Source organism: Ovis aries, chromosome 14, assembly GCF_016772045.2.
Source record: "Ovis aries strain OAR_USU_Benz2616 breed Rambouillet chromosome 14, ARS-UI_Ramb_v3.0, whole genome shotgun sequence".
In the NCBI taxonomy this organism is placed as follows: Eukaryota; Metazoa; Chordata; class Mammalia; order Artiodactyla; family Bovidae; genus Ovis; species Ovis aries.
Window position 1 is genome coordinate 52,066,326 of NC_056067.1, and position 59,748 is coordinate 52,126,073.

At 45.1% G+C, this 59,748-nt stretch overlaps 1 protein-coding gene and 2 pseudogenes across 24 annotated transcripts; all 3 read right to left on the reverse strand.

The window, feature by feature from the left end:
* Positions 1–8,608: 8,608 nt before the first annotated feature.
* On the reverse strand, positions 8,609–10,009 carry LOC114118006 (large ribosomal subunit protein uL30-like; annotated as a pseudogene).
* An 8,802-nt stretch (positions 10,010–18,811) lies between these two features.
* Positions 18,812–56,151, reverse strand: ZNF180 (zinc finger protein 180). 24 transcript variants are annotated; one of them, XM_060398692.1, is made up of 16 exons: positions 55,805–56,151; positions 53,540–53,605; positions 52,677–52,955; positions 51,687–51,980; positions 49,528–49,800; positions 47,640–47,915; positions 46,981–47,004; positions 46,664–46,778; positions 46,378–46,463; positions 45,331–45,392; positions 44,928–44,963; positions 44,057–44,179; positions 35,319–35,408; positions 27,707–27,781; positions 22,489–22,567; positions 18,812–21,151 (listed from the first exon to the last, which is right to left on the reverse strand). In XM_060398692.1, the coding sequence occupies exons 1-16, from the start codon at positions 55,854–55,856 to the stop codon at positions 19,407–19,409; spliced, it is 3,675 nt and encodes a 1,224-aa protein (XP_060254675.1). In that variant the 5' UTR covers positions 55,857–56,151; the 3' UTR covers positions 18,812–19,406. The 24 variants fall into 24 exon arrangements, with proteins under 24 accessions (XP_060254675.1, XP_042088083.1, XP_042088081.1 ...); XM_042232149.2 differs by having other exon boundaries at positions 18,812–21,873; XM_042232147.2 differs by having other exon boundaries at positions 22,489–22,609.
* LOC121816528 (small ribosomal subunit protein eS10-like) lies at positions 38,437–40,143 on the reverse strand (annotated as a pseudogene).
* Positions 56,152–59,748: the final 3,597 nt, after the last annotated feature.

Genomic DNA, 59,748 nt, shown 5'->3' on the forward strand with positions numbered 1-59,748 from the left:
AGAGTAGCTTCTGTTTTCCTCACTGAACCCAGACTGGCTACATTTATAATGTTTCTATCCTCTTGTGCAGTCTTGGCTGAGTAAGAAGGTCCAAGCTATATATTTCCTGAGCCTTGTCGTGCTCATGACGTGCATAGTCCATCTCATCCCTTTGAACTCTCTAATGGGCAAGAAGATATGAGTTACAACTGATGCCCTTCCCGCACTCCTTACACTTATAGGGCCTCTCTCCTGTGTGGACTCAGAGATGAACCTGAAGATCTGAGTTCCAACTGAAGCCCTTCCCACAACTGTCACATTAATATGGCTTCTCTTGGGTGTGATCTCTCTGATGTAAGTGCAAATAGGAGCAGTAGCTGAAGCCCTTATCACACACTTGGCACATGTGAGGCTTTTCCCCTGTGTGAACTCTCTGATGAGTGTGCAGAACTGAGCTGTAGGCGAAAGCCTTCCTGCACACATCACATTTGTAGGCTTTCTCCCCCGTGTGCACCCTCTAGTGAATGTGCAGGTGTGTGCTTTGGCTGAAGCTCTTCCCACCCTCGTCACACCTGTAAGGCTTCTTCCCCATGTGCAGCTTCTGGTGAACTTGGAGAATGGAGCTGGAACTGACGCATTTGCCGCACTCTCCCCTGTGTGGCCCCTCTGATGGACAAGAAGGTTGGAGCTCTGATCGAAGTCCTTCCCACACTTGGTGCACTTACACAGCCTTTTCCCACTGTGGACCCTCTGATGGAAACACAGGAGCAACCCAAATCCGAACCCCTTCCCACACACATCACAGGTGTAGGGCATCTCCCGTGTGTGGACTCGGCGATGGTTATGAAGAGAGGAATCACAACTGAAGCCTTTGCTATATTCCATGCATTTATAGGGCTTGTCTCCTGGAGGGCCATTGGGATTCCTAGGAAGGTTTGAGTTCTGTTTGCAGCCCCGAGCCCACTCTTGACCTTCACAAGTTTCTTCTCCTGAATGGGTTTTATCGTGAACAGTATGTTCTGAGCTCTGGCTAAAGTCCCTTCCATACCAATGGTGTTTATAAGATCTTCCTCCGTGTGAGCACTGTGATGAACATGAGCATCAACTGTGAAGCCCATTCCAGGGTTATTACATCTGAAAGCATGCCACACTGCATGGACCACATGACTGTGTTTGACTGTTGACTTTATAACCAAGTGTTTCCCACAGTTGGTGTATCTACAAAGCTCCTCTCCTTTACATTCTTGGGAATCATCATAATGACGCAAGGTCTGAAAGAAGCTGTCACCACACCAAGCACATCCATCCAATTTCTCTTCTATCTGCTTTCTCTGAGAATTATGTGGCTCAGTCATTAGGTTGGCTTTCTTCCAGGATTCTGGGGTAAAAGGACCTGTGTCAGGCTTTTCCAAGCTGTGATGTCTTGATTTTCTAAATTAATAGCATTTATTACATGGTTTTCATTTTCAGAAATCTGAAGAGACACTCCTGTCCACTCTTCACAGAGGGAAATGTCTCCTAAATACTGGGGACAATCTCCTTGAAGATTCATAACTAACATAATCATGACTCACGGTCAATTCACTGATCCTTTGGTTCCAAATTTGCCAAAAGTAGAGCACTTCTGGTGAGAGGTAACTCAAGCCTTTTTCCTGAAGGTTCATAAGGTTGTTTTTAATCCTGTCTTCTATGAGAAGAAAAAGAATTTGGCTAAGCAAACAAGTAGATCATCTATCCAAAGACTCTGAGGATATGAAGCTGGGTGGGATGAGAAGTTGCCACTGGATCCTAGTTGTGTATGAAACAATTAGAAACCTAATCATTCTAATCTGTGAGCTGCTAATCAAAAACCACTGACTGCAGATGCATCAAAAGAAATACTGGAAACAATTTATAAAGGAAGAAATTCACCTCTCTGCTATTAGAGTAGTCCATAGAAAGACTTTAGTCATTTTGCTAATTTAAGTAATGGATTTGATATCCATGACGTCTAAAGCCTGTAGTCTTTTCAGCAATATTTAAAAATAAATTTATCTAGAATAACTTTGCTTCCAAAATACACAAGCTTTTATAATTTTTAAGCACATATTCCCTGTGCAACAACTTTAAAACTTAATAAATCTCTGTGTAGGTACTTTTGTAAGAATTATGTACATCTGTGAGGCTTTAAAGGGAGATGCACTTTTAAACACTGTACATATTGAACCACACTGAAATGGAATGCACCATACTTAAAATTTGTTGTTCACTGTGAATTCATTTTCAACATGTTCTTGGTTATTGCTGTTTCTGACTGAAGGAGTAAGTATACATCAGAAAGAATCATCATAGTTACTATACCATGTGACTATTTATTTATTACATGATATGAAGTTAGAAGAACAAAAATATGTAAAAAACAAAACAAAACCCCCCAAATATAAGGGGAAGGCTCCCATATGATTTATGTAATATATATAATAATGGAGTTCTGGACATGGTGAGAGACATAAAGGATCACGGAGACCTTCAGGGATCTTGCAGAAGGTTGTAGAAACAAGCAGCAAGTCCTTTCTCCTAACCAAGTCCTTTCCTTTACATCAACTATTAAATGTGATAGAACTATCATGTATATTTGTGTACAACCTGCACAACTGTACACAGCGGGCCTACAGCTGCAGTGGGGATTGAAATGGGGATAATATTGTGAAATATGGGACATTCTTTTTATTTTCCCTGAGGTCCTCTGGCTTTGTGAAGAGACAAAATCCATCAAGACCCTGTAGTCCAATTCCCAGCTTCTCCCCTTCGAGGTTATTGCAGAATCTCTAACAGCCATGGCTAGGAGAATGGGCAGCGTGGAACTGTTCACAGCCTGGCGCCCAGGGAAGCAAGACTGTACGAACGGTTCATAAGAAATAAAGGGTTGAAGATGGTCACAACACCTTGGCACCCCAAAACAGGCTTCACAAAATGTCACAAGTATCATCTGGACACTGCTTCTAGTTCAAGGTAATTTTCTGATTCATTTTATTGAGTGACTTTGGTTCATAAAGTGGTGTCAGAGGAAACAGGAACAGGCTTAAAGCAGTAGTTTTCCAACTGTTTGGACTGTACCCATAGCAAGAAAAGCATTTACACTGTGACCCAGTTCCTGCACAGACACACAGACCAGAAACAAAAATACTGTGATCAGTTGAGGCTTACCTTACCAGGTGCAATGTACTCTGATAAATCCTTTTGTGTTCTAGTCCATGGATTTGTTTTGCTTTTTAGAAACTGCTAGCTATGACATGGTCACTTGATTTCAGGACTCACCAATGGGGTCAGTCCTGCACATTTATGCCAAGGAGCCCTGTTTACAATCTATGGACATGGCAGTACTTCATGCCACCTGGTTATTACAAGCACAGGGCTGAGGGTCAGACTGGGAGGTTCAAATCCTAGTTCCTCTGACAAGCTGGGTGATCCTGGGCAAGTTACTCGTCCACTCTGCACCTCAGTTGTTTGCTCTGTAGAAGGGGGACGATAAGAGCAACTATCTCGTAAACTAAACTGAGGTCACAGATTCCTGTATACCGGGCTCTGAGAAATTGAAGCTAGGACAGATATTGATCAGCAAGAGAGCAAATAAGCGGACACTCACAGTGTACTGACTACCAACCATATCCTAACTTGGTTCCTTTAATACCAGTTTGTCTAAAACATTGTTTAAAAAAAACAAAACTGGAAAAAAAAAAAAAAAACAACCCACATTGGTTTTATTCTAGAGGCAACCAAGGGACCAAGGCCTTGGTAATGTGTGAACTTCCTCAGTCTTGTTCTGGAAAATATGAGGGAATGAGAGCCTAAACACATGATGAGATCAGCATAGGCTTGCCAACTGCATCGGATGCCCACAGGCTGGGGGCACAGGCCTGGGGAGAGCTCCCTCAGCCACCCACAACTCACAAGGGCCACCTGCTCACAGTTATTAAAACTCATTAACTGCAGGTTGTCATCTGCATGTGTATCTCTTAGGAGGTTTCCCTTTGTGCTCCGACTGGAATATTCTATCCAGTTTGAAGCTGATCACTTGAGAAAATGGGACCAGTGGTTTGATGCTTAGTTACAGGGGTTTGTTGTCCTCACCCACGGAGACCACGTTCCTGACGTTCTCCAGCATCACGTCTTGGTACAGGTTTATCTGGGCAGAGTCCAAGAGTGCCAGCTCTTCCTTGGAGAAGACCACAGCCATGTCCTTGAAGGTCAAGGTTTCCTAAAACATCAAGCACATGCCGCGTTCATCATCTGCACCAATGACTCCTGGAAGAAGAGCTACACTGGAAGCTGCTGTATCAGTCATTAAGTTTTTATCTTTTTGCTCCAAATCCTCTTAGTTCCCTGACCAGGAATTGAACCTGGAGCCACGGCTGTGAAAGCATGGAGTTCTAACCCCACCAAGGAATTCTCCAAACCCTTGCTTTTGTTTTCTTTTAAAAAAAATATTTATGTATTTGGCTGCCTTTCAGCATGCTGGTTGTGCCACAGCATGTGGGATCTTAGTTCCCAGAGCAGGGATCGAACCCATGTCCCCTGCATTGCAAGGTGGATTCTTAACCACTGGATCACCAGGGAAGTCCCTTATTTTTGATTTCTGTACTTATCTCTCATGGACCAGGGACAAGCAGCTCACTGATTGGCACTGGTAAGCAGACTGAACTTGGGAGCAGCCCTGAACCAGGCAGTCTGACATTTCTAAGCCTGTTTCTTAATTTCTCCAAAGGGAATAATACCACTACCTCTCCAAGCTGTTATAAATAAAGTAAAGTGCCTACCACACAGAAGTCACTCAAAAATTTCTGACTTACTTTTGGAAAATAGAGATACCCAGCTCCTCAGAATGGACATGGCATTTAAGAGAAAGAAAGGAAACTTCAGCTTACCGGGAGCTTAATCATACTGTCTTCCTCTTAGAGAAAGCAGGAGCCAGAGAAACCAGAACTGCAAAGAAGAAAGAATCCATGGTTTAACAAGTTGTGAATGAATATTGGTTCCTTCTGGACTGGGCAGTTTTCTCATACATTCTTTTTTTTTTCCAAGATGTCTTTTCCTCTCCTCTCATTCTCACCAGATCAAATTCCCATCTCCTCAAGCCCCCTGCCCACCAATCCCATCCCAGACACCTATATAACTCCTATCTCTTTCCTCAAGCTTTTGGGTCAAACTGTCACATTTTCTTTATATATATATATATATATATATTTGGCTGTGCTGGGCCTTAGTTGTGGCACATGGGATCTTCAGTCTTAATTGCAGCACAGTTGTGGCATGTGGGAATCTAGTTTCCTGACAAGGAATCGAACCTGGGCCCCCTGTACTGGGAGCGTGGAGCCTTAGCTACTGGACCAGCAGGGAAATCATGCCATTAGGTTTTCAACATAATGAATTTGAGGAGGACACAAACATTCTGACTACGGCAGGTACCACTTCTCCTATGATAGCATTATACTGCAGTGGCTTAATTGCCTTCTGCCTGTCTCTAAGCTCAGAGAGGACAGGGACTGCATTCCCTCATGTAACACATATTTATTAAGTGCCTACTGGGTACCAGGCAGTGATCTGGACACTGAAGATACCACAGTGATCAATGTTATGGAGCAAAAAATTAAAAAAGCAGGGAAGGGGGACTGGGAGTGAAACAGGGTGGTCAGGAAATGTCTCACTGAGGTGATACTTCATGAAGTAAGGGAGTGGGCAATGCAACTATGTGTACAGAGCATTCTAGACAGAGGAAATAGCAAGTGCAAAGACCTTGAGGTGGCAGCATATACATGGCTCAAGTGGAGTGAGTGTGGGAACGAGCAAGTGGGAATGGAGCAGGTAAAGGGAGCCAGGTGGTAGATGCTATAAGAACACTTGAAGGTTTGGGCTGCTAGTCTCATTAGTTAGAAGTTATGGGAGGATTCTAAACCGAGGAGTGACATGATTTAACTTAGGTATTAGCAGGCTCATGCTAGCTGCTGTGATGAGTGGACTGCCAATTGGGATTGACATATATATATACTACTGATGCTATGTATGAAATGGATAACTAGTGAGAACCTACTGTATAGCACAGGGAATTCTATTCAATGCTCTGTGTTGACCTAAATGGGAAGGAAATCCAAAAAACAGGGGATATATGTATAGCTGATTCAGGGCTTCCTTGCTGGCTCAGGCAATAAAGAATGTGCCTTCTATGCAGGAGACCCAGGTTTGATCCCTCAGTTGGGAAGATCCCCTGGAGGAGGGAATGGCTACCCACTCCAGTACTCTTGCCTGGAGAATTCCATGGACGAAGGAGCCCGGCGGGCTATAGTCCATAGGGTTACAAAGAGCCAGACACGACTGAGCAACACACACACACACACACACACATACACACACACACACACACCTGATTCACTTTGCTGTACAGTAGAAGCTAACACAACATTGTAAAGTATACTCCAGTAAAAATTAAATCCCCACAAAATCAGAATAGACATACACACAAAGAATGGACTACCAATGGTAAGAAGGGAGCAGGAAGACTAGTTAGGTGGTTTTCAGGAAATCCCAGTTAGAAATGACAGTGCCTTGGACCAGAGAAGCATAGGTGGAGGTAGTCAGAAATGGCAGGGATCAGGATTTATATGGATGATCTGGTCAATAGGATCTGTTGATGGTTTGCATGTGGGCAGAGAAAGAAAGACAGGAGAGGAAACTTTGGCCTCAGTTACTGCAAAGACGGAGTTGTCCTTGACAGAGATGGGTAAGTCCATAGGAGGGATAGGTTTTGTAAGGAGGATCAGAAGTTCAGTTTTGGAAATAATAGGTTTGAGATGTTGAAAAACACACTGATATTCACAGAGACAGAATTGAAAAACTGTCCCATTTAAAAGGGACAAAAGACCTAAATGACCTCAGCTTCACTGAGAAAGGAAGTAAACTACAGAATTTTATTGAAAGGCCTGAAACTCTGACTACACCTCGGAGCTCACAGGGACTCCGAGGGCATTGGGGTCTAGTCTGAGGGGGGATTTCCAAGGTCTGGCCCCACATACTATGTGCAACTAAGAGGAAAATCCAACTTCCCTATACTTCAGGCATTTCCTAGCTAGTTACCTGGAAAATTGTTTCCAAAATATTGTATTATGGAAATTTCTAACATATACAGAGGCAGCAGAATAGCACAGTGAACCCCCATCTACCAATCACTTGGTTTAAACAGTTATTAACATGTGGTCACTCTTGTTTCAACTATACCTCTACCCATTCCCCACATACTCACATACTATTTTGAAGCAATTCCCTGACATATTATTTTGTCCATACATATTTCAGTAAGTAGCTCTAATCATCTTTAAAATGTTAATAAGACACCTCAACAATTCTCTAATATTATCAAATGTAGAGTCAGTATTCATATTTATTGACTGCAGTTTAAGAATTTACAATTTGCTATGTGTCTTATAATCCTCAAAGATAGCGCTCTCTGTCTTCATACTGTATTCAGAGACATACTCCCGGCCTGGACACGCAGAGAAGGGATGTACAGTTTGAGTTGCCCCCCTATTTCCAGAGGCCAGAACTTCTGCCCTAAAGTCAAGATTGCCCCGCTGAAGTCAAGAGCTGCCACACCCCAAACGCAGAAGCCTTCAGAAACTAAGACTCCAAGGATGCAGGGTGCTGAGCTGGAATCGCCCCTCCGCCGAAACGAGGAGTGAACAGACCAAGCTGTCCTTCCTATTGGAGATGACAACTCCTTGGGTCAATTCCTCTCCCCATCAGGGAGGGAGGGTGTGTGGGTGTGTGTGTCGCTCAGTTCTGTCCGTGTCGGACTCTTTGCGACCCCATGGACTGTAGCCCGCCAGGCTCCTCTGTCCTCTCCAGGCAAGAATGCTAGAGTGGGTTGCCATTCCCGACTCCAGAGGATCTTCCTGACCCGGGGGTCTCCTGCATTGCGGGCAGATTCTTTGCTGACTCAGCTACCAGGGAAACCCTCCCCATCAGGGGCGCATGGCCCAAATCAGCATCTCCAAAACCTGAGGCCACGCCCCCTGTCCCCCGCCTCGGTTCAGAGATGCACGTGCCAAGACTGAAACCAACTCTGACCCGGGGTTGCACACCCTACAAACCTGCAGGGGCACCACCTCGCAAACCAGCCCAAGCTCCCCACTCCGGATCCCTTCCAGGGAGGTCGGACCGGAGCCCCTCACCACTCCACCTGGCCGAGGAAGTCCTTTTATCGGTCACTAGTCCCCGCTTCCAACGCCTCCCATTACAGTTCACAAGGTCGGGTTACAGTTTCACAACCCCCATCCTCCATACACAGTGACACCTGGGAAGGGGGCGCGGTCCGAGCCACACTCACCTCAGGGCCACGAACAACGTCGCCCACAGCATCCGTCCCGGACCATGGCGCATGCGCGAGGTAGCCTGTGGACTACAATCCCCAGAAGCCCCTGCGCGGCACTAGGGGCCGCGCCAGGTTGCTTGTGGTTTATGGTGCTGCAGGCACCACTTAGACTCTATGTTTATAAAATAATAACAACAACCACAGTAGCGATAAAATAACAGCGAAATGTTAATAATAATTTTTAAAAATCTCTACCCAAGATAAAAAAGAAGAATGAAGAGTCAATGTCTTACCACCTAAAAATGAGCACTTGTTCTATTTTAGTGAAAATCTTTAAAGGTACCTATTCTGTAGATAACATATTGAAAAGCAGAGATATTACTTTGCCAACAAAGGTCCGTCTAGTCAAGGCTATGGTTTTTCCAGTGGACATGTATGGATGTGGGAGTTGGACGGTGAAGAAAGCTGAGCGCAGAAGAATTGATGCTTTTGAGCTGTGGTGTTGGAGAAGACTCTTGAGAGTCCCTTGGACTGCAAGGAGATCCAACCAGTCCATTCGAAAGGAGATCAGCCCTGGGATTTTGGAGGGAATGATGCTGAAGCTGAAACTCCAGTACTTTGGCCACCTCATGCAAAGAGTTGACTCCTTAGAAAAGACTCTGATGCTAGGAGGGATTGGGGGCAGGAGGAGAAGGGGATCACAGGGGATGAGGTGGCTGGATGGCATCACTGACTCGATGGATGCCAGTCTAAGTGAATTCCGGGAGTTGGTGATGGACAGGGAGGCCTGGCGAGCTGAGATTCATGGGGTCGCAAAGAGTCAGACACGACTGAGCAACTGAACTGAACTGAACTGATTCTGTAGACATATCCTTTACTTTTTTTGTTTGTTTTTGTTTCAATTGTTTATTAACTGACCAGATTACAAAAATAATCCTGCTAGAAACCTTAGTTCATCCTTCTATATAAGCCTGTAGATCTGGTCTTCCCTGTTGCCAGCATCTCCACCTTCTACAAAATGGGTGGTCTTTTTCTTTATTCCACCCCATGGAGAAGACAATTTAAAGGGCCAAAGGAAGTTGTTTGCTTCTTTGAAACGTTTTCCAATGGTATAGATCTCATGAATCAGATCCTCCACGCAGATGATGCCATATTTCCTAAAAGATAGAGCAATCAATGCGTTGTCTGTCAGGGCAATTCGCTTCTTACTGATTTTGCCATAACCACGCTTGTAGATTAATTCATTTACGAACTTCAGATTTGGGTATCCCCATGCAATGTGTGGCTCCACACTTCTCAGCATGTTAACTGAAGCCTTGTTGAGCTTCACAAAGGTGCCACTGAAGATCTACTGGAGGCGAAGGAGCTGCAGCACCTTTCGAACCTTCAGGCTCACACCGTTGAGAACGCTGATTCTGATGACAAATGCCAATTTGGGTTCCACGGGTACACAGAAGTTGCTGGCTTTTCGTGCCATCCTAGCCATTCGAATTTCAGTTCTGTATGTCTGCCTGTATTCCTTGTGGTAATGCTTAGCTTTTTCATGGATAAGCTTCCTCCTTGCCTTTCGAAGCATCTTTTAGGCAAACTTTGCGAAATTGTTTCGCTTTTTCTTAAGGGTTTCTGGCACAGCAGAATCCTTCTTTTTCTTCTCTTCTGCTCCCTCCCTGGTTCCAGCCAGGAAAGAGGCTATCCTTTACTTTTATAAACACACAACTTTTCAATTAAAATTTACTTCTCTTTTTTTCAGGGTTTGTTTCCATTTAAGGAGGCTCTGGGAATCTTCCACAGGACATCTGACATAACTCTGTACTTTCCCCTTAGGAGAAGCAGAAAGACATATGAACTAGTCAGTAGGTGCTGTCTTTTATCAGGGAATTGTAGGAGTTTGGAGTTCTCTTTAAAGAGACACATTTCAACAAATTATGAAAACATGGAAAGCTTTCACATTCTCTTTGAAATCTCCCTTGTTGGGACTTAATGCTTTTTCTCATTTTAAGATTTCTATTAAACATCTTCATTTTTCAATGCCTTAAATTTGAATTGGGGTTGAATTTGGCCTTAAAATTAAATAAGGAGTATATTAGAGCCTATAATTCTGACCTATAGAGAAAGAGTCAAGAACAAACAAAACACCTCAAAAATGGATGAGAACTATCTCTGTCAGCTCTAATTCTAGATTAGACAGTTGGTGATTGGCAGGAGCTGAAAGGATAACATTCAACGATAGCTTCACACCGAAACTTGGGGCACACAAAGAGAACGGTGAAATAAATGCTTTGGACCTGTCTCTTGTCATTTGATGTCTTGACATTTCAGTTTCACGGTGACTTTTTTAAAAATCTAGTAAAATCTGCCACAGAGATGAGAGTCACCCTTAATTATGGCAGAGCCTAACAGTCTTTGTTTATCAGATGGAGAGGAGGATGGTTCCTATAATACATCTCAGTAATATATTTGTGATAAACAGGTAGATCCTCCATTTCTAAATTAATTTATCCTCTTTAGCCCCTCTTACCTCACCCTCTCTTACCTCGTCTTCCATTACTTCCTCACGTGCCCATTCTGGTCCAGCCATGTTGGGCTTTGTGCTCTCCATCAGACCTGATCACTGCTCCTCTGCTGGAATGTTCTTTACCTCAGTGGCCACAAAGTTTGCTCCACCTTCTTTATTCTTTGCTCAACTGTTGCTCTCAGTGAGGCCTACTATTTAAAAGTGCAACAGCCCTGGGCACTTCATCACCTGCCTCACCCCACTTTCCCTTTCCTTTCTTGGTACTTACCACCTTCTAAAATGCAGGCAAGCATACCTTGTTTTATTGAACTCCACAGATACTGCGCTTTTACAAAGTGAAAGTTTGTGCAAGCATGTGGCGAGCAAGTGTATCAGCACCATTTTTTCAACCGCATTTGCTCACTTTGTGTTTCTGGGTCACACTTTGGCAATTCTTGCAATATTTCAAACGTTTTCATCATTGCTGTATTTGTTAGGGTGATCTATGATTTAAAGATCTATGATCTGTAAAAATTTTTGTTTGTTTGTTAAAAACCTTTTATTGTGATCAGTGATTTCTGATGTTAACTGTTGCAGAAAGATTACAACTCACTGAAGACTCAGATGAGGGTTAGCATTTTTTAGCAAGAGTATTTTATTTATTATTTTGGCTGCGCTGTGTGGCTTGCAGGATCTTAGTTCCCCAATCAGAGGTTGGGTCCACAGCAGTGAAAGCACCCAATTCTAACCACTGGACCCCCAGGGAATTCCCCAGGGAAAAAGTATTTTTAAATTAACGTGCATACTTACTTTTTAGATATAATGCTACTGAATACTTAATAGACTACAATATATAGTACTACAGACATAGTTTTATGTACACTGGGAAACCAAAGAATTCATGTGACCTGCTTTACTGCAGTATTTGCTTATAGCAGTGGTTTGGAATCAAACCTGCAAATCTGTGAGATATGTGTGTCACTTAGATTCCTTTCCTTGCAGCCACAGGTAGCAGAAAGGGACTCAGCCCAGGTCATGCCTCAGGCCTCCTGAGTTATCCAGGTGGAGACATCAGACTGGAGTTATGGTGCACTATCCTCTATCGAAGCCAGGCTTGTGGACTTCTGGATCCCAGAGGGCCAAAATGTAGGACAGAAGTACTAACCAGGTCCTCCCAGTGATCCAGGACACTTCATCTTCTACCCGCCAGCAAAAATGATGCAGCCTCTGAAAGTATCTAAATCACAAATTTCACAGTTCACTTGTATACCTTATATTTGGTACTAGGTGCTAAGTGAACAGTAGAAAAAGAAAAAAAATTACAGGGTTTATAACATGGATCCTTGACCATACAGGATTATTCCAGCAGACTAATCTTTTTTAAACAATAGCTTTACTGTTGTTATAAAATTAATGTATACTTTTTGTAATAAATATGTAGAAGTCCATGAAAGAATTACAGACCCCGTATTCCATCTGCTAGAAATAAGCACTTATGATACTGACCTTTTACATATATTTTTCCTTCTCTCTTTATAAACACACATACACACACAATATTAACAAAATGGGGTCATAGTAGAATTGTCATTCCACAAGTTTTCCTGTTCTCTAAATAGTTTGTAGGCAACTTTCGATGTCATTACAGGTGTGCCTGAATGTTTTTAGTGGTTTGTCCTCATATACATATGCCTTAACTTACTACAACTGGAGAATTAATATTTGTGGGGTTTTCCTATGGTTAAAAAATAAATACTGAGCTTGGCCATATACACACATCTTTTCCCACATCTGTAACTATCTCCCAAGTATAAATTATTACACACTTATTGCCACTTTGAAGGTTACACAAATTGAATTTGATACACTGACAAATTCTTTCAAAAAAGGCTACCTATTTTCATTTTCATCAATAAGTGTGAAAGAGTGCATGTTTCCACAGCTCCATGGACATGGCTTTGGTTAACCTGTTTCACCACTGCTGTTCTGACAAGTTAAAAATGCTATTTCTGAATTTTAAACATGTATGAATATTTGTCTTATAAGTTAAAAATAACCCAACCCTCTATGAAATAAAATGGGTAAAAATATATTCATGATAAAGTAAAACAAAATCCTAGAAATAAATCTAAGAATATTCAGAACCTAAATCTCTAAAAAATATGACTGAAAAATCATTTAAAATACTTTAGCAAGTGGAAATAATAGCATTTTCAAAATGGAAAAAAAATCAGCATTTCAAATATGCAGATTCTTTCTAATCTATAAAGTCCATACAATGCCAATTAAAAACCCAGTCAGATTTTACTTAAAATGATAAAATATTCCTTCAGTTTACAGAACCTTTCTATGAGAGCAGTTTATCTCTGTGAGATAAAATCCCATCACAGAAGCATGATGAAAATGTGCTAGAGATACATTACCCAGGCCTGCCAAGAGAATGTCTCTCCTTGAAGCCATTCCTGGTCTTCTAAAGGTAACTTGCCTCAATGAATGTCAACATTACCTTTTACTTTTTATAAGAACTATCTTTTTTTTTTTTTTTTCTGTGCCACACAGCACATGGGATCTCATTTTCCTGACCAGGGATGGAAACCTCACCTTGCATTGGAAGTGCAGAGTCTTAATCACTGGATTGCCAGGAAAGTCCCTATAAAAACCATCTCCTAAAAGGTATGGACATTATTGGTTTGAGTAAGAGGACAATGTTTTTCCTACATTTGTCCTGTTTATAGGTGTTTCCCCCCACCACGAGGACTGTGTATCCATAATCTGCTCCTAGGATACATTCTTGTTATTGTCATCATTTGTAAAATCTCCCTCCTAGGCCAGCTCTGATGAAGGTGACCATTTTCACTGAAGCCGCTGGCCAGGTGATTGCCTTGAGTATTCAACTGTGCAACAGACTCTTGAAGACTGAAGTGTGTGACTGAAGTGCTTTCCCTACTTACCAAACTTCTAGATTTTCCCTTCCTAGGCAGACCAGTGACTATGAAAACATCAGCCCTTCCTGAGGATCTCCACACACATCACATCTATAATGTTCTTCTCTTGTTTTGGCTCTAAGATGAAGGCAAAGTTCTAACTGGAGACCTTGACTCACATCTACTTGTAAGGCTTCTCGCTTACATGCACCCTCTGATGATTTCACAAACCTGAGCTATAACTGAAGGCTTTCCCACACTCTGCACATCTGCAGGGCTTCTTCTTTCACACATTGGCCACACCACATTGCATGTGGGATCCTAGCTCCCTGACCAGGGATCAAACCTGCGCCACCAGGGTGGAAGTGCAGAGTCCTAATCACTGGATCGCAAGGGAAGTCCCCCAAAAGAAATTCTGAATAATATTTTACACAGACATTTACTTTAATAATGCTGTTGTTGATAACAACGTCAAACACCATTACAACACTTCTATGTGCCAAAGAGGTACGCATACTAACTTCTTTACCTCTCAGAGGAACATAGAGGTAGGAACTGTCATGATCTTCATTTTACAGAGAACACCCAGGCACAGAGAGGGTAAGTGGCTGAGTTTACTCCAGCATGCCTGAGGAAGTGTTGAGCTGGGACTGCAGCACACAAGCCTGGTCTCAGAGCCCACACTTAGTGGGCATTCTCATCACACCACCTCCCAGGGCAACTGTGAGGCTGGGTACGTGTGAGCTGAACCTCCAAAGGGCTCCATCTGTGGCTGTGTGTTCTGTGAGCATATTCAGGAGGAATCAGGCAATATGGATAGGTCTGGAGACATAAAATCTCAACATACCCAGGTCACTGCTGGCCAGCCAGCAGACTGTTGTATTTACTGCAGCATTCCATGTGACCTGAAAAATGTGTCCATGCTGTTTGACACTCTTTATTGGCTTATCTTTTCTCTTTTAAGGTTCAGGTAACATGAACCTGTTTATGGCCATGAATCTGTAGAATATTGGAGGTAAGTGAGAAATCCATCAGAGGATAGAGTCAACCTTCTGGAACAGATTGTCTACTACCGGCTTGCTTGTCTTACACTGCCTGTCTCTATCAGAGAGAAGGCACTCCAGAGACCACTTGCTCCCTCTGGGCATGCTACTCTCTGGAAAGCATGAAGGCAGCATGAAAAGATGGGGACTGAGTAAGAGAAATGAGGCTGCACAACAATCACCTACCACGGTACCTGCTGTGGAAAGATCAAAGTTAGGGAATGGCCTCTGCATGGCCAGCTAACCCTTCACTGTCAGGCTGGGACTCTAGCCTGGGGATTCGCTATTGTGCTTCCCTGGTTGGTTCAGTGGTAAAGAACCTACCTGTTGAACCCTGGGTTAGAAGATCCCCTGGAGAAGGAAATAGCAGATGGCAGAGGAGCTTGGCAGGCTACAGTCCATGGGGTCACAGCGTGAGACACAACTTAGTGGCTAAACAACAAGTACTTTTCTTAAAGTTACCACTTAGTACTAACATGTTCACATTGTAGAAAGTCTGACAATATTCTCGAACAAATCCACAATCTTTCACAGGCTGCAAAAGCATTATTGATGTTTTGGTGTAAATTACATATAAAGACCTGGGTTCGATCCCTGGGTCAGGAAGATCCCCTGGAGGAGGGCATGGTAACCCATTCCAGGATTCTTGCTGGGAAAATTCCATGAACAGAAGAGCCTGGCAGGCTACGGTCTACAGGGTTGCGAAGAGTTGGGACATGACTGAAGTGACTGAACACACAGATACATATATAAATATTTTATAATATGTAATTTATGTTTATGTGTAAGATTTATTGATACATATTTTATATATACTATATGTACTTTACATATGAAATTTTATATATGCCTATCACTCAAGTATTTAAAAATTTGGTTCTAGGAAAGTATCCCTTAACATCCATGTATTTAAAAACATTCTGGGGAATTCCCTGGCAGTCTAGTGGTTAGCACTTGGCACTTTCACTGCTGGGGGTGGGGTTCAATCCCTAGTCAGGGAACTAAGATCCCACAAGCTGTGCTTTGTGGCCAAAGTAATAAATACATAAAAAACATCTGGCCACTCTTCATCTATTTCTAATTTTACCAAAGTATGGTGAAAGAAATTTGGCCTGTAAAATAACTATGCATATTTCTATGTCCAAGTATGATCTTTTTTTGTTGTCGTTGCTGCTCTAGGTCTTTGTTGCTGTGTGTGGGCTTTCTCTAGTCGCAGAGAGTGGAGGCAACTCTCCAGCTGCGGTGCATGGGTTTCTCTATTCCAGTAGCTTCTCTCATTGTGGTGCACAGGCTCTAGAGTGCTCCGGCTTTAGCAGCTGTGTTGTACGGCTTAGTTGTTCCAAGGCATGTGGAATCTTCCTAGACCAGGGATCAAATCCATGTCTCCTGCACTGGCAGGCTGGTTTCTATCCACTGTACCAACAGGGAAGTTGCAAAGTATAATTTTATTTTTGTGAATTTTACAAAAATTTTTATGCAAGGGATATATGTCATTTTAAATATGTCATATGTGTGTCATTAAAATCAAGTTACTGACTCCCTTTTTTAACCCTAAATTTTAGATTCAGAAGTTTAATTACATATTTTTGGTAAGCTGTCACTTTAATGCCTCTTCATTTTTCTGATTTTTTTTTTTCAGAAGAATGCCTTTTCTACAAAGGGAAATAAATGAGAAATAAGAGAAATGATCATTTTTATATTTATCCATTGGATCTATCTTACTTCAAAACACTTGGCAATCATAGTTCACCACCTAGGAACTGACATAATATGACTTAGTGCACACAGATGACCCACATATTCAACCTGGCCAAGAAACACACAAATAATACTCACTTCAAAATTTCTCAGCAGTTTTGTCCACTTCATATTTCCAATGAAATATTTTAAACATTTACTAAAGAGGTTACTTTGCAATAAATCCCTTCCCAAATTTGAATCTTTAGAGCTTTCTTAGCCCAGTTGGTTTTATACTTGTTTGTACAATCCTGTTTTTTTGCCTTCAAAATTAGATTCAATATGCCCAGTGAAAATCATCTACTTTATCTACAACTTGGAGAAAAAGAAGCCTAACACAGATCCCATTATTAGAGTTTTCACTATTTTATGTCCTTCCCCAAACCGCAGTGCATGGAGAAGCCCTTCTGTTCCTCCACCTATGCAATCATGGACTGACTGAAGAGTCTCCTGGGGTGGGGAGCCAGTTTTCCAGCCATCAACAACTCTTCCCCCAGAACTTCAGTCACTGCCAGGTGTGCTGCAGTCTCTGGATTAATCCTCATTAAAAACAGTTCCACTTAGGGTCATCTCATGGGGACAGAATATACTATGGGAAACCCCTATCAAGGCTTCCCCTGTGGGCTCAGTGGCAAAGATTCTGCTTGCAATGCAGGAGACCAAGGTTTGATCCTTGGGTCAGGAAGGTTCCCTGGAGAAGGAAATGGCAACCCACTCCAGTATTCTTGCCTGGAAAATCTCATGGACAGAGGAGCCTGGTGGGTTACAGTCCCTGAAGTCACAAAAGAGTTGGACACTAAACAACAAATCCCTATCAGATGTCATTTTAGCTTTTTGTTTCTTCAGGGAATTTACCTCTATTCTGTGCTCAGTTCAACTCTTTATTTTTCAGTAACTCTCCAGGATCAAGAGTTTTCAGGTCCATGACAATCCATAGGATTAGAATTCATGATTTAGGGGCAAGGGCCAGAAAGACTTGTGAACCAAATCTTTTAAAAAAACACAAAAAACCCAATGAGAAACTACAATTACTGCCTTACTAAAAGCATTCTTGTGAACTTAATTTAGGTGGTGAGCACTTAGCCAGGGCAGTATCTTCCCACTCAGAGGATTCTCGAATTAGGGAACATATCCTGGAGGGTAAAAAGATAATACTACATGAGGAGAGAAAAAGAAAAAAACCCTTAAAAACAGAGCTCTTTTATACTGCTTTGGATAAGATGGGTTTAAAAGAAAAAAATAAAATCATTTGTCCTCCATACTACCCACGAATTCTCATTTAATTCTCTAACATAAATTTCCAGTTCCACATTGCCAGGAAAATATTTACGTTCGGATTTTATTTATTTTTTACTGTGCAGGGTCTTCGCTGCTACATGGGCTTTTCTCTAGTTGCAGAGAGTGGGGGCTACTCTCTAGCTGTGGCATGTGGGCTTCTCTTGTTGCTGAGCACAGGTTCTAGGGTATGTGGCTCAACAGCTGCAGTTCCTAAGCTCTAGAGCACAGGCTCAATCGTTGTGGCACATAGGCTTAGCTGCTCCTTGGCATGTGGGATGTTCCTGGATCAGGGATGGAACCCATGTCTCCTGCATTAGCAGGTCGATTATTCACCACTGAGCCACCACAGAAGCCTGAAATATTTTATTTTCAATAAGGAATATTCCTGGGAATCTAGGTCCTAAGGAGTGACCTGTTCATGCTAATCCAAATGAACTCTCAGATGCATGAGGGATCTCTGCTATCTGGCTAAATGGTCAAAGGAGATAGGGATTTTTGTATTTTGGGACTAATTATTCCTCATATCATTCACTAGTGTTATAAAAAAGCACACAGTACAAAAAAGAAAAGAAAACCAAGCATAAATCTAAAATTAAAACAGATACACCTAGAATCCCTTTAGATTCTGATCCAAGCACAAATATATCTTTTCATGATTCTAGAAATGAATATTCTATACTCTTGCCCTGCAATTTTCAGTTAACATCATAGCCATTTCCCTATTATTATTATTTTTTTTTACAAAATCTAAGAGAAAGTGCTTATGAAACAAATTACCAAGTAGTGCTGGAGAAATCATGTTGGAAAATGATACACTGAAATTCTGTTTTCCAGTCTAAGTTCTAATGTGCTGTGTGCTAAGTCACCTCAGTCATGTCCAACTCTTTTGCAACCCCATGGACTATAGTCCACCAGGCTCCTCTGTCCATGGAATTCTCCAGGCAAGAATACTGGAGTGGTGTGCAATAACTACAGCAATTTCCCAACAAGCTTGTTTTCAACAAGCCGACCAGTATTAGCATTCTTTAATTCCTTTTTTCTTTTAGGTGCCACAGCTTTCTCTTTAGATCTACTATCTTTTTTTTTTTCAATTGCAGAATAATTGCTTTACAATATTGTTAGTTTCTGCCATATATCAACATGAATCAGTCATAGGTGTATATATGTCCCCTCTCATTTATTCTTTATTAGAAAAGAGGTCTATCTCACTGGCAATCACTCCACACCATATTGCCCATTTAATGATAATTCTCTCAAATTCAGGTCGAAGTACTTTCTGCAAGGAAAAGTGCCAAGAGTTATCACTCTCATGGGAATGTTTAACAAGGGTCGTTTGATTTTTTTAAAACATGGAATTGCTAAATAAAATATATGATTCATACTTTTTCTTTCTTCTCCAGAAAGAGTTTTCAGATACACAGTTCGAGAGAGCTAATGGAGAGCTTTTTTTCCACACACACTATTTTCATGCTTGTTCTTTCCAATACATGTAATCCTGGAGGAATGGAAGGAGGGAACAAGGGAATGAGGGGCTGAAGGGAGAAAGGGAAAGAGCGAGGGAGAAAGGGAGGCAAGGAGGAAGGGATATACTCTGCTGAAAGATTTCCAGGCTAGTTACATCCATAGGGTTTCTCTTCTGTATGAGTTGCCTGATGTCTAATAAGTTTAGAACTATTAATGAAAGCTTTCCCACACTGATTACACGTAAAGGGTTTCTCTCCAGTATGAGTTCTTTGATGTACAATAAGTCGAGCACTTAAGCTGAATGTTTTTCCACACTGATTACATTCATAGGGTTTCTCTCCAGTATGAGTTCTCTGATGTTGAGTAAGGCATGAACTCTGCCTGAAGGATTTTCCACACTGACTGCACTCATAGGGCTTTTCGCCAGTGTGAGTTCTCTGATGTACAACAAGGACATAACTCTGGCTGAAGGACTTCCCACACTGATTACATTCATAGGGTTTTTCTCCAGTATGAGTTCTCTGATGCATAACAAGGTGAGAACTGCGGTTGAAAGATTTCCCACACTCATTACATTCGTAGGGTTTCTCTCCAGTGTGAGTTCTTTGGTGTGCAACAAGTTGAGAGCTCCAGCTGAAGGATTTTCCACACTGATTACATTCAAAGGGTTTTTCTCCTGTGTGAGTTCTCTGGTGGGCAACAAGTTTGTAACTTTGACTAAAAGACTTTCCACATTGATTGCATTCATAGGGCTTTTCTCCAGTATGAATTCTTTGATGGGCAATAAGTTTATAGCTCTGGATAAATGATTTCCCACACTGATTACATTCGTAGGGCTTCTCTCCAGTATGAGTTCTTTGATGTGCGATAAGTTTGTAGCTCTGTCTGAATGACTTTCCACACTGATTGCACTCATAAGGCTTCTCTCCAGTATGAGTTCTCTGATGCACAACAAGGACATAGCTCTGGCTAAAGGATTTCCCACACTGATTACATCTATAAGGTTTCTCTCCAGTATGAGTTCTTTGATGGGAAACAAGGTGAGAACTGCGGCTGAATGATTTCCCACATTCGTTACATTCATAAGGTTTCTCCCCTGTATGAGTTCTCTGGTGTGCAACAAGATGAGAGCTCCAACTGAAGGATTTCCCACACTGATTACATTCAAACGGCTTCTCTTCAGAATGATTTCTCATGTTTTGAGCAAGGGATGAACTCTCGGAGGTCTTACGACATTTATACTGACTCTCTCCAGTGGAGTTTCTCTGTTGTTCATTATGGGATATGCTATGGTTCAAAATTTGCCCACATTCCTTAAAATCAAAGGATCTTCCTTGTGCATGTATCTTCTCATGTATGTTTAAGGGTGTACCATGGTTAAAAGGTTGAATACTGTCACTAAATCCATAGGATTTATCTTCTGTTTGAGTTCTTGTAAACTGAATAAAATGAATACTCTGGGGGAGGTTCCCAAATTCATTATTTTCACAGAGTTTCTCTGTATCAGTAATCATCTGATGAGTGTTTACCATAGAATTATAATGTAATTTTTTAACATGTGAAGCATGTTTATGAAAACGGTTTCTTATAGGTATCAACTGTGATGAAAGAAGGTTGGAATTCAGACCAACCTTCTCCTCAGGGCTATCATTTTTGCAGTCTCTCTCATGAGTAATGGCATTCCTGTGAGTAAATGTCACTTCCTTCAAAAGCCTCTCTTGTTTTTCCTGTTGCTTCTCCAACAGCTCCTTACAATCCTGAAATTCTTCACATGAAGATAACCAAGGATCATCTCTTGTCAACTTTTCTATCTTCACGCTATGGGATAGTTTGTCATCAAAAATGCTCTGCTTCAATCTCGATTCTCTTCTTCCAAGTGCAGTTGCCGAGTCTGGAAGAAAGCAAAACAGAACACCTAGCCAAAAATTGTTAGAGCTGGAATAGTGGGGGAAAAGCTGACAAGAAAGTATGAAAATTATATGTGGATTTATTTTCAGCTATGGACCTATAATATGAATTGAAAAGCAAAAGGATGAGATGAGCAGTAAGCAGAGAACTACCAGTCAGATAGCATAACAAGGAATTAATATGAAACTATTTCAATCTTAGTGTTGCTGAATAAAGACTTTATCTGTCAAATATCTCCATATTCCAAAATAGGATCATCTATGCAGAACTTACAGGATTGCAAAACAATTCTGCAATTCTTAGTAAAAATACAGAGGATCCTTTCGATCCTCTTTAGTGCTAGACACATGCTCACTGAAATAGAAATTAGTGTCTACATTTCTAGGACTTTCTGAAGGCATGAAACTTGTTAGTACAGTGGTGTTAGTAAGATGAAGTCAAACAACTTTGTGAACCAGGAAAAAATAATGAGTACACTGTTATCCCAGGTTCCCTAAATGCCTTAGACGCTAATATGGCCCCATGGACTCTTTTGGTCCCAAGTGAGAGAGGATGGAGATATGCTCATACACAGAAGCCTGAGTGGCTATTAGGCCTAGCAACAGAAGGTACATTTGGGAAAAAGTGGTGATGTATATAGTCCTCTTCGAGTGGGAGAAAAGTGAAAACGTGGCATGCCCTATGGGGATTTTTCATACAAATCACCTGTGAGAGAAAGTGAAAGCGTTAGTCATTCAGTCATGTCTGACTCTTTGCAACCCCAATGGACTATAACCCACGAAGCTCCTCTGTCCATGGGATTCCCCAAGCCATAATACTGGAGTGGATTGCCATTTCCTTCTCCAGGGGATCTTCCTTCTCCAGGGATCAAACCCGCATCTCCTGCATTGGCAGGCTGATTCTTTACTACCCAGCCACCAGGAAGTCTATACCTGTAATGACTCCTAAATGTCTATTTCTCACCTGGATATGCATGTGGGAAAATTCTTTTTATACTCATCCTCTTGTTTGAACTAGATTACATCTAGTTTGGACAGCTGAGAGGAAAGATATAGAACTTTGGGTGTCTGGACTGGGGACAAAAGAAAGTCACTGCAGAATCTGGTCCCTGTCTTTGGCTCTTAGGAACCTAGAAGACTGAATAAACTCAAACTCACAAAGTTGTACCTTTGCTACCCTACAAACTGAAACTATATCTTCACCATACTAATCTTTGTGTGGCCAAAATCATTCTGGCCTCTGAACTCCCTAGATCCTGATCTGTGGAAATGAGAAATTATTTCAATATACAGATACCATTAAAAGGGACTGTACTCTTACCCCAAGAGTCTCTGTGGTTTTCCAGGATCACATCTCTGTCCAGGGTCCTCTGAGCAGAGTTCAAAGTGCCTTCTTCTTCCTGAGTGAAGTCCACAGTCACTATTTTGAAGTTCACTCCCTCCTAAAACAGGACACACATTCCTACTCAGCTGGGTATCATTTCCTTCCAGTGTTCAGAGAGGAAAAGTTTGACAGAAGGAAGAAGGAAAACCTGATGGCCTGGAAACAGTCCTGAGATAGTCAACATTTAAAAGATTCTAGGAGTATAAGTACCTTTCAGGCAAGCCCCTTTGGGTTTTGGATGCTGGACCTGTTTATATATAACCCCAAAGAGGAACATCAGAAAGAACTGACACACTGTTTTCTTTCTTGTAGACCTTAAAGAAAATGCTAATTCTGATTTTTGTGTTGGTGAATATAGAATTCCAACTTAGGAATTCCCTCGAAATTATCAAGAAACTAACAGAAGAGGTTCAGCAAATTTTTAACTGTCAGACGTCAGAGAGCAAATATTTTAGGCTTAGCAAGCCATACAGTCTCTATTACAATTAGTCAGCTCTGCTGCTATAGCAAGACAGCAGCCACAGAAAATATAAGAACAAATGGTTGTGGCTATATTACAATAAAACTTTACTTACAAAAACAGGTGATGGGCCAGATTTGGCACACAGCTTTGCTGATGCAGAGAATGAAATGTGGGACAGAAAATGAAATGTAGGCCTTAATGAAAGGCAGGATGTATAAGCTAAGAGCACTGGATTTGGAAAAGAGACTTGGGTTTTTTCCTCTATTAAGAGCATATGTCTGAATTTTTTTTTTAATGTATCTAATCTGACTGTCTTTTAATGGTGAGGTTATTCCATTTCTACTTATTAGGCTTAACCATACCCAACTCATTATGTTGTTGAGTGAATTAAATTGTAATGATACATCAAAAGCCATTAGCAGAGTTCACTGAACAAAAAACAAAGGCTGGTAATTATCAGGATGCTTAGGTTTGAGAACACTGAAAAATTAAATGACAGTCAATGAGAGACCTTTATCCTGAACTCTTAGTCTCCAGAAAACAGTTCTATTTTGCCCACACTATGAGCTGCACCACAGAGCCTGTCATTACTGCCACGTAAATGGGGTCTCTTGAGCTGCCTCCTGTAAGCAGGAAGAACCCTCCTTTTAGGACTCCGTGTGTGTGTTTGTGTGTGTGTGTTTTAGTCACTCAGTCATGTCCGACTCTGCGACTCCATGGACTACAGCCCACCAGGCTTCTTTGTCCATGAAATTTTCCAGGCAAGGATACTGGAGTGGGTTGCCATTTCCTTCTTCACCTTTTTGGACTATTAGGTGGTAAATCAAACTATATTCCAATAATTTTTTTTAATTGAGTTAAAAAAAAAAAAAAGACTATTGGGCAGGAATTTTGTCCCAAAAAAGTACTGGATGTGATCTGTCCTTACCCAAAGGCAGCTAAAGCCACTGAAGTCGAATGCCACTTGCCAAGACATTTTAAAATAGATGGAGTGTTCTTAAGCTGTGGTTCATGAATAGGACACAAGGTCCCTGAAGCCCATGAAACTTGATGCAAAATGCTACTATACTTGCATTTTTCTAAGCTGTGGCTCATAATTTTCACTAAAAATCTCAACGATTTTCATAATGAGCCCAAAATGAGATTCAGAAAACTGCTCCCTGTGTTCAACATGGATCTATAGGTACTGTTTTTCAACTTCCAATCCATGCTTCCTTTAAAAACTTTTTTAAAAATTTACTTACTTATTTTTTGGCTGCACTAGGTCTTTGTTGCTATGTGGGCTTTTCTCTAGTTGTACTGAGTGGGGGCTATGCCCTAGTTGTGATGCCTGGGCTTCTTATTGCAGTGGCTTGTCGTGTTGCAGGGCTAGGGCTCTAGATCACAGGCTCAGTAGTCGTGGCTCACAGGCCCACATGTGGGATTTCCCAGAGAAATCGAACCTGTGTCTCCTGCATTGGCAGGCGGATTCTTTACCACTGAGCTACCAAGGAAGCCCCATGCTTCTTTTTAATTAACATGCCCCTTCAGTGTTTAATGTAGGTCCCTTTAATAGCAAACTTCTTCAGATGTCAAATAATACTAGACTAGATTATCACCCCCTCTCCACCTCAAGCTTTATATTCTCAAAGTTCCAGAAATTTCTATCATAAGACCCACCACTCTTTCTTATCATTTGCACAGTGGAAATCTTGGTTACTAGGCTGTAATCCATGATGGCAGCGACAAGGTATTTATTTAACTCCAGTGCTTAGTATGGTATTGGTGTATAGTACAGACTAAATGCATATTTGGTAACTTATTTCAGTAAGTGAATCAACAGTATATCAACAGACGTTGTAATACATCAAAATAATCCTGATTCAAATTCTGATTTAAGTCCTCCCTGTTCACCTGAATCTCACAAGGCTTATCACATACTCATTAGAAAAAGTCCCTTAAGTATGGATACTGGCTTTTCTGGACTTCTATCCCTTCTTATTCTATACTTCATCTACTTGTCCCCAGCTCCCCACTGCTCAAAATTCCTTCCCAAACCTTTCAGTTTGGGAATTCTTCTATAATAATGAAATCCTACATCTTCACCAAATAGTCTCTCTACATCCCTGTGGTTTTTTTTTTTTTTAAATAAGTATAGTGGTCTTTTTTTTTTTTTTTTTGGCTGTGCTAGGTCTTCATTGCTGGGCTTTTCTCTCTAGTTGCAGCAAGTGGGGGCTACTCTATAGCTGCAGTGTGTGGGTTTCTCATTGCAGCGGCTTCTCTTGTTGTGGGGCGTGGAATCTCAGACTCTAGGGCCACGGCACGGAATTCAGTGGTCATGGCATGTGGGCTCCGCAGCACAGGCTCAATAGTTGTGGCACATACGCTTAGTTGCTCTGCGGCACGTGGGATCTTCCTGGATTAGGGATCAAACACATCTCTTGCTTTGGCAGGTGGATTCTTTACCACTGACCCATCAGGCATGCCCCATTCCTGAGTTAACAGAAACCTACACTTCCCCCCAAGGACTCCCTCCTCTGCAGACTTCACAGGCTCAGGGTGGTCATGCTCTTCCATTCAGGGGTCTCAGCAACAAAGGTGGAAAAGAGTGTGTGTCCTCCCAGAAACCCTGAAACTCAGGCCATTTACCTCACTTCTTGGAGCTTTGTTCTACCAATAACTTGAACACCACCTCCCTTCCATTCCACTGAAGATTTATATCAATAACACCTAGGATTTATCCTCTAATTCAACAACTTGTATTGTCTTGTCTTGGATGGTCTATAGCATCCATTTGTAGAGTTCTCCCGTAATAACAGAAAAATAACTGACTCTATGTGCGGTGTCAGGCAACGTGTTAAGCCTGTTGCATAAATTTGTTCTTGTTGTTTAGTCGCTGTGTCCAGCTCTTTTTTGACCCCGTGGACTATAGCCCGCCATGGGATTTCCCAGGTAAGAATACTGGGTGGGGGGTGGGGGGGTGCCATTTCTTCCTTCAGGTGTCCTGACCCAGGGATTGAACCTGTGTCTCCTGCACTGGCAGGCGGATTCTTTACCACTTTAGCCACCAGAGAAACCCACTGCATAAATTACTGTTCACTGATTTCTTACAAGGTCCCTGAGAAAATACTATTAGCGCCATCATTTTTCAGAGGAAAAGCTAGAAGGTTAGAGAAATTAACACATATGCCTAAGGTTAGTAACTGGGATGCAACTTCAAGTTTCCCTAACATCATAGACTATGTTCTCAGTCATCAACTCGTACAGCCAGCCTGACTTCCAGCCCCTCACTCTTAGCGTGAGACCCTAGATCTTGAAACCACCATAAAGTACTCCACCTCTCAAGTCACACACAGAGAACTGCTCACTCTTTCATTACAACATCAGATTTCTCCACTTTAACTTGCTCAACTGTCCCCTTTACTCTTTTTATTCTTTGATGGTTTGGGGTCTTTATTCTATTGAAACACCTACTATTACTATTCTCCAGTCTAAAGTCTTTTCCTTTCTGTTTAGTATCCTTTTTATCTTTTCTATCTTAATTATTCAATTGAGAGTCTATGGATCATTCACCTTAATCTTTCTATTTGATATAGTCAAAAATTCCCTTTTAAATACTGCCTTAAACCTGTGGGCTGTGGGGCTTCCATTGAATGTAACTAAATACATCTAAATATCAACCTGCCCTCCATTATTACTAATGGCCACTATCTCAGAATGCCATCTGATGTGAAGAGCCAACTCACTGGAAAAGACCCTGATGCTTGGAGAGACTGGGGGCAGGAGGACAAGTGAGTGAAAGAGGATGAGATGGCTGGACAGCATCGCCAACTCAACGGACATGAGTTTGAGCAAACCCCAGGAGATACTGAAGCGCAGGTAAGCCTGGCATGTCCACAGAGCTGCAGAGGCAGACACGACTTAGCGACCAAACAACAATTTCAGAATGAATTTTTGGGACTGACCAGCAACCCCACTGTACCTCCTGAAGCAGCCTGTCTCCCCTAATCCAAGTTATAACTTTAAGCCTTCTCCACTCTTCATCCAACATCTCTCCATTCTGATTACCACCCTCATGCTCAACAGATAATTTCACCTAATGGTTCACAGAGAAAAATGCAAGCCTTCCAATAATACCCTCAACCTCACTTTTCTTATATGAGCCCTTCTTCCTCTATGTTCTGAATTAATTCCCCTGACACTAATCAAGGACTGTTTTTTTAATGGCTATTTTTTATTTTTATACAGTTTTGAAAGGTTACTTTCCATTTACAGTTATTACAAAATATTGGCTATATTTGCCCATGTTGTATAATCTACCCTCAAGCCTGTCTTATACTCCATACTTTATACCTCCCAATTCTTCCCCTCAGTTCCTGCCACCTCCAGCACTGGTAACCACTAGCTTGTTCTCTGTATCTGTGAGTTCTGCTTTATAGTAGTAGCTTCTCTCTTTCCTGACCCTGAACTTTTTTTCACTTACTCTTTCCTGCAACCATTTAAACCAAGCCAAATTCTTTCAAACCTTTAGGGGGAAGAAAATGACAACCCACACTCTCAAATTTCCATGCAGTTATAACCAACTTTGTGTAAAAGGTGTCCATTCATCTCAATTTCCTCATTTTCTAATCAGTTCACTTCAATGTGGCCTCTGCTGCCTGCCAGCCATGCACATTTCTCAGTCGAAAGACACAGAGGCCCTGTCCAACTCACCTGGGATGGGACGGCCAGTGACCGGGCATCTTCTCCCTCAACCTTGATGATAATCTCCTGAGGAAGGAGAGATTCCTGAGAAGGCAGAGCAGATGAGAAAAAGGAGAATAATCAGGGCTCAACACGCCTACTGTGAGTTGGCTAGGACCCAACAGACCACCTGTTTTAACACATCCCACCGACAAAACTTCTGCTCCTTCCCACCGGTAAGCTCAGGTAGGCCACGTGGGGAGAAACATGAGATACCCAGAGGAGCAGTGAGGCAAGAGAAATGGCCTGATATTTCTGTGCATCTTCCAGACCAGCCCAGTTAGCAGCTGAATGGAGCTGAGTGACCCCAGACACCATATAGAAGGAAAGAACTGTCCAGCTGGGCCCTGCCTGAATTCCTGGATCACAGAATTGTAAGCAAATAGGATGGAATACAGCATGACTGAAGAATGATAAAGGAAAAGAACACCAAATTAACTTCATAAAATGTCTGGCAAAAAATACCACCGATAAGAGCACCACTAATAAGAATCTATACTGTTACAATTTCTTCCAAATCAGGAAGAAAATGGTAGAGACTTCCCTGGTGGTCCAATGGCTAAGACTCTGAGCTCCCAATGCAGGGGGCCCAGGTTCCATCCCTAGTCAAGGAACTAGATCCCACATGCTACAACTAAGACCCAACACAGCCAAATAAATACATATTTTTTAAAAAAGAAAGAAAGAAAAAGGTAACTTCAACAGAAAAATGGACAAAGGAAAATGCACAGGCAGCTCAACTATGAAGAAACAAAATGGCCACTGAATAAGCAAAAAGATGCTCATCTCTTTCAATCAGATAAAAATCATATCTCTATTTCTATAACTATCTCTGTGCATTAGAGACCATAAATTCACACCAACATTTCCAATTTAACAACACATTTTATTCTGGCCTCCCTGCTTTCTACATTTTTACCTTCCTTCCCTGGCTCCCATTATTCTCCTGTGTTGTTAAATAAATGTTGTGTAGATTCTGACTGCTCCACTGACTAGCCCTTCCTCTGTCTCTCTCCCTCTCCTCAGGACTCCTTAATTCTCTGAAACACAACGATATTTAATTAGGCCAATCAATAGCCCTTCAGGAGCCTCTAAATGTTCAGGTGAAAGAGAGAGTTTCATGTCTCTCAATTTAAAAGCTTGAAAGGATTAAGCTTAATATGGAAGGCATGTGAAAGCTGAGACAGGCCGAAAGCGAGACCTCTAGCACCAGTTAGCCAAGTTCTGAATACAGAGGAAAAGCTCTTAAAGGAAATGAAAAGTGCTACTCCAGTGAGCACACGGATGACAAGAAAGCGAAACAGCTTTATTTATGATATGGAGAAAGTGAGTAGTCTAGAGATCAAACCAGCCACAACATTCCCTTCAGCCAAAACCTCATCCACAGGAACGTCCTATCCCTTAAATTCTGTGAAGGCTGAGAGAGGTGAGGACGCTGCAGAAGAAAAGTTTGAAGCTACCAGAGACTGGTTCATAAGGTTTAAGGAAAGAAGCTGTTTCCTGTGACATAAAAGTGCAAAGTCAAACAGCAAGTGCTGATGAAGAAGCCGCAGCAAGTTATGCAGAAGATCTAGCTAGGTAGTTATCGAAGGTGGCTATACTCAGCAACAGATTTTCCATGTAGACAAAACAGCCTTATACTGGAATAAGATACCATCTAGGACTTTCCTAGCTAGAGAGGAGAATCGATGTTTGGCTTCAAAGTTTCAGAGGACAGGCTGACACTCTTGTTAGGGGCCAATGCAGCAGGTGACTAATTTAAAGCCAGTGTTCATTTACCACTCTGAAAATCCTAAGGCCCTTAAAAATTATGTTAAATCACTCTGCCTGTGCTCTATAAATGGAAAAACAAAGCCTGGATGATGGCATATCTCTTTACAACATGGTTTACACCAAACATGTTAAGCCTGCTGTTGAGACCTATTGCTCAGAAGATTCTTTTCAAAATATTACTGCTCACCTGAGAGCTCTGATGGAGATGTACAATGAGGTTAATGTTGTTTTGATGCCAGCTAACACAACTTCCATTCTGCAGCCCATGAAGAGGGATCATTTCAACTCTCAAGTCTTATTATTTGAGAAATGCATTTCACAAGGTTATAGCTGCCAAAGACAGTGATTCTGCTGGTGGATCTGGGCCAAGAAAATAAAAAATCTTCTGGAAAGGATTCATCAGTCTAGATACCATTAAGGAGGTGTGCGTGTGTGTGTGTGTGTGTGTGTGTAAAATCTTCTGGAAAGGATTCATCAGTCTAGATACCATTAAGGAGGTGTGTGTGTGTGTGTGTGTGTGTGTGTGCGCGCGCGCACGTATGTGTAAAATCTTCTGGAAAGGATTCATCAGTCTAGATACCATTAAGGAGATGTGTGTGTGTGTGTGTGTGTGTGTGTGTGTGTGTGTGTGTGTAAAATCTTCTGGAAAGGATTCATCAGTCTAGATACCATTAAGGAGATGTGTGCGTGTGTGTGTGTAAAATCTTCTGGAAAGGATTCATCAGTATAGATACCATTAAGGAGATGTGTGTGTGTGTGTGTGTGTGTGTGTGTGTGTGTAAAATCTTCTGGAAAGGATTCATCAGTATAGATACCATTAAGGAGATGTGTGTGTGTGTGTGTGTGTGTGTGTAAAATCTTCTGGAAAGGATTCATCAGTATAGATACCATTAAGGAGATGTGTGCGTGTGTGTGTGTAAAATCTTCTGGAAAGGATTCATCAGTCTAGATACCATTAAGGAGATGTGTGTGTGTGTGTGTGTGTGTGTGTGTGTGTGCGCGCACGCGCGCGCACATGCACACATGCTCAGTCATGTCTGACTCTTTGTGACCCCATGGACTGTGGCCTGCCAGGATCTTCTGTCCATGGGATATTTCAGGCAAGAATACTGGAGTGGGCTGCCATTTCCTCCTCCAGGAGACCTATGGGAAGAGGTCAAAATACCAATATTAACAGGAGTTTGGATGAAGCTGATGCTAACCCTCACGGATGACTTTGAGGAGTTTAAGACTTCAGTGGAGGAAGTCACTGTAGATGAAGTGAAAATATCAAGAGAACTAGAGTTAGAAGTGGAGCCTGAAGGTGGGACTGAATTGCTGCAATCTCATGGAAAAAAATTTTAATGAACGAGGAATGGTTTCTTATGGACGGGCAAAGAAAAGTGGTTTCTTGAGTTGGAATCAATTCCTGGTGAAGATGCTGGTGAAATGACAACAAAGTACTGGACTTCCCTGATGGTCCAGAGATTAAGAATCTGCCTGCCAAAGCAGTGGACATGGGTTCAATCCCTAGTCCGGGAAGAGCCTACAAGTTGTGGGGCAACTAAGCCCGAGGGCCCTAGAGCCTGTGCTCCGCAACAGAAGCTACCACAGTGAAAAGCCTACGGACCCCAACTAGAGAGTAGCTTCACTTTCCACAACTAGAGAAAGCCTGTGCACAGCAACGAAGACCCTAGTGCAGCCAAAAGAAAGAAAGAAAGAAAGAAAACCTTAAAAAAAAAAAAAAAGAAATTAGAATATGACCTGAAGTTAGTTGATAACGCAGCAGGAGGGTGAGAGTATTGATTGCTATTCTGAAAGAAGTTACATTTTCAGTTATGTGGGTTAATGCTACCAGACAGCACCTGCAGGCTACAGAGATATTGTTTATAAACAAACAAAGCAATTGGATAAGGCAAATTTCACTGTTACCTTCTTTTAAAAAATTGCTACGGCCACCCTAACCTTCAGCAACCACCACCCCGATTGGTCAGCAGCCACCAATGAGGCAAGGCCCTCCACCAGCAAAAAGATGATGACTTGCTGAAGGCTCAGATGTTGATCAGCAATTTTTAGCAATAAGATATTTTAAAATTAAGGTGTGTACATTGTTATGGGGCTTCCCTGGTGGCTCAGTGGTAAAGAATCTGCCTACTAATGCAGGAGACTGGGGTTCGATCCCTGGGTCAGAAAGATCCCCTGGAGAAGGAAATGGCAACCCAATCCAGTATTTTTGCCTGGGAAATCGCATGGACAGAGGAGCCTGCGGGTTTACAGTCCATGGGGTTGCAAAAGAGTTGGATGCAACTCAGCAACAACAAAAACATTGCTTATTTAGACCCAGTGCTACTGCACACTTAACAGACTCCAGTATAGTGTGCACATAACTCTGATATGCACTGGGAAACCAAAACATTCATGTGCCTCCTACTCATAGGGGACAGAGTAAAGGGACAAAGTAGGCAATTAAACAGTTAATCCCACTAGGGGATTGTAAGTAAAGAAAAAAGTATAGGAGACCCCTACGTTAATGATCACTCAAGAAAGCAGGCTTGCCTAGCAACAAAACCGAGCAGCAGGAGCATATGAGACACGCCCCCCAAAGAATAAAACAATGGTGGTGTGAGACCCACATCCTGATAGGCGAGCTCAGTAAGTTAATGATTCCTATGACACGCTCCTCTGTGTGCACAAAAACCAAAATATAAGCAAACAGTGACATTCTGTTTACTAAAACCTGAGACAATGCACCATTTTTAGCATGAGCATATGTTACTTACGCTTATGCAAAAGAGCATAATCTCTTTTGTTCATTTCCACTGTGCTGTGACAGTCCCATGACCATGTAGGGACAAGAAAACTTCCCTGCCCAATGTGGAGGAGGAGTTGATGATGGAAGCATGACGTCTACTCAAGGAGGAGGAAGGTGGTCCTCTCCCCCTCCTCACTCTTCCCTTGATTATAAAACTGTAGCCCACTAAGTTTCAGGGGCATGGTCCCCTCTCGGTCGCCTGCTTATAAGCCTCACAAGTGTCCTATCCTAATAAGTTGCTTTTTTAGCTATCACTTTGCCTCACTGTGCTGAGGTATAAAGAACTGGAGCTCTTCGGAGCCCCAGAAATGCCACCCAGCAGTTTCTGTTGTAAGTCATGTCTGACTCTTTGTGACCCCCTGGACTATAGCACACCAGGCTTCTCTGTCCTCTACTGACTCCTGGAGTTTGCTCAAATTCATGTCCATTGAATTGGTGATGCTGTCTAACCATCTCATCCTCTGCCACCTCCTTTTCTTCCTGCCCTCAATCTTTCCCAGCATCCGGGTCTTTTCCAGTGAGATGGCTCTTCACATCAGCTGGCCAATATACTGGGGCTTCAGCTTCAGCATCAGTGCTTCCAGTGAATATTCAGGGTTGATTTCCCTTAGGATTGGCCTAAAGTGGTTTCACCATGACCCTTTCTAGATTTACTTATCTGATCAATTCCTCGATAAGTAACTGATCTCCCATGTCCACTGCTACGCTCTCTTCCACACAGGCACCCCTTGGCCCAGCAGGACTCTGCTGCCCCACAGGAGGCCGGCCTCTGCCAAGAAGCCCTTGTCATGTTGCCTGGGCTCTGACTCTGCAGGCCTCTTCTCACGTGCCACTTGGATGTGGACTCTGCGTCAATGCCCTTAACATCCTGCCTGAGCTCTGATACTCCACACTGGGGCACTCTCATGTGTAGATCGGAGAAGGCAATGGCACCCCACTCCAGTACTCTTGCCTGGAAAATCCCATGGATGGAGGAGCCTGGTAGGCTGCAGTCCATGGGGTCGCTAAGAGTCAGGCACAACTGAGCAACTTCACTTTCAGTTTTCACTTTCCTGCATTGGAGAAGGAAATGGCAACCCACTCCAGTGTTCTTGCCTGGAGAATCCCAGAGACAGAGGAGCCTAGCGGGCTGCCATCTATGGGGTCGCACGGAGTCGGACACGACTGAAGCGACTCAGCAGGAGCAGCATGTACAGATGTTCTCCACCTGCTCAGGCTGTGACAGACCACACCAGGATGCACCTCCACCCCCAAACACGGGTGCCTGTCTCACCCTGCTATGGCTCAGACACCCCAAGCTGGACCAGCCCTTGCGTGGACACCCCCACTGCGCTTGGGCTACCCACACTGGTGCATCCACTCTTGGGAAGTCCTTCTCACCAGCTCTGTTCCTGTCACCCCAAACGAGCACCTCCTCCTCTGTATGGGCACTTACCTCACCTGACCTGGGCTCGGACTCCTGATGCCACCTCCTCACCCTGCTTGGTCACCGACATCCCCACACATGGACACCCTCGTCACCCTGATCAGGCTGTGACGCCCCATGGCAGGCAGCCCTCCCTTAGCTGCTGACACCTACCTGGCTCTGCCCCACCTAACAGCTTCAGGACTGAACTGTTCAGCAAGGGAAAGGCGAAATTCTAATTTAACTAATTTTTTTTAAGTTTGATTTTTTTTAATGTGGGCCATTTGTAAAGTCTTTATTGAAGGTATTACAATATTGTGTCTGTTTTACGTTTTGGTTTTTTTGGCTGGGAGGCTGGGGGATCTTAGCTCTCCAACCAGGGATTGAACCCACACGCCCTGCATTGGATGCTGCTACTGCTGCTGCTAAGTCGCTTCAGTCGTGTCTGACTCCATGCGACCCCATAGACGGCAGCCCACCAGGCTCCCCTGTCCCTGGGACTCTCCAGGCAAGAACACTGGAGTGGGTTACCATTACCTTCCCCAATGCATGAAAGTGAAAAGTGAAAGTGAAGTCGCTCAGTCATGTCCGACTCCTAGCGACCCCATGGACTGCAGCCCACCAGGCTCCTCCATCCATGGGATTTTCCAGGCAAGAGTCCTGGAGTGGGGTGCCATTGCCTTCTCCCCTGCATTAGATGGAGAAGTCTTAATTACTGGACCACCAGGGAAGTCCCCTAATTTAACATTTTAAAGAAATGAAATGTTCTCAAAGAATATGTGCTGTAGGAAAATGCTTTAAACTGTTTATTTCCTAGACTTAAAAAGGACAAAAATAGAGCTAAATGAAAACAGAAAGTCACTTGGAATACAACTTACACATAACTTTTGTTAACTGATAAATTTATAACATATTTTCCATGTACATGCAAATTACACCCCTTTATAAAAAGCATTTTGAAATGCTATTTACTTAACACAGATCATAAATATCTTTTCAGCCTATCAGTAGCTACAGTGAATTCCATTCAAGGTTTTACTATAACTCATTTAACTCTCTTCTTGCATTGAATATTCTTGAAATTTCTTTCCAACTGCTATTCCCAAGCACAGCTGTGAGTTGCTGGTTAAGAGGGAAACAGTACCCTGAGGGCTTTGCATTGTTGTTGTTTAGTCGCCCAGCTGTGTCCAGCTCTTTGCAACCCTATGGACTGTAGCCCGCCAGGCTCCCCTGTCCATGGAATTCTCTAGGCAAGAATACTGGAGTGGGTTGCCATTTCCTTCTCCAGGGCATCTTCCCCACCCAGGGACTGAACTCACATCTCCTACATTGGCAGGCAGATTCTTTATCACTGAGCCACCAAGGAAGCCCAGTGCTTTTGATACGAGATGCCAAATTCCTTCCAGAAAGAGTTATTTGGGTTAAAAGGGTGAGGAAGTGTAGGGAGCTCCATAAAATGAATAAAAAGTGTTAGAAGCTTGCTGACTGGGAGGGACCAGAAGCCCCAAGACATGACAAAGAGAGCCAGACAGCCTCCCATGCCCAGAGGATCAGACTGTGAGGCATAGGGGGAGCAAACTCTAGTCTCCCAGGAGAAGGGAAGCTCCACTCACCTGCATGCAGGCCTTCAGGGACCCTTGGGGCTTTTCATCCTGCTCTTCCATGCTCTCCTCCAGGCACAGGCAGGGGCCTGAGATCCTGAGCTGCAAGAGGAGAGGCCCTGAGTATAGCATCCTCCTGTAGGTCCACTGTGGGCCACACCCCACCATCAGCCTCTGCTTCAGGGATGCAGTCTCCATGGCAACTGTGTTTCTAGAAGCTCCTGCCCAGATAGTCTTGCCTGAATAGCTATGCTTGTACCTAGTCGCTAGCCCCTCTCCCAGGCCAAGACTCTGCAGTTCCACTGGATGTTCCAGTGTCTGGGGCCTCTGGACCACCTACCTGGAAGCCCACCATGTGCCCAAGCTCCACCTTACACCCATCACCAAAATCTGCAGCATGAATCAGTCTATGTCCCACTGGATCCTGGGATCCCCCCCCCCCACCCCGCCCTGCACTCCTACAAACACCCAGCACACTGAGGATCCCCTAGTGTCCACCTGCCACCCTCAACCTGAATCTGCAGACCCAAATCAGCACTTCTTCCTAGCGCAAACAGCAGGGCTCTGGGCTTGATGGTGTTGTTTACTTGCTAAGTCATGTCCGACTCTTGCAACCCCATGGACTGTAAACCTACAGGCTCCTCTGTCCATGGGATTTCCTAGGAAAGAATACTCGAGTGGGTTGCCCTTCACTTCTCCAGGGCATCTTCCCATCCCAGGGATCGAACCTTTGTCTCCTGCACCGCAGGCAGATTCTTTAGCACTGAGCCACCATGTAGCCCCCTGGGCTTGATGACCCAAACGCCTGATTAACTGCGTGAAGTTCATTACTTAGCCGTGCCCCTCCCAGGATCCTATCCTTCCACTGACCCTCCAGCACCTGTCGACTGCCTCTCACTTCCTGTTCAAAAAGCCAAGCATAAGCACAGAGCTCAGCTACACCCACGACCTCCTCCCTCCTGGGATCGGTGGGCCTCTACCAGAAGAGTGCCAGGCCAGACTCCTCACCACTCAAAATCCTCCTAGGCCCCCCATCAACCCCCCATCACCGCTGAATCCAAAACATGGCCAGCATGGGGCTGGAGGTCGCCCTGACAAACACAGTACCTGCTAGTCCCTCCTAGGCCCTGAATGCCGATCTGTTGTTTGTGTACCGGCTCGATGTTTCTGGGTTTGAGACTCGAACAGCTCCTGGCAAATCCCCGCCTCCACAAGCCATCCCTGCCCCACTGCTCTCTCTACCCATCCCTCAGCCCCCCTGGATCCTCACTCAAACAGTACAATGTGAGTTCATAATGCAGCTGTACCCTGAACCTGCACCCAAACCGCTTTCTCCACCAATCTCCCCAGGCCCCTACGTGCGTCGCACCTGGGACGCGCGCAGAGCACAGTACCGGGATCTGCAGTTGCCCCAGCATCACCACCAACTTCTGTGATCTGAGGCTGAAGCACCGCCCACGCAGGTCCCAGATTCCCCCTCCCACAGACTCAGTCCCAGCCACCCGCCTAGACCCTGCGCATGCGCGCACCAGGCACCCGGCGTTGCCCCGCCCCCTCACCAACCTGCGCGTCCACCAGCTCGAGGGCCAGGCAGGGCCTGTCACAGCTTCGGTGCCCACCACTGCTCTGCGGCAAGACGAGCTCGGTTAGGCAATTCTCTGCCACGACTCTGCACACGACAGACTAGCCTTAAGCTAGTTCTATCCCCTCCCTTAGTCGGCATCCACAAGGCCGCTCAGCTTAACCGCCAAAGGGCCGAGGTGCACGGAGATTGCAAGCGTCCGCGCGCGGGACAATGGCTGCACTTCTGGCCGAACCCGGAAGTGCGTTTGGACTCTGCGAGCTGGAACTACAATTCCCAGAAGCCTCGGCGATGCGGGCGGTGATTTGGGGGCGGTTCCAGCTTCATACCTGGGGTGGACTCGGGAGGCAACACAAGAACCAGGAGTCAAAATTGAATTAGCGGCTGAGGGGTGCGAGTGTGCGGGTCCGAGTTTTTGCGCGGCGTTGAGACTAGGAGCCAGATCGGAAATGGAGGCCAAAAAACCGATGCATGGGAACTGGCTGTCTTGGGAAAGGCCGGCCCTAGGCTCGGCCTGACGTTCAGGAGTAACAGTGAAAACGGGATGCGGTTGGAAACGTATTTTCATACAGCTTTATTTTTAAGCTTTCTCCCTTAATACTATCAAGAAACTGTAGTTTTCCTCACGTGAATCTGACTTTAACAACAAAAAATTACTGCTGTTTGAAATGTAATCTCTACCCCCAAAGTTTCTTATAGCTGGTTATTGTGGTTGATTTTTTTAAGTATTTATTTTGTATCTGGTTAACCTACTGAAATGTTCTGAATTCTTATTGTATTCCATTTGATTTTCCTGGCTTCTCTAGTGAGCCAGTCATCTACAGATAGTAATTTCATCTCTTCCTTACCGGTATTTTAAACCAGATACTCCCTTTTACAGAAAATGAAACTGAAGCCCAGTAATATTAACAGGTTGTATTGTAAGGGCAGAATTAGTATTTGAGTTCAAGAAGTCTGACTCTGCAAAGTACATTGGTAGAAACATGGGATGGGGAGGGACAGTTTCAGTTTAGGAAGGTGAAAAATTCGGGACATGGAAGACGATGAGATTTTCACAATAATATCAATGCACTTAGTGCCATTGAACTGTATGGTTAAATATGGTTAAGATAGTATGTTTTAAATTATGTGACTTTTACCACAATAAAAGAGAAAAATCTGACTCTGGAATCCATGCTCTTAATTTCTACATTACGCAATTTGCCCCTTGCCTACATAACAGGATCTTTCCTCTACATAAGCAATTCTCAGTTTACAAACAAGACAGATAAAGGAGCTTCCCTGGTGGCTCAGCAATAAAGAATCCGCCTACCAATGCAGAAGACATGGGTTCAATCCCTGTCCCAGGAAGATCCCACAAACCATGGAATGTATCTGTTGAGCCTGTGCTAGAGCCCAGGAACTGCAACTACTGAAGCCTGTTGGCCCTAGAACCCACGCTCAGCAAGAGAAGCTCACGCATCAAAACTAGTGAGTGGCTCCCGCTCACCACAACTAGAGAAAAGCCCAAGCAGTAACGAAGACCCGCACAGCCAGTAAATAAAATAATTTTTAAAAAAGACAGAGAAAGGTTCACATTTATTTATAAGAGAAGCAAAAAAAAAAAAAAAAGCCCTACAAATAAATTTAGTAAAATATATAGAGACATTAGTAGAAGCCTTCGAAACAAGACATACAAATGCTACATTACAATGGTTGTGTCGTAAAGAGGTCAAATATTGTAGATTGATCTACAGATTTAGTAAAATAAGACAAAATCATGATGTGGTTTTTGGAGTGTTATCTCTTTTTTCTGTTCACTTTTTTGTTTTCATTGTTTTTTTCACTTCAAGATATTCAGACATTAAAGCACTAGTACTATGTAGCTTAAAACTGACTTTGTCTTCTGTTTTGCCATTTTTTTTCTTTAAAAACAAATAAGATGGTAATATCTACTTGCAAGAGCACCTGAATCCCTGACCTAACCTGAATATCACAGACTTTGGAATAGCTACTCCTGAGGAACAGAAACTCATTCTACACAGATGACCATCTAACCCAGAGATCTCTCTCTCAGTTGCTTGAGGATTGGCTGAGACCCAAGTTTCATACTGAGGTTCTATTGGCCAGGAGTTGGGTGAGGGCTCAACAACTACAGAAGAGCAAAGTTTTGAATTCATTTGCTTCAAAGACAAAGATAAGGGAGAGGGAGAGTGTAATCTGTCTCTCTGATATCTGGGGAAGCGAGGAGGAAGTTCTCAGCAGGATAAAAAGGACAGTCCTTTTCCTTTGCTGAATCCTCTGCCTCAAACTATAAATGTTGGAGGGACCAGTGCTTAGTTTGTCAGCCCCTACTCATCTCTGTCTTCATCTACTCTCTTTGGGATCTGTAGGGAAAAAGGTTAATTCAGCAGGTCTGAATTGCTCAAACCCTACCTATTTCCCTCAAAAAGCCTATTTCTAAGGACTAGTTCTTGGTCAACTTCCTGGAAACTGAGGAACATGGTTTCTTCCAGACTTCACCACCTGTACCTTTTCCTTTTGCTGATTTTACTCTCTGTCCTTTTGCTGTCATGAGCCATAACAATGATCATAACAACTTGGAGGTCCTGTGAATGCTTTTAGCAAATCATTGAGCCTGAGTGTGGTCCTGGGGACCCCTGACACAAGATCTCATCTAACTCCGTAACTTCAAATCCCACTGACAATTCCCAATGTATATTTCCAGCCCTGCTCTATCTAGACTTTTTTTTTTTTAATTTCTATTTACAGGTTTCTCAACACAAAGCAATCTCTTTCAACTTTACTGAGGTGGCTGACCACATCCATGACCAAATTCACCTCTAAACTGGAATTCAGTTGCTGACCCAGCCCCAGCCTCAGCTTTCTTGTCGGCACCAGGGGGCACGGCATTTCGTCTGTAGGTGTTTCTGTCGGCTTCCCCTTGCGTGAGCCTTGCAGGTCGCTCTCCCTGTAGACCTTTGGCCAGTCTCAAGATGGCTGTGGTGCAGGGTGGCAGGCACAATCTCAGGGAACAGGTTGGAGGATGCCCTTGTTGGTGAGGTACCAGTAGAAGTGTCTCCAGGCAAACTGTTCCTTCACATAGCCTCATGATTTGAGAGACTGCATAGCTTTCAAAACGTGCAGATTGGGCACGTTCTTGTCTGCCAGCTCCGGGTGATACAGTATGTTGACATCCTTCTTGGCCACCATCACCCGCTCCTTAAAAAGGAGTGCATAAATGGCAATCCAGTTCTTCTTGGGCATCAACATCATGACGGCTGCTGCGTCTGGGGCTGGAGCTGGAAAGGGAGCTACCTAGACTGTTATGAATATGTGCCTGCTCTGCTTGATCCCTGACATGTCAAACCAAATTCTTGATTTCTCTCTCTGTCCCAGATTTACTCCTTCCCCACTGTTGCTTCAGAAAGTGGCCTGAAGAAACTGTCATCCAGTTGCTCTGGCCAGAAACCTGGGAGTCATCCTGGACTCCTTGTTCCCTTTAGCAAATCTCATCCTCACATCCCCATCCCTGAGTCTCTTGGGATTCAAAGCATCTCGTGCCTGCACCTCCCTAGGTGCCTCATTCCCATACTTCATTCTGTGTTTTCTCTTGTCATCTCTTAACAGCTCCTTGCTCCTTATCCTCTACCATGATTTGAAAAGACACTGCTTGTCTGACCCGTGGGTACATCCCATGCTCCACTCCGGCTGACTCAGGCTCACACTTCTCCCTGCCTGCTGTGTCCATCAACGATATATGTAGTAAACACTATGACATCCCCAGCTTCTGGGTATCAGACCTTGGTCCTTTAATTCTGGGTGGCTTTTGACTTGTTTCTATTGCTTTTAAAGAAACATGAGCCCAAAGCTTAAGATTTGGTTGAGAGCTAGGGTCTAGAGCCTGAAAAAGACGTCGAAACAGAATGTCACAAGGTTTGCAAAGAGAATGGCTGGAATATAATGTGTATGTAATAAACATCATTGAATATATGATTGAGCGTGACTTCTTCAGGATTTCTGGAGAAAGGATCTCTGCTTCCATTAGGTGGGACGGTTGATTTGGCAGTAGATGTTGTGTTCTGGATTCACAAGCGCCTATTACACAAAGAGAAGAGGTGAGTTCCAGTTCTGGTGGGCTTTCCTGGGCTACTTGCTGTAGGGGCTCAAACTCTCTGGCATTCTCTTTTCTCAACCTTGAAAATGCAAAAAATCTTGCTTTCTCATTGTACTTCAGTCATGCTGACACCTTTCCATACCTGGGATGGCCTTTGCTTCCCCATTGTGGAGGACAGAGTCTAAGGTGACCCCCAGAATCCTCACCTCCTGGTATTCATGCATGTGTCTGTGCTTAGTCCCTCAGTCGTGACAGATTCTTTGCCAGCCTATGGATTGTAGCGCACCAGGCTCCTCTGTCCATGGGATTTCCCAGGCAAGAAGACTGGAGTGGATCGCCATTTCCTTCTCCAGGGGATCTTCCCAACCCAGGGTTCAAACCCAGGTCTCCTGCATTGCAGGAGGATTCTTTAACATCTGAGTCACCAGGGAAGTCCCCTGGTTTTCATGCCCTGATGCAAACCTCCTCTTGAGGGCAAGACCTGTGACTTGCATCTAACCATTTGAATATGGCAAAGGTGACAGGAGGTATCTTCTTACATTATGTGATTCTGTTATATAACAGTGTGACATCTGTCTTGGCTTTGAGGAAGCGAGATACAATGTTGTGAGCTGCCTATGGAAAGCACTGAAAGGACTGAATGCAGCCTCCAGCTGACAGCCAGTAAGACACTGAGGCCCTCATTATGACAGCCTGCAAGGGACTGAATGCTTCCCACAACCATAAGAGCTCAGACGTGGATCCCTTCCCAGTAGAGCCTCAGATGAGACCTGAGACTTGGCCAACGCCTTTTTTGCAGCCTTGCAGAAGACCCATCTGAGAATTGCCTGAACTCCTGATCCAGGAAACTGTGAGATAATAAATGTGTGTTGTTTTAAGCTGCTAAGCTTGTGGTAATTCTTTATGCAGCAATAGATAAAAATACATTCACTTCAGGACCTTTTCCCTTGATGCTCCTCAACTCAGAACACTCTACTCCAAACCTCTGCGTTGTTTGCTCTGTCTCATCCCTTCAGAAGGTAGCAGACACTGAGGTGGCTGACCTGACACTCCTCCTGTATCTTCCCTCTTGCCTGCTTCTATTGGAGAGACTGGGAAGGATAACAGCTAATTTTCCCAGCCTTCCTTGCAACAAGTGCCACACGACAGCATCCCGACCCAAGAAGACATAAGAGGAAGTTTAGTGGAAGAGCTTTTGCTCCACTGATAAAAAGGAACAAATGAGACTCCTTTCTCTTAGATCCTGATGAAAAGAGGGACCTAAGAGGCTATGTTTGTACCAGTTCACAGCTAATTAGAGAGCTGACAAACGTCAGCACAATCCATACAATGGCCTGAACAACTGTGCTTCTCCTCTGAAGAATCTGAACCTAGAAACCTTTACACAGTAGCAGAGGGTGTTGTCATATATAATTTGAAGTTATAGAGGAGCACTGACCAGGAAGCTTGCATAGGAATTCAATCTGAACCAAGGAAAATGGAACAAATTCATTGATCAGCAAAAATGAGCAACCACCCTTATTAAAATGTACAAGGCACAAATAAATACTTTTCCTTATTTTGAAAAAAATGAGCAGCCATAAGAGAGAAAAACTTCCTGATTCTAATCCCCACGAGGCCCACAAGTAATTTCTGACATTGGTTACCTGAGATTCCTCAGTGTTTTCTCAATTAATCCCCACTTTAATTAACCTGAACTACTGTCAAGGGGTTTGTTTTTCTTATTAAACATCCTGAAGATATTTAGACATTCACAGCTTTTGAGAATGGTTTATATGACAGGTAATGGAGCAGAATGGAATGTGGTACAACAGGGTGGGATGGATTTAAGAAGAATGAACAGGAAACAGAAGAGTGGGGGGGGTGGATTGGGAGCTGGAGATTAGCAGATGCAAACTATTATATGTGTGTGTGTGTGTGGATACATATATATACAAATATATATATATATATATATATATATATATATATATAACTGAATCACTTTTCTGTAAAGAAGATAGCACCACATTATCTTAGTGAAGTAAATCAAGTAGACTTCAATAAAATAATTTTTTTTTAAGTAGAAATAGAATGGAAGGCAATGCAATGAAAGGGAACAGAAAATAATGAAACAGAACTGAATGGCAGGGGAAGGCATGAGGAAGAGGAAATGAAAGAAAGAAGGGAATGAAAAGAAACAGAATGAGAAGAAATGGGATGTGGTGGAATGAAATGAAAGCTGACCAAAGGGAAATGACCATAAACAGGACATTGCCTAGAAAGGAGTGGACTAGTAGGGAGCAGAATGAAAGGAGTGGATTAAATACGTGGGTGGAAAGGACAGGAATGATAGGGAACAGAAAGGAGAAGAATGGAAATGAAATAATCATGACATGAAAGTGAAATAATAAGAGTAATAAACGAAAGTTAGGGTATGGAAATGGAAAAGTGATAACCAGGATTAAAATAGACAGAAATGGAATGTGGAAGAGATGAACAGGTGGGATCAAAAAGGAAAAATAAAAAGGGAGAAAAGGTAATAGGGAGACGTGGGAAAGAATGGAAAGGAATGAAAGAAGAAAGAAAAAACATGATACGATGGATGAAGCAGAACGGAAGGGGATGGAATGCACAGGAATGCACTGAGTGGTGGGACGCGATGACAAGGGATGGAATGGGAAGCAAGAAGAGGAACAGAAGAGATGCAAAGGAAATAAAAGGAATTTTATGGAAAGAAATAGAGTGAGAGGGAGTGGAATGGAATGAAAAAAAAAAAACCAGAAATGGACTGGAGAGGAAACAGTTGGAATACAATGAGAATAAATGAAATTAAATGGATAGAAAGTTAAACGGGTAGAGTGAAAATACGTGTGATGGAAACACAGGATGGAGTGAAATGGATGGACAGGAAGGGAATGAAATGAAATGAACCAGAACGTGATAGGATGGAAGGGGGTGCAAAGGGATTGAAAAGATTTTTGAAAGGAAATCTCTTGATAGGTTATCCTACCAGACTCTTTAGCAAGGAGGAAAAGGGAGATTGGTGGCAGCTCTCTGTCTGTCCAAAGACTCTGTGTGGCATAAAAATACCTGATAGTTTGACTCTGCATTTTCTGTTTGTGGAGTTGGGACCAAGGGATGCAATGCCAGTTTGGAGGATGGCTTCCTGGGGCCATGAGAATACCCGTCGTGGATGGCGGAAGATGATATGTGCTGCAAGTGAACAGAGAGATCAGTTAGGGTCCACAAGCAATTTGTCTTAGAACCACAGCGTCTGGAAAGTGCCAACGCGCACTCTTCAGAGATCCAGAGACAAAGAGATTCCCAACCAGGTTCTCTCAAAGGATCAGAAGCAGAAGTAGCTCTAGGACCAGAACTCTTCCTTTTCACCGGGGCTACGTCCGCAACTTCTACTCCAAAACTTCCTTTGCATCCCGTCACTTGCGAGGCCGGTATTAGCTGATTTGCAACCCCGCTGCAAGCACTGGAAGCGGAAGCAGCATCGGGCAGGAGCTAGAATCCTAGACTCTGACCCAGGGACTTCCCTGGTGGTCCAGTAGTTAAGAATCCGCCTTCTAATGCAGGGGATGTGGATTCGATCCCTGGTGGGAAACTAAGATCCCACAGGCTTTGGGGCGACTAAGCCCACACTGCAACTACTGAGCCCATGCACTCTGGAGCCCTCGAGCCACAACCACAGAGAAACCTACCACACTACCACAACGATCCCACACGCTGCAACTAAGACCTGGCACAGCCATAAATAAACAAATAAATATATTTTTAAAAGGAATCTAGCCCAGCTCCCTGTGAGGCCTAGAGCCACTTTCTTCCCATTCCTGGCCCAGCAATGCTCAATGAAAGATCTAGACAAGATGCTTTCTCATATTTGTCAAATATAACATTCTCAGATTGTATTCCTTTGCAACTTCTTTAATAAGATCAAGCAAGGCCAACCTACCTCATATAATTGCTCTGGAGGGTCTACTGGCAGCATCTGGGGGGAAAAGAAAATAGTGAAGAGGTCCTGAGGCCTGGGATAAAAGATCACCCCTGGAAATTCTTGGAAATAGCTCAGGCCTCAGAGGCAGTTACATCTCTTCTGATTCCCAGAGGGGGCTCCAGGTTAGGCATTGTCAAGCAAAAGAGAAAGAAAACAAGGAGAAGAGATGAAAAAGCCATGGAAGGTCTTGAGATCCCCAGAGAAAGTAGGGACCCAAGCTACCACTGGCTGGGCATCCTTAAGAGAACATGCCTGAACTTCACCCCCACCCCACGAGGTGAGACGTAAAACAGCCCTGCTGGGCTGGGGAAGTGCCAGAGAGTCACGGGAGTAGACGGGGTGCCTCTGGAGAATTACCCACCTTTTTGACTGGTATCTGTCCTTGAACGGCAGGTACATTGGCATACATAAGCATGGGCCAGTCTAGAGAAAGTGAATGCCAGCCCAAGGCTGGAGTTAGGGAGAGATATGAGGGAAGAAGGGGCTTCCCCAGTGTCTCAGCAGTAAAGAATCTACCTGCAATGCAGGAGACGTGGGTTCGATCCCTGGACTGGGAAGATCCCCTGGAGGAGGGCATGGCAACCCACTCCAGTATTCTTGCTGGTAGAATCCCATGGACAGAGGAGTCTGGTGGGCTACAGTCCATGGGGTCGCAAAGAGCCAGACATGACTGAAGCGACTGAGCATGCACGCATGCATGAGGGAAGGGGCGATTTGTCCAGGCAGGGCACTTCTATCCCCAGGAAGGATGTGGTAGAAACCTCCCTTCTTTTATCCCCAGGACTATCCCATCACATCTCCAGTGATCTTGACCTGGGAAGGTCTTGAAAATCAAATTCTGGGTTCGATAAGGCTGTTTGATGACACAGATGAGGGCAGAGGTCTTAAACCAAGCCCCAGGTACACCAGGGTCCTCTGTAGCCTGTGTTTATCATATATCCTTCCTGGCCTTGGTTTTCTTTTCTGTACAACTGAGCTGAATTGGACAGTCTCCAGAGGACTTCTGCTTCAGGAGCCCATCTTACCAGAATCTTAGACCAGATATAGCAAAGATGTTTTGTTTTGCCTTTGGTCAGAGAAGGCTGCTTGAGGTACTATATTGAGATGGACAATGAGACTTGTTTTGAATTTAGTAGTGAGGCACGTCATGATTGACTCTCTCTGCTTACAGCAATCCATTAACAAAGTTTCCTGAGAGCGAGAAAGACTAGAATGGCGGTATGTTGTCACTTGACCCTGATCTCATCCATTTTCCAGATGGGGACATAGAGGGTCCAAGACTACAGGGCTTGCCCATGATGTCCTAGTGACCCAGGGGCGAAGCTGGGAGCAGAAGCCTGGGCTCTCTGCACCAGCCTCTTCTCCAGACCTCACTGCTGCCCTGGGTATCAGCTATGGAGTCACTTACCGCGATCGAGCTCTTCAGGTTGACCCTCTTCAGAGGTGGGTGTCGTGTTCTCATAGACGTTATCCTCTTTTGTTCTCCTTGAGAGCCTGAAACCCCAAGACCCTTGTTCACTATGCCTCTAGTCCTTGCCCGTCTCCACAGGCTCTACCTATATCCTATGTCCGTTTTGGGCAACGTCCCAAACCTTCTCAGTTCCCAACAGGCACCACTCAGCACCATGGTCAGCAACCCTCCTACTGGGCAGGTCCTCCATAGGCCACATCCCCCACCCCATTCTGAGAGTTACCCTTTGGCCTTTCCAGTGTGTATGAAGCAGCCCAGCCCTATGGCCAGGGCAATGACAGCCAGGATTCCGATGGTAATGCCAATGATGGCCCCTACAGACAGGGATGACCGGTGACCTGGGCAAGGAGAGAGAATCAGGACCTCATCCCTGTCCCCAACCTCATTCCCAATCTTGGGGCTTCATCTCCACTGTCATTTGATGAGCATTTGTTTTCCAGCCATTGGGAGGCAGAAGTTTGTAGTAGTAATAGAATCATTTCTGGAGTCAAATGTTCTAAGTTCACATCTCAGCTGTGTGACCCTGGGCATGCTACTTACCTCTTTGTGCTTCCTTTGGCTCTTCTGTAAAAAAGAAAGATAATATGAAGCCTACTCCATATTGTTGCTGAAAAGATTAAACATATATGTATTCATTTCAGTAAATAAAAGGTTCGGTATGTTCGATGTGGGTGAAGTATTTAGACCCATGGAAAGTGATCAGTCAGTGTTGGTGTGATGACGTTACTGATTAAGATGATGAATCAGATATGGTCATCACAGCAAAGGGCTTTGGCAACTGGAAACCTGAGTCACCTTTGACTCTCTGGGGGCCTGTGGACACAGACAGAAGTAACTACTCTTTCTGAGTCTCATTCCCTCATTTGCAAAGTGGGGGAAATGGTACCTACTGTATAGGGATGTTCTGAAGATGAAATGAGATCACGAATTTTTTTTTCTATTTTTTGACCACTTTGCAGCATACAGCATCTTAGTTCCCTGACCAGGGATTGAACCCTTGCCCCCTGCAGTGGAAGCACACAGAGTCTTAACCACTGGATCTCCAGGGAAGTCCTGAGTCTGAGTGTTAGTGGCTGGAATTCAACAGCTCTGGACTAGGAACCCGCCCATGCAGGACAATCAGTGCCACACTCCAGTCCTTAGTAAGGGAAGATCAGAGTGCTAAGGCCAGCATCAGAGAAAGTCACCTGGACCCTCACCTGTGACGCTGACCATGACTGAGGCAGAGGAGGTCAGCATTGTGACAGAGTTCGAGGCTGTGCAGCTGTAATTCCCTTGGTGTTTCCAAGTCAGGGCCTCGATAAACAGCTGCTCCCCTTTGCACACACTGGTGTTGTCATGGGTCCAGTTAAACTCAGCATCCGGCTGGGATTCAGCCCAACACTTCAGGGTTATGCTGGAGTTGAGCTTCGCACTGATGGTGGTGTCCACCAGGGTCTCCGACCCTGTGGTGAAGTACACTCGATCGGGGCCATCTGCATGCAGAGCCAAATATTATGCTCCCATCCTCCACCAGTGAGATAACCTATTTTGTCCCATTCAGTTCCACATGTGAAGTTCTGCTTTCTTTTTTCCCCCTTCTCAATTCTAACTGAGGGAATTCCTGGGAGTCAAAGGCTCTTCCAACTGCTGCTGAAAGGAATCTCGGCAAGAGATCCCTTAGGTGCTGAGCAAGCAGAATGTAATCCACAACACGGAAGGGCAAAGTCCAAAACAAAACAAAACAAAATTAAAATCAGAAACAAAAACCCCTGCCCTTGCAAAAGTGAATTCTAACAAGGGAGCCTCATGAGATATTCAGGCTTCAGAAATTGTTGCTGTGTCCTGTGACATGTAGCCCCTAACTTCCAACATGTTTATAGTTCTTATAGTTCTGATGGTAGCTTAGGCCAAAAAAAAAAATCTTGGAGTCATTCTTGACTCCTCCCTTTCTCTCTTGCTTCATGTCAACTAGCAGTAAACCCTGTGACTTGGATATTTAAAATATATTCATGGCCTGATCGCTACAGCTGGCACTGGCTCAGCCTCGTCATTTCTTGATGGATGACTGTGGCTACCACGAGAGGACGCCTCACAGACCTCCATGGGTAAGAGTGGAACTGACCAAGGGCCCAGCTGCAGTACCCCGCAATTCACTCCCAGACCTCTCCTGGGCGGCACCCTGCCAGTACCTGAGAGTGCTGGAGAAAGTAAGGCAGACCCCTTCCTAGGAGACCTGGGCTCCCGAGAGTCCTGACAACGTTCCTCAGACTCCATGGTGGTCTACAAGCTCCCACCAACTCTGTACTCCGTCTTCCTCCCTCTCTCCAAGTACCTCGGTCTGAGGGCAATCCCACTCTTTTGAGGCTCCCTCCCTACTTTTTTTGCACAAGAGCATTCCCTTAAGAAAATCCTTGCATGTATAATCCCACTGAATCCCATTTTGGGGTCTGCCTCTCCATGGAATCAGACAAAAACAACTGGATCACCTCTTCCCTCTCCCCTGTTCCCACCCTTTAGACAAGGGCCAGAGAGACTCTGTGCAAACCCCAGTCTAATCCGCTCTCTCCTCTGCTCAGAGCCTTTTGTAGCTCGAGTGTCCTCACCACGGCCCACAGGACCCTGTGTGGTCTATTACCCCCACTTTCCCAGCTTCTTCTGTTCCATTCTCCCTATAATTTATCTCTCCAGTCATCTTGGCCTCTGGGGATTCCTCTGACAGGCCAAGCAGAGTCCCACCTCCCCAGCCTTGGAACTCACTTCCCTTGGTCACCTGCACAGCTCTCTCCCTACCTCCTGCTGTACACATACCGCCTCCTCCAGGAAGCCTCTCCTGATCACCCCAGCCAGGACTGCAACACCTCCCCAGCTTCCCAGCCTTGCCTGTCTTTCTCACTGCCTCCAGTCCCATCTGACACAGCATGGATTTCCCCTTGTTTAGCTGTGTATGGTCTGTCTCCCCCGACTAGAACATGGCCTTGTCCCCTGCTCAGACATGCCTGTCACAGAGCAGGTGTTTGATAATTATGGGATGAGTGGCTGGAAGCAAGAACTTCAGCAAGGGAGAGAGGAGGAAGGAGGGGAAGGTCCAAGCTAGGGATGACTCACAGCTGATGTTCAACTTCAGGGCTTCACTCCGTGCCTGGCTGCCCCAGTTCCAGACCTCGCAGGCATAGGGCCCTGTGTCATTCCGCCGAAGGCCATGGATGCTCAGGATCCAGTTGTCGGGCACCAGGTGCTCACTGGGCTGGAGGAGCTGGTCCCCCAGGAACCACCGGACTCTAACTCCCTCATGGGTGGTCTGGCAGATCAGGACCACCAAGCTGGTGTGCTCCACAAGAGTCCGGTTAGGGGGCATGACATAAGGCTTGGTCACTCTTTCTGGGAACACACAGAGAGACGGGACAGGGTCCAGGGACACCCTATGCCAGTCTCCTGCCCATATGGGGCCCACAGGATTTCCCAGGGATGTGTGTTTATGTGGTGTGTGGCGTGTGTGTGTGTATGTGTGTGCTTTGCATATGACTGCGCTGTGTGGGTGGTGCATCTAAGTCTTTTGTGTATGAGCGTGTGTTGTGTGACAATTATGTGACTGTGTTACAGGTTTTGTGTGTATGGAGAGTGTGGCATATGGATGAGTTTTGTGTGTGAGTGTGTGCTTTGTGTCTGTCTATTTTTGCCTGTGCTGGGTTTTTGTTGCTGCATGAGGGCTTTCTCTAGTTGTGCTGTGTGGGGCCTGCTCTCTAGTTGCGGTGCGTGGGCTTCTCGTTGCGGCGGCTTCTCTTGTTGTGGAGCACGGCCTTTAGGGCGTGCGGCTCAGTAGCTGTGGTACACGGACTTAGTAGCTCCCTGGCATGAGGGATCTTCCCAGACCAGGGCCTGGACCCTTGTCTCCTGCGCTGACAACTGGACTTAACCACTGGACCACCAGAGAAGTCCCTTTTGTGTCCATCCACATGTGTGTGTTGTGTATACAAGTACTGTGGCTGTGAGGCATGGTGGTGTGTACATACATACATATACACACACACACACGTGCTTTGTGTGCAAGTGAGTACATGTCGCGTGTGTATATCTTCTGTACGTGAGCATATGTTATGTGTCTGTGGTAATGCGCGTGCTCTGTGTATATGTTGTCCTGTGTATTTACAAGCACAGCACATGTCTGTACACGCCTACGTGCCTGGTAGGTCACTACTATGTGTGAAGTACAGTTATGTACTGTGTGTGTTCCGCACGTGTTGAGGGTGCAAATGTGTGGTATGCGGGGTGTTTTCTGTGTTGTGTGTGAAGATGTCGAGTGTCTGTGATATGTGTTGTGGGTGTCTATTGTGCACATGTTATGTTTTGTGTGTATACGTGTTTTGTGAGAGGATATGTGGTGTGTCTGTGGTATTGTTTGTTGCATATTTGAGGTGTGTGTCTGTGTTTTGTGAGTCCTGTGCATGTGCTTTGCCTGTGTGTGAGCACTTCTATGCACATGTCGTGGGCTTTATGTGTATGTGTGGTGTGTGTGTTGTGTTATGTCCTGTGTGTTTCATGTATTGTGTGTGTCTGTTGGGTACATGTTATATGTCGTGTGTGTGTATTATGGGCTTTTGTATGCTGTGTGTATGTGTTGTGTGTGAGTTGTGTGTGTTGTGTGTGTGTTGTGTGTGAGTTGTGTGTGTTGTGTGTGAGTTGTGTGTGTTGTGTGTGAGCTGTGTGTTGTGAGCTGTGTGTGTTGTGAGTTGTGTGAGTTGTGCGTGTTGTGTGTGAGTTGTGTGTGTTGTGTGTGAGTTGTATGTGTCTGTGGTGCACATGTGTGTATCTGCAATGCATGCATGACTGTTTCTTTTTTGTTGGCCATGTCACGCGGCATGAGGAATCTTAGTTCCCCAACCAGGGATCAAACCCAGGCCCCCTGCACTGGGAGCGCAGTCTTAACCACCAGAATACCAGAGAAGTCCCCTGCATGTGTGATTGTTATGTGTGTGTGTCCCTGCGTGTATGGGGTGTGTGAGTGCTGTGTTAGTATTTGTATGTTTACAGAATCGCCTCCCACACTTCATGAGAATAAAGAGACAGACACCCCACAAAGAGCCTCCAAAGCCTTCTGGAGGATGTGCCAAACAAGGACCCAGGTCCTACCCTGTGACCAGAGCCACAGTCTGCCACCAGCCACAAGGGAAAGCCCCACTCCACTCCGTCCTCCTCAAGCCCTAGGACGTCAGTGCAGCCCAGATTCTCAGAGACACAAAGGAGAGGAATGGGGGAAAGAGACTCACCAAGGACGTGGACTTCGACAGTACCCTCGAGGGACATCTGGGTGGCAGTGTTGGACACCAAGCATCTGTAGGTGCCCTCGTGTTCCTTGGATATGGCATGGATGGTAACATTGCTCATGTTGAGGAACAAGCTTGTGATGGGCTTGGAGTCATTGGGGAAAAACCATGAATATGAGGCTTGTGGGTAAGACTCAGTTTCTGCCAAGAAGGTCACATTGGAGCCCTCCATCACCTCAACCGTGTCCCCGTTGGCTACACCAGGCTCCACCTTGATCGTGACTGAGTCAGGGCCATCTGGAAGGACAAGAACAATTGTAGCAGCAACAACAGCATCAGTGAGAGAGCCCTCTTGGGGGGATCCAGGCATTCAATAAGCAGGAACTTTTCTCTTCCCTCCCCTCAAACTCTGGAACCATTACAAAGGAGATGTTTAAGGGTCTGACCGTGAGGATATGTCACATGCCTCCCTGGGTAAACCAGGATTGAAAGACACGCCTAAAGCATGCCAGCAAGGGACCTCCCTGGCCATCCACTGGGTACGAATTTGCCTTCCAATGCAGGGATGCAGGTTTGATCCCCGGTCGAGGAACTAAGATCCCACATGCCGTGGGGCCACTATGCCTGCGCTGCAACTACTGAGCCCAAGTGCGCTAGAGCCTGTGCTCCACAACAAGAGAAGCCCTCCTGTCACCCAGAGCAGTAAAAATAAAAACTACATAAAAACATAAAGCATGCCGGCAAGTGCTCTTTCCTCACGACTACTTAGGCATTATTTTGGATCAAACATTCGAAAGTTAAGGAGCTCAATTTTAGGCATGTCACATTGGACGTTCCCAGGAGAATCCAAGTAGAGATGTCAAACAGCTATGTGTCTGGAGTTCAAGGATGGACAAGTCTGCATTTGGATGATATGTGAGGCTGTGAGACTGGATGACATCACTGAGGAAGTAGGTGTTGCTGAGGGGCTGGGGGGAATGGAAAGGGACTCACAGTACACAGTCAGGTAGGTGGGGTCACTGCTCTTGACCTCGTGGACACTCCAAGCTTCACACTGGTACATCCCAGCATCCTGCCGCTGGACAGTGAGGATGGTGAGGGTCTTGCCATCTGCGGACAGCTGTATACGCTCATTGGATGGCAGGGACTGGTGGTTGAAGACCCAACGGATGGTGATGTTGACGTCCGGGGTGCCACAGTAGAAGGTCACATTTTCCCTGTGCTCTATGACTGCGCCCTGGCTGACTGAAAGGGTGGGCTTGGCCAGAGGTTCTACAGAGGGAGAAACAGAGTAGGCGGAGACAGAAGCAGAGGCACAGGTGAAGGACAGACCAAGCAAAATACAGTCACAGAGGGACCCCGAGAAACAGGGAGGGGTTGGAATTGCAGGCAGACACCCCTCAACTCCATGACTGGCCTCCAATGCTGGATCTAGTTCTCATTCTAGGTGTGATCTTGGGACCCTCAAGTCTCCTCCCCCCCAGTAAATGAGATGTTGCAAATAAAACAGAAGGTCAGGGACATGATGGTGGGTCAATTATTACTGGCTGCAAAGAAGTCAAGCTTGTATTGGGGATAACAACCAGATCCCTCTACCAATTTTCCCTAGCCCCAGCCAGGACAGCCACCCCTTCACAACCCCCGCCCCCCTCTCCAACACAACCGATTGGACCAGTTGTTGCCTGACTGGGCCCATCAGGTTTGTCCTGTTGGGACTTTGGGCATGGAACCCTGATGAGCACTTGAGGGTGGAGATAGAGACCAGAATGAGAACCTTGTTTTCTGTGCCCTGAATCTACCATGAGTTTGGGGTAACCAAGGGGCCCCAAATGTAGACAGAACAATATCCTTCTCACTTTGGGTGATGGCATCATGGGAGATTTGGGCTGCAGCTGCCAAGCTCCACACAGTGAAAAGTGAGGCTGGAGGGAGAAAGAGGAGGCATTCAGGGAGGAAGGTGCATTGGGGGTGTCCAGTTGTGGTCTTTCTAAGTGGAGGGAGGTCTGAGGTCATGAATGGGGCCCTCCACCCCTAGAGGCTTAACTTTTACTCACTACTTCCTGGCTATGTGACTTGAGGCATGTTTTATCATCGCCGAGCCTCAGTTTCCCCAGCTCTAAAATGGGAATAATATCGTCTGCCTCTTAGGATTGGAGTGGGTGGTAATGAACACTGACCAATTTTAACTGGGTCCCCTGAGGGTCAGTGTGCTCTCTCCAGTGATGCTCCTTCCATGGAAGATGCCTCTCCCTTCCACTGAGAGGTAAACAAACGCTCAGATCAGTGAAGTCACTTTCCAAGACCAGATAGTAAGCATCAGAAGCTAGACTTGAACCTGGCTTGCCAGTTCCTAAAGACTTTGCTCTCAACACTGTGCAGTTCCTCTGGTCCAGGGATGGGCACAGAGCCAGCCCCCAATAAAGGGGAACTTCTTCTGTTATCTTTGATGGGAGAAATTAACCGCTTGCCCTCAGGCAGAGGGGAGAAAAGGGAAATAGATAGCATGAGCTTTAGGTTTTCCATTTGGCCATTCTGCACACAGTTTTATGGACGTTCAGAGACTGTGGGCATAGGTGAGGATGCCCAACCCCAGCAGCTATGGCCATGTGCCGCCGACCTTGAAACTCTTGTCCTTGCCCTAACCATCAGCCCAATTAACAAAGGCAGGCAGCCATGCCTTTCTCCAGCCCTCAGATGACCCCAATTTAGACCGAGCATTGCCCCATCCCCTGCTCATTTGGGTTAAAGACAAGGGCTCTTAGGAGCAAATATGGACTCTGATAATGATAGTGGACTTTGTCTATTATCATGGGCAAAGGGCTTTCTCTTTGTGAGCCTCAGATTCTTCAACTGCAAAATGTAGAACTTAGCGCACCAGGTTATTGTGAGGTCTGATATCAGACGTGACAGTTCACAGTGTTAGTCACTATTATTAGCACTTAGTTATTATTACTATTATTGTCATTGTTACTTCCTGTGCTTGTAATAACTGACAATGGAAAAGCATCTGAAGTTCTCTATCCTCAGTGCTATTGGAGGTCAAGTCCATAGGCTCATGCATTGGAAGGACTGACGCTGAAGCTGAAGTTCCAATACTCTGGCTACCTGATGGGAAGAGCCAGCTCATCGGAAAAGACCCTGATGCTGGGAAAGATTGAAGGCAGAACGAGAAGCGGTGGCAGAGGATGAGATGGTTAGACAGCATCACCAACTCAATGGACATGAACGTGGGCAAACTCCAGGTGACAGGGAGGGACAGAGGAGCCTGGCGTGCCCTTCAGGGCTGGCATAACCTCTCGTTGCCACTCTCACTCCTGTCTGTTAGACTCCAGCTCTGGTTCTCTGTCTCTCCCCGCCCCGACTCCCCTGAATCTATTTACCTGTATGTATCTTGAAAAGCTTTCTTTTTAAATGCAATTGACTTTGAACATGCGTGCATTTACGGCTGTGCTGCGTCTTCGTTGCTGCCTGGGCTCCTGTCTAGCTGCGGTGCTCGGGCGTCTCAGCGTGGTGGCCTCTCTTGCTGTGGAGCACAGGCTCTAGGGCATGCGGGCTTCAGCAGTTGCAGCACACCGCATTAGTTGCTCCGCAGCATGTGGGATCTTCCCAGGTCAGGGATCGAACCTGCGTCTCCTGCATCGGCAGGCGGTTCTTGACCACTGAGCCACCAGAGAAGCCCTGAGGAGTTTTTTGGCTCTTTGTCCTCAGTCTCCCCGTCTGCTCTGTGTTTCCCTCTGATACAGTTTCTACTGTAATTTTCACTGCCTCTTGCCTCTCTCTGGTTCTATGGCTCTGATTCCATCTCTCTCTGCTCCTCTATGTATGTCTTTGTCTCTTTCTCTGTCCCCCCTTTGTCAATCTCTCTCTTATTTTATTTGGCTGCACTGGGTCTTAGTTGAGGCATGTGGGATCTAGTTTTCTGACCAAGGATTGAGCCTGGGCCCCCTGCGTTGGGAGCTGGGAGCGTGGACTAGACTGCTGGGGAGGTCTCTGTCAACCTCTTGTATTTGTGTTTAATCCTGCCTCTATCTCCGTTTCTCTCTTGTCTCTATTTGGGTCTCTTTCGTGCACATGTACACACCCACCCTCCCCTCCCCACCTGAAGGGAGCCGGACACTCACCTGAGAGCAGGATTCCTGCCCAGCGGTGGCCCCGTGGGTCAGCGCACTCCATGGGTCCTGACACCCGACTCGAGAGCTCCGAGCTATCTTCCTGGCTTCCGCACGATGACCCGGTCCTCACTCCGTCCGCAGCCTCTCCAGCTCTCTTCTCTTCCCCTCTGCCCAGCTGCCGACTCACAGGCACTTCGGTGACAGTGGCTCCCGGGACAGACAGCGAGGGTGGCAGGGGAGGAACTTTGGCTGCACCTTTCTCAGCCCTCTACCCCAGGCTTTACTTTCCTCCTCCTCCCAGCACGGAGAGAACCAAAGTCCCGATGTCCCCGGAACCCTGGGGTTTCCCCCAAGGCGCGGAAGGAGGAAGAAGCCCCGCCCTCTGGCCCCGGCTCCCCTTGAAAATTACGCCTCTTCCCATTCAAGGCCCACTAGGATGGGGGTGTGGGAGCTGCCAGGGAGAAGCGGTGCCAGGCAGAAGCAGTGCCAGGGAGGGGCAATTTAAGAATGTCAGCGTTAAAGGGACCAGGAACTGAGATTATAATGGTCAACAGCTACAACAATAAAGTCAATAATGATGGCTCCTGGTTACCCAGAGCTTAATAAAACAGCGCCAGGTTCACCATGCGCTCAGTCATGCGCTCAGTCGCATCTGACTTGACCCCCCCTGACCTGTAGCCCGCCAGGCTCCTCAGTCTATGGGATTTTCCAGACAAGAATACTGGAGTGGGTTGCCATTCTCTTCTCTAGAAGTTCACCACTAGCTGCCTGAAACTACAAAATGAACTGAAGTGACACGTGATATGGAGTCCTGGTCACAAACACACTGGAATCCGAAGGGCAGGATGCCCAGAGTTGGGTGGGGATAGCCCCAAGGGGCACCTGACTCAGCCTTCCGGGAGGAGGCCTGGAAGACTTCTTGGAGGAGGGGACATCTGAGCTGAGACCTGGAGGATTAAAAAAAAAAAAAAAAAAAGCCCTGTATCTGAGTGTTAATTCATTAAAAAAAAAATTCCCTTTGAGTAAGACATGCTGTTGGGAACGTAGAAAACCAAGATTGAATGTAATCGACCGGGTCAGAGAACTACCTTCAACCTATTTCTTTTACTTCAGTTCATTCATTCCTTCATAATAACAGCTGCTCCCCAAACTCCTCCTCTGGGCTAATTCCTGGACCTAGTAGTATATAATAATACAGAAGAAATCTCCAGTTCTGCCTTCACAAGCTCAAGGTCCAGCAGGGCAGACAGACCTGTCCCCAGTCAGTGATGACCCGGAGTGAGTGGGGGTGGGGTGGGGGAGCCCAGAGTGGGTGCCTGACCCAGCCTGAGGGTCAGAGATAGCTTCCTGGAGGAGACGGCCTCAGAGATGAGGATGCAGGGATGAGCCAGGAGGTGAGTCTGGTAGGCAGAGGGAGCGGGATGTGAGAAGGTGCTGAGTTGGAGGCACAAAGAAAATTCAAGTGGCTCCAGAAGAGAGGAAGTGAGAGGGTGGGTGGTTCAAGATAAGGCTGAGAACACTCCATTGTGATTACTTAGGCCAGGAGGGGCAGTTTGGCATCAGGGGAAAGCGATCTCAGCTCACCTCCAACAGCAGCTGCTCCTGTTTGGGTCCCATTCATGCCACAGCATTCACGAAGGATCTGCTCCAGTGAAGCCTGAGGCTGAGCAACCCCGCTCTGGAGCCAGACTGTAGGGGCTGGAGTCCTGGCTCCTCTCCCTGCGAGCTGTGCGGCCTTGGGCATGCCAGTCCCCCTGTCCGGGCATCACTTTCCTCAGCTTTAAGACGGCGATGGTTTTGCCTCTTCAGGGGCTGTGGTCCAAGCTCTCCATGCCCCCGCAGTGGTTTCTTGAGAAGGGTATATCATCCCGTGGGTGTCAGTGTTCTCATCTGCAGACTGGACATAACCAACAGTCTCTCTGCACACAATGCCTGTGAAGATCCAGCAAGTTAATGCCGGGAACAGCGCCTGCACACCTCGATCAGTCAATGCTTGGGACCCCATCACTCCAGTACATTCTTAAACTCCATGGTTCCCTGGGCTGAGGGCACCTTGGGTAGAGAAGTCAGCACTCAAGGTCTTTACCATCTACTCTATCCTTCCTGGAATATCTGAGTCTTCTGACCACCCACCCACTCCTCTCCTGACATTCTCTGATCTGTGCCACCTACCTGGGGCCCCCTTCCTTCCTCTCCTCCGTCCCACCCAAGAGGACACAGCTGCCACTGGAGTAGGCTTCCTGAATTTGCCTCTTTATAAAGAACAAGGTTTTCTCTCCTTAAATCCCCACCTACCCAGCCTCCCCCCAACCCCCATGAAGGTTCTCTCTTTCCCTGTTCCACAAGAAAGAGGGACTTTCTGGGTCCTTCCCATAGCATTACTTCCACTTTCTTTCCAACAGGTGAAAATAAAGCCAGGTCCTTCTCGCCTCTACACTCTTTCCTAGCGGTCTCAGCCAGCCGGGCTGACTCAGTTGTGTCTTTCCATGAGCGACCTCAGCTCACCTTCCAATCTGTTTTGCTGCCCTAGGGCTGCCCCCCACCATTCACTCAGCAAAGACTTATCTGATTCCACTACATGCCAAGCACTGTGTTAGGTGCTTTTTAAAAGCTACAAATACCAGGTTCAATGGTTAAGACTCCAAACTTCCACTGCTGGGGTCACAGGTTTGATCCCTGATCAGGGAACTAAAATCCTGCATGCCACATGGCCAAAAAATAAAGAAAATAAATTAATTTTCAAACATTGTAAAGATACAAATACTGTGTCAAGTTCTCTGTATTGGTATCACAAAACTGACCCATCACTGTGTGTACTGTGCTGGCTTGCTCAGTCACGTCCAATTCTTTGCGACCCCACGGACTGTAGCCCTCCAGGCTCCTCTGTCCATGGAATTCTCCAGGCAAGACTACTGGGATGGGTTACCGTGGCCTCCTCTAGGGTATCTTCCCAACCCAGGGATTAAACTCAGGTCTCCTGCACTGTAGGTAGATTCTTTACCCGCTGAGCTACCAGGGAAGCCCACCAGAAAAAAAAAAAAAAAAGCCTGTATTGATTAAATTGAACAGAATGTGGGGACCTGCCAATTCTGACTAGCTAGTCCACAAAAACAAGTTCATACATGATTTTTAAAAGAGGAGGGATATTGGCTGGTACAGTGCTCTGCAATCTCTCAGTTTTGATTACAAAAGCAGGCCTTACAATATTGATCTCATACAATATGCATCATTTGCCCAATTTTGTTTGTCCTAATTAGAGAAGATGCACGTCGTTAGCAATGAAATACAGCTCCCAGCCCTTAAAGAAATTACATTTTATGCAGGGATGGGGGAAGGGTGGAGGGAGACAAATAATAAGCAAGCTACATAATATATAACTGAATTATCTATGATGTTAGAAAGTAATGGAGTCACAGGGGATCAGGGCAAGGGAGTCAGAGTGCTGTGGTGGACACGCAGAATGTAGGACCGAAGCCGGTGATCTGGGTCGGCCTCACAGTTTTGAGAATGACTTGAAGGAGGTCAAGCAAACCTCCAGAGTTTCCTGGAAATTAACTCACTTCTGGGAAAAAAAATGGAGGCAAGGTCTCAAGGAGCCATCCCCTGCTTCCTGCATTTCAACAACTGTATGAGAGATTTCCCTGGTGGTCCAGTGGCTAAGACTCCATGCTCCCAATGCAGGGGGCCTGGGTTCAATTCCTGGTGAGGGAACTAGATCCCACATGCCTCAGCTAAAGATCTTGAATGCTACAGAGCAACTGAGTCCGTGCACAACTATTGAGCCCTTGCTCTAGAGCTCGGGAGCTGCAACCAGAAGCCTGAACGCCTGTGTGACCAGGCACCTGTGTGATCACCAGAAGCCTGTGTGACCTCTACAGCTCAGGAGCTGCAACTCAGAAGCCTGAACGCCCTAGGGCCTGTTCCACAGCAAGAGAGGCCACCTCAAAGAGAAG

What these genes read in the sequence shown, in the direction of transcription:
- ZNF180 (XM_042232147.2), bottom strand. Translation starts at nt 55,856, where the DNA reads ATGGAGTGCGCTGACCCACGGGGCCACCGCTGGGCAGGAATCCTGCTC. An exon ending in AGTCATGGTCAGCGTCACAG is followed by an intron (nt 47,005 to 47,639) that starts GTGAGGGTCCAG and finishes TCTTTTTTACAG; the next exon opens with AAGAGCCAAAGGAAGCACAA. An exon ending in CTCCAGAGCAATTATATGAG is followed by an intron (nt 44,180 to 44,927) that starts GTAGGTTGGCCT and finishes GTTCACTTGCAG; the next exon opens with CACATATCATCTTCCGCCAT.